Raw genomic sequence first — 72,089 nt, 5'->3', positions numbered from 1 at the left:
AGAGCCTGTATGGGAGTATTATATCAGTACTATATGGCACTATTATATAAGAACTGTCATATAGAGCCTGTATGGTAGTATTATAGCAGTACTATATGGCACTATTATATGAGAACTGTCATATAGAGCCTGTATGGTAGTATTATATCAGTACTATATGGCACTATTATAGGAGAACTGTCATATAGAGCCTGTATGGTAGTATTATATCAGTACTATATGGCACTATTATATGAGAAATGTCACATAGAGCCTGTATGGTAGTATTATATCAGTACTATATGGCACTATTATATGAGAGCTGTCATATAGAGCCTGTATGGTAGTATTATATCAGTACGATATGGCAACATTTATATAAGAACTGTCATATAGAGCCTGTATGGGAGTATTACATCAGTACGATATGGCACTATAATATAAGAACTGTCATATAGAGCCTGTATGGTAGTATTATATCAGTACTATATGGCACTATTATATGAGAACTGTCATATAGAGCCTGTATGGGAGTATTATATCAGTACGATATGGCACTATTATATGAGAACTGTCATATAGAGCCTGTATGGGAGTATTATATCAGTACTATATGGCACTATTATATGAGAAATGTCACATAGAGCCTGTATGGTAGTATTATATCAGTACGATATGGCACTATTATATGAGAACTGTCATATAGAGCCTGTATGGGAGTATTATATCAGTACTATATGGCACTATTATATGAGAACTGTCACATGGAGGCTGTATGGGAGTATTATATCAGTACGATATGGCACTATTATAGGAGAACTGTCATATAGAGCCTGTATGGGAGTATTATATCAGTACTATATGGCACTATTGTAGGAGAAATGTCATATAGAGCCTGTATGGTAGTATTATATCAGTACGATATGGCACTATTATAGGAGAACTGTCATATAGAGCCTGTATGGGAGTATTATATCAGTACTATATGGCACTATTATATGAGAAATGTCATATAGAGCCTGTATGGTTGTATTATATCAGTACTATATGGCACTATTATATAAGAACTGTCATATAGAGCGTGTATGGGAGTATTATATCAGTACTATATGGCACTATTATATGAGAACTGTCATAAAGAGCGTGTATGGGAGTATTATATCAGTACTATATGGCACTATTATAGGAGAACTGTCATATAGAGCCTTTATGGTAGTATTATATCAGTACTATATGGCACTATTATATGAGAACTGTCATATAGAGCCTGTATGGGAGTATTATATCAGTACTATATGGCACTATTATATGAGAACTGTCATATAGAGCCTGTATGGGAGTATTATATCAGTACTATATGGCACTATTATAGGAGAACTGTCATATAGAGCCTGTATGGTAGTATTATTTCAGTACTATATGGCACTATTATAGAAGAACTGTCATATAGAGCCTGTATGGGAGTATTATATCAGTACTATATGGCACTATTATATGAGAACTGTCATATAGAGCCTGTATGGCAGTGTTATATCAGTACTATATGGCACTATTATATGAGAACTGTCATATGGAGGCTGTATGGGAGTATTATATCAGTACTATATGGCACTATTATATGAGAAATGTCATATAGAGCCTGTATGGAAGTATTATATCAGTCTATAAGGCACTATTATATGTAATCTGTCATATAGAGCCTGTATGGGAGTATTATATCAGTACTATATTGCACTATTATATGAGAACTGTAATATAGAGCCTGTATGGGAGTATTATATCAGTACTATATGGCACTATTATATGAGAACTGTCATATAGAGCCTGTATGGTAGTGTTATATCAGTACTATATGGCACTATTATATGAGAAATGTCATATAGAGCCTGTATGGTAGTATTATATCAGTACTATATGGAACTATTATATAAGAACTGTCATATAGAGCCTGTATGGTAGTATTATATCAGTACTATACGGTACTATTATATAAGAACTGTCATATAGAGCCTGTATGGTTGTATTATATCAGTACTATATGGCACTATTATATAAGAACTGTCACATAGAGCCTGTATGGGAGTATTATATCAGTACTATATTGCACTATTATAGGAGAACTGTCATATAGAGCCTGTATGGGAGTATTATATCAGTACTATGTGGCACTATTATATGAGAAATGTCATATAGAGCCTGTATGGGAGTATTATATCAGTACTATATGGCACTATTATAGGAGAACTGTCATATAGAGCCTGTATGGTAGTATTATATCAGTACTATATGGCACTATTATATGAGAACTGTCATATAGAGCCTGTATGGGAGTATTATATCAGTACTATATGGCACTATTATAGGAGAACTGTCATATAGAGCCTGTATGGTAGTATTATATCAGTACTATATGGCACTATTATAGGAGAACTGTCATATAGAGCCTGTATGGTAGTATTATATCAGTACTATATGGCACTATTATATGAGAAATGTCACATAGAGCCTGTATGGTAGTATTATATCAGTACTATATGGCACTATTATATGAGAACTGTCATATAGAGCCTGTATGGTAGTATTATATCAGTACGATATGGCAACATTTATATAAGAACTGTCATATAGAGCCTGTATGGGAGTATTACATCAGTACGATATGGCACTATTATATGAGAACTGTCATATAGAGCCTGTATGGTAGTATTATATCAGTACGATATGGCAACATTTATATAAGAACTGTAATATAGAGCCTGTATGGGAGTATTATATCAGTACTATATGGCACTATTATATGAGAACTGTCATATAGAGCCTGTATGGTAGTATTATATCAGTACTATATGGCACTATTATATGAGAACTGTCATATAGAGCCTGTATGGGAGTATTATATCAGTACGATATGGCACTATTATATGAGAACTGTCATATAGAGCCTGTATGGGAGTATTATATCAGTACGATATGGCACTATTATATGAGAACTGTCATATAGAGCCTGTATAGGAGTATTATATCAGTACTATATGGCACTATTATATGAGAAATGTCACATAGAGCCTGTATGGTAGTATTATATCAGTACGATATGGCACTATTATATGAGAACTGTCATATAGAGCCTGTATGGGAGTATTATATCAGTACTATATGGCACTGTTGTAGGAGAAATGTCATATAGAGCCTGTATGGTAGTATTATATCAGTACTATATGGCACTATTATATGAGAACTGTCATATCGAGCCTGTATGGTAGTATTACATCAGTACTATATGGCACTATTATAGGAGAACTGTCATATAGAGCCTGTATGGTAGTATTATATCAGTACTATATGGCACTATTATAGGAGAACTGTCATATAGAGCCTGTATGGGAGTATTATATCAGTACTATATGGCACTATTATATGAGAAATGTCATATAGAGCCTGTATGGGAGTATTATATCAGTACAATATGGCACTATTATATGAGAAATGTCATATAGAGCCTGTATGGTTGTATTATATCAGTACTATATGGCACTATTATATAAGAACTGTCATATAGAGCGTGTATGGGAGTATTATATCAGTACTATATGGCACTATTATATGAGAACTGTCATATAGAGCGTGTATGGGAGTATTATATCAGTACTATATGGCACTATTATATGAGAACTGTCATATAGAGCGTGTATGGGAGTATTATATCAGTACTATATGGCACTATTATAGGAGAACTGTCATATAGAGCCTGTATGGTAGTATTATTTCAGTACTATATGGCACTATTATAGGAGAACTGTCATATAGAGACTGTATGGTAGTATTATATCAGTACTATATGGCACTATTATAGGAGAACTGTCATATAGAGCCTGTATGGGAGTATTATATCAGTACTATATGGCACTATTATATGAGAAATGTCACATAGAGCCTGTATGGTAGTATTATATCAGTACTATATGGCACTATGATATGAGAACTGTCATATAGAGCCTGTATGGTAGTATTACATCAGTACGATATGGCACTATTATATAAGAACTGTCATATAGAGCCTGTATGGTAGTATTATATCAGTACTATATGGCACTATTATAGGAGAACTGTCATATAGAGCCTGTATGGGAGTATTATATCAGTACTATATGGCACTATTATATGAGAACTGTCATATAGAGCCTGTATGGCAGTGTTATATCAGTACTATATGGCACTTTTATATGAGTACTGTCATATGGAGGCTGTATGGGAGTATTATATCAGTACTATATGGCACTATTATATGAGAAATGTCATATAGAGCCTGTATGGAAGTATTATATCAGTACTATATGGCACTATTATATGAGAACTGTAATATAGAGCCTGTATGGTAGTATTATATCAGTACTATATGGCACTATTATATGTAATCTGTCATATAGAGCCTGTATGGGAGTATTATATCAGTACTATATGGCACTATTATATGAGAACTGTCATATAGAGCCTGTATGGGAGTATTATATCAGTACTATATTGCACTATTATATGAGAACTGTAATATAGAGCCTGTATGGGAGTATTATATCAGTACTATATGGCACTATTATATGAGAAATGTCACATAGAGCCTGTATGGTAGTATTATATCAGTACTATATGGCACTATGATATGAGAACTGTCATATAGAGCCTGTATGGTAGTATTACATCAGTACGATATGGCACTATTATATAAGAACTGTCATATAGAGCCTGTATGGTAGTATTATATCAGTACTATATTGCACTATTATATGAGAACTGTAATATAGAGCCTGTATGGGAGTATTATATCAGTACTATATGGCACTATTATATGAGAACTGTAATATAGAGCCTGTATGGTAGTATTATATCAGTACTATATGGCACTATTATATGTAATCTGTCATATAGAGCCTGTATGGGAGTATTATATCAGTACTATATGGCACTATTATATGAGAACTGTCATATAGAGCCTGTATGGGAGTATTATATCAGTACTATATTGCACTATTATATGAGAACTGTAATATAGAGCCTGTATGGGAGTATTATATCAGTACTATATGGCACTATTATATGAGAAATGTCATATAGAGCCTGTATGGTAGTATTATATCAGTACTATATGGCACTATTATAGGAGAACTGTCATATAGAGCCTGTATGGTAGTATTATTTCAGTACTATATGGCACTATTATAGGAGAACTGTCATATAGAGACTGTATGGTAGTATTATATCAGTACTATATGGCACTATTATAGGAGAACTGTCATATAGAGCCTGTATGGGAGTATTATATCAGTACTATATGGCACTATTATATGAGAAATGTCACATAGAGCCTGTATGGTAGTATTATATCAGTACTATATGGCACTATGATATGAGAACTGTCATATAGAGCCTGTATGGTAGTATTACATCAGTACGATATGGCACTATTATATAAGAACTGTCATATAGAGCCTGTATGGTAGTATTATATCAGTACTATATGGCACTATTATAGGAGAACTGTCATATAGAGCCTGTATGGGAGTATTATATCAGTACTATATGGCACTATTATATGAGAACTGTCATATAGAGCCTGTATGGCAGTGTTATATCAGTACTATATGGCACTTTTATATGAGAACTGTCATATGGAGGCTGTATGGGAGTATTATATCAGTACTATATGGCACTATTATATGAGAAATGTCATATAGAGCCTGTATGGAAGTATTATATCAGTACTATATGGCACTATTATATGAGAACTGTAATATAGAGCCTGTATGGTAGTATTATATCAGTACTATATGGCACTATTATATGTAATCTGTCATATAGAGCCTGTATGGGAGTATTATATCAGTACTATATGGCACTATTATATGAGAACTGTCATATAGAGCCTGTATGGGAGTATTATATCAGTACTATATTGCACTATTATATGAGAACTGTAATATAGAGCCTGTATGGGAGTATTATATCAGTACTATATGGCACTATTATATGAGAACTGTCATATAGAGCCTGTATGGTAGTGTTATATCAGTACTATATGGCACTATTATATGAGAAATGTCATATAGAGCCTGTATGGTAGTATTATATCAGTACTATATGGCACTATTATAGAACAGTCATATAGAGCCTGTATGAGAGCATTATATCAGTACTATATGGAACTATTATAGGAGAACTGTCATATAGAGCCTGTATGGGAGTATTATATCAGTACTATATGGCACTATTATATGAGAACTGTCATATAGAGCCTGTATGGGAGTATTATATCAGTACTATATGGCACTATTATATGAGAACTGTAATATAGAGCCTGTATGGTAGTATTATATCAGTACTATATGGCACTATTATATGTAATCTGTCATATAGAGCCTGTATGGGAGTATTATATCAGTACTATATGGCACTATTATATGAGAACTGTCATATAGAGCCTGTATGGTAGTATTATATCAGTACTATATGGCACTATTATATGTAATCTGTCATATAGAGCCTGTATGGGAGTATTATATCAGTACTATATGGCACTATTATATGAGAACTGTCATATAGAGCCTGTATGGGAGTATTATATCAGTACTATATTGCACTATTATATGAGAACTGTAATATAGAGCCTGTATGGGAGTATTATATCAGTACTATATGGCACTATTATATGAGAACTGTCATATAGAGCCTGTATGGTAGTGTTATATCAGTACTATATGGCACTATTATATGAGAAATGTCATATAGAGCCTGTATGGTAGTATTATATCAGTACTATATGGCACTATTATAGGAGAACTGTCATATACAGCCTGTATGGTAGTATTATATCAGTACTATATGGCACTATTATATGAGAACTGTCATATAGAGCCTGTATGGTAGTATTATATCAGTACTATATGGCACTATTATAGAACAGTCATATAGAGCCTGTATGAGAGCATTATATCAGTACTATATGGAACTATTATAGGAGAACTGTCATATAGAGCCTGTATGGTAGTATTATATCAGTACTATATGGCACTATTATATGAGAACTGTCATATAGAGCCTGTATGGTAGTATTATATCAGTACTATATGGCACTATTATAGAACTGTCATATAGAGCCTGTATGAGAGCATTATATCAGTACTATATGGAACTATTATAGGAGAACTGTCATATAGAGCCTGTATGGGAGTATTATATCAGTACTTTATGGCACTATTTTATGAGAAATGTCATATAGAGCCTGTATGGGTGTATTATATCAGTACTATATGGCACTATTATATGTAATCTGTCATATAGAGCCTGTATGGGAGTATTATATCAGTACTGTATGGCACTGTTATAGGAGAACTGTCATATAGAGCCTGTATGGTAGTATTATTTCAGTACGATATGGCACTATTATATGAGAAATGTCATATAGAGCATGTATGGGAGTATTATATCAGTATTATATGGCACTATTATATGAGAACTGTCATATAGAGCCTGTATGGGAGTATTATATCAGTACTATATGGCACTATTATAGGAGAACTGTCATATAGAGCCTGTATGGGAGTATTATATCAGTACTATATGGCACTAATATATGAGAACTGCCCTATAGAGCCTGTATGGGAGTATTATATCAGTACTATATGGCACTATTATATGAGAAATGTCATATAGAGCCTGTACGGTAGTATTATATCAGTACTATATGGCACTATTATATGAGAACTGTCATATAGAGCTTGTATGGTAGTATTATATCAGTACTATATGGCACTATTATATAAGAACTGTCATATAGAGCCTGTATGGGAGTATTATATCAGTACTATATGGTACTATTATATAAGAACTGTCATATAGAGCCTGTATGGGAGTATTATATCAGTACTATATGGCACTATTATATGAGAACTGTCATATAGAGCCTGTATGGTAGTATTATATCAGTACTATATGGCACTATTATATGAGAACTGTCATATAGAGCCTGTATGGTAGTATTATATCAGTACTATATGGCACTATTATATGAGAACTGTCATATAGAGCCTGTATGGTAGTATTATATTAGTACTATATGGCACTATTATAGAACTGTCATATATAGCCTGTATGGTAGTATTATATCAGTACTATATGGCACTATTATATGAGAACTGTCACACAGAGCCTGTATGGTAGTATTATATCAGTACTATATGGCACTATTATAGAACTGTCATATAGAGCCTGTATGGTAGTATTATATCAGTACTATATGGCACTATTATATGAGAACTGTCATATAGAGCCTGTATGGTAGTATTATATCAGTACTATATGGCACTATTATATGAGAACTGTCATATAGAGCCTGTATGGTAGTATTATATCAGTACTATATGGCACTATTATAGAACTGTCATATAGAGCCTGTATGGTAGTATTATATCAGTACTATATGGCACTATTATAGGAGAACTGTCATATAGAGCCTGTATGGGAGTATTATATGGCACTATTATAGGAGAACTGTCATATAGAGCCTGTTTGGTAGTATTATATCAGTACTATATGGCACTATTCTAGGAGAACTGTCATATGGAGCCTGTATGGTAGTATTATATCAGTACTATATGTCACTATTATAGGAGAACTGTCATATAGAGCCTGTATGGTTGTATTATATCAGTACTATATGGCACTATTATATAAGAACTGTCATATAGAGCCTGTATGGTAGTATTATATCAGTACTATATGTCACTATTATAGGAGAACTGTCATATAGAGCCTGTATGGTAGTATTATATCAGTACTATATGGCACTATTATATGTAATCTGTCATATAGAGCCTGTATGGTAGTATTATATCAGTACTATGTGGCACTATTATATGAGAAATGTCATATAGAGCCTGTATGGGAGTATTATATCAGTACTATATGGCACTATTATAGGACAACTGTCATATAGAGCCTGTATGGTAGTATTATATCAGTACTATATGGCACTATTATAGGAGAACTGTCATATAGAGCCTGTATGGTAGTATTATATCAGTACTATATGACACTATTATATAAGAACTGTCACACGGAGCCTGTATGGTAGTATTATATCAGTACTATATGGCACTATTATATGAGAACTGTCATATAGAGCCTGTATGGTAGTATTATATCAGTACTATATGGCACTATTATAGAACTGTCATATAGAGCCTGTATGGTAGTATTATATCAGTACTATATGGCACTATTATAGGAGAACTGTCATATAGAGCCTGTATGGTAGTATTATATCAGTACTATATGGCACTATTATAGAACTGTCATATAGAGCCTGTATGGTAGTATTATATCAGTACTATATGTCACTATTATATGAGAACTGTCATATAGAGCCTGTATGGTAGTATTATATCAGTACTATATGGCACTATTATAGGAGAACTGTCATATAGAGCCTGTATGGTAGTATTATATCAGTACTATATGGCACTATTATAGGAGAACTGTCATATAGAGCCTGTATGGGAGTATTATATCAGTACTATGTGGCACTATTATATGAGAAATGTCATATAGAGCCTGTATGGGAGTATTATATCAGTACTATATGTCACTATTATATGAGAACTGTCATATAGAGCCTGTATGGTAGTATTATATCAGTACTATATGGCACTATTATAGGAGAACTGTCATATAGAGCCTGTATGGTAGTATTATATCAGTACTATATGGCACTAATATATGAGAACTGTCATATAGAGCCTGTATGGGAGTATTATATCAGTACTATATGGCACTCTTGTAGGAGAACTGCCATACATGTATGTACATGTATGGTACTATAATTTAGCGACTCTGTGTCAGTATTATTTGATGTCTATGCAGTAATTTAACGTAGACACTCTATAGTAGTATAATTTGGTTACTTTGTGACAACTATTAGGCCCTGTGATTTTGAGACTGCATGTTAGTCTTATCTGGACACTGTTTGGCGCTGTGATTCAGAGAACATATGGTAATGGTATGTGAGTACGGAACTTGATTTGGAGACTCTATGTCAACATTATTTGGTACTATGCAAACACTATACGGCACTGTGATTGGGATACTATATGGCTGTATTATCTGGATACTAAAGGGCACAGTGTTGGGATACTATATGGCTGTATTATCTGGATACTAAAGGGCACAGTGTTGGGATATTATATGGCTGTATTATCTGGATACTAAAGGGCACAGTGACAGGGATACTATATGGTAGCATTATCTGGATGCTATACAGCACAGTGATAGAGATACTATATGGTAGTATTATCTGGATACAATACAGTAATGCGATTAGGATACAATATGGTAGTATTATCTAGATCCTTTATGGCATTGTGATTGGGATACTATATGGTAGTATTATCTGAATGCTATACAGCACAGTGATTGGGATACTATATGGTAGTATTATCTGGACGTTGTACAGCACAGTGATTGGGATACTATATGGTAGTATTATCAGGACGTTATACAGCACAGTGATTGGGATACAATATGGTAGTATTATCAGGACGTTATACAGCACAGTGATTGGGATACTATATGGTAGTATTATCTGGATGTTATACAGCACAGTGATTGGGATACTATATGGTAGTATTATCAGGACGTTATACAGCACAGTGATTGGGATACTATATGGTAGTATTATCTGGATACAATACATGACTACGATTAGGATACAATATGGTAGTATTATGTAGATCCTTTATGGCATTGTGATTGGGAGACCATATGGTAGTATTATCTGGATGTTATACAGCACAGTGATTGGGATACTATATGGCAGTATTATCTAGATCCTTTATGGCATTGTGATTGGGAGACCATATTATCTAGGAAGAATCCGGTCGTCGTATAGGAAATTTGTAAAGTAAATCCCCGGTATACCATGGGGCTATCTTCACAAATTATAATATTAGTTATATATATATATATATATATATATATATATATATATACACACCGGTACATATATTTTACAAAATAAAAATTAAAAGTCCATCCAAAAAAATTGAGCACAAAGACCCTAGGTCTTCGAAAAAAGCGTCCATCAGTGCGCACATTGTAAATAAATAAATAAATAAAACAACTGCTGGCCATTAGGGAGAAGTAACAGTCAGTGTAACAAAAAACTAATGTCAAAATATGAAATAGCCGGCATCAATTAAAAAAATTAAAAAATAAATTTTTAAAAAGCGCCACCTCTGTCCTCAGGTCGTGTGCGGTATTGCAGCTAAGTTCCATAAAAGTAAATGGAGCCAAGCTGTAATACCAGGCACAACCTGAGGACAGAGGCGGCGCTGTTTATCAAAGAAATTAGCTATGTAACCTCTCTTTAACCTTATTTTGGGTCCGTTTTTCATCAGTGCAGTGTTTCCCAAACGGGGTGCCTCCAGCTGTTGCAAAACTACAACTCCCAGCATGCCCGGACAGCCGAAGGCTGTCCGGGCATGCTAGGAGATGTAGTTTTGCAACAGCTGGAGGCACCTGGTTGGGAAGCACTGGATAAGTGACAGAACCAAACACTGGGTTGCCATAGCTACCGCTTATAATAGTTATTTGCCTTATTAGACATCTTAAAGGAATTTTCCATACCTCAGGAGTAGACAACAACAGGAAGCAGACATAGTAACCGGCTCCATTTACACAACAATAAAAAGATTGGGGGGGGGGGGGGGGGGAGTTTTCGTTGCTTAGCAACAGCTTGATATTTTTTGGGATGAATTCCCCATGTGAGAATGTGTAGTCACTTCGGCGCATGCGTCACCATGACAGCTGTTCTCGGCGAGACACAACTCGCGCATGCGCCGTTGCTGCGCGAGGCGATCTCGACGCATGCGTGAAAGGGGCGCTTCTGGTAACGGTGTCGAAGGTGGGGGGGGGGTGTATCGCGCTCGGCGCATGCGCAGTAGCGCCTGCGCGTGAGCGCGCTGCTGCTTCTGATAGTGGCGCAGTCTGGTGGTGGCAGCAGCTGCAGGGTGTAGCGGGAAACGGGTGAGAAGATGGGTGACCCCGCCGGTGACGTGAACTCCAACCTGCTGATACCGAGCTCCACCGGGGACTCGGAGCTGGACGCGGCCGTGTGGCAGTGGCTGCAATGGGATAAGGTAAGTGCATCCTTGTTACATAAGTGATGTATATGAGTGTACGACAAAACTACAACTCCCAGCATGCCCCCTCAGATTGGCTCCTGCCAGGGCATGCCGGGATTTGTAGTTTTCTAGTAGCTAAGGAACCCCAGCTTCTGGTTATATGCACTTATCTACAATATGGACGTACATATGTTATACATGAAGATGCTGAGGGTCATGTGATGCTACAGTTACTCAGGGGAGGGGCTTTTACCGCTGTATAGAAGATTTATTCAGGGGAGGGGCTTATATAGCTTTATGGAATATATACAGTCATGGCCGTAAATGTTGGCACCCCTGAATTTTTTTAAGAAAATGAAGTATTTCTCACAGTAAAGGATTGCAGTAACACATGTTTTCTATACACATGTTTATTCCCTTTGTGTGTATCGGAACTAAACCAAAAAAAGGGGGAAAAAAAGCAAATTGGACATAATGTCACCAAACTCCAAAAATGGGCTGGACAAAATTATTGGCCCCTTAACTTAATATTTGGTCGCTCACCCTATGGAAAAAATAAGTGAAATCAGTGACTTCCTATAACCATCAATAAGCTTCTTACACCTCTCAGCCGGAATGTTGGACCACTCTTCCTATAACCATCAATAAGCTTCTTACACCTCTCAGCCGGAATGTTGGACCACTCTTCCTATAACCATCAATAAGCTTCTTACACCTCTCAGCCGGAATGTTGGACCACTCTTCCTATAACCATCAATAAGCTTCTTACACCTCTCAGCCGGAATGTTGGACTCTTCCTTTACAAACTGCTCCCGGTCTCTTATTGGACGGTGCCTTTTCCCAACAGTAATTATAAGATCTCTCCACAGGTGATCAATGGGATTTAGATCTGGACTCATTGCTGACACCTCAGAACTCTCCAGCACTTTGTTTCCATCCATTTCTGGGGCTTTTTGACGTATGTTTGGGGTCATTGTCCTGCTGGAAGACCCAAGATCTCGGACACAAACCCAGCTTTCTGACACTGGGCTGTACAGTGCGACCCAAAATCCATTGGTAATCCTCAGATTTCATGATGTCTTGTACACATTCAAGGCCCCCAGTGCCAGAGGCAGCAAAACAACCCAAAACATCACTGACCTCCACCATATGTCACTGTAGGTACTGTGTCTTTTCTTTGTAGACCTCATTCCGTTTTCGGTAAACAGTAGAATGATTTGCTTTACCAAAAAGCTCTATCTTGGTCTCATCTGTCCACAAGACATTTTCCCAGAAGGATTTTGGTTACTCAAGTTCATTTTGGTAAAATGTAGTCTTTCTTTTCTATGTCTCTGTCAGCAGTGGGGTCCTCCTGGGTCTCCTCCATAGTGGGGTCCTCCTGGGTCTCCTCCATAGTGGGGTCCTCCTGGGTCTCCTCCATAGTGGGGTCCTCCTGGGTCTCCTCCATAGTGGGGTCCTCCTGGGTCTCCTCCATAGTGGGGTCCTCCTGGGTCTCCTCCATAGTGGGGTCCTCCTGGGTCTCCTCCATAGCGGGGTCCTCCTGGGTCTCCTCCATAGCGGGGTCCTCCTGGGTCTCCTCCATAGTGGGGTCCTCCTGGGTCTCCTCCGTAGCGTTTCAACATAAATGTTGATGGATAGTTCACACTGACACTGATGCTGCCTGAACCTGCAGGGCAGCTTGAATATCTTTGGAACTTGTTTGGGGCTGCTTATCCACCATCCGGACTATCCTGCGGTGACACCTTTCATAATTTTTTTCTTCCGTCCACGCCCAGGGAGATTATCTACAGTGCCGGGGGTTGTAAACTTCTTGATAATGTTGCGCACTGTGGACAAAGACAAATCTAGATCTCTGGAGATGGACTTGTAACCTTGAGATTGTTGATATTTTTCCACAATTTTGGTTCTCAAGTCCTCAGACAGTTCTCTTCTCCTCTTTCTGTTGTCCATGCTTAGTGTGACACACACAGACACAATGCAAAGACTAAGTGAACTTCTCTCCTTTTTATCTGCTTTCAGGGGTGATTTTTATATATTGCCCACACCTGTTACTTGCCCCAGGTGAGTATAAAGGAACATCACATGCTTGAAACAATCTTATTTTTCCACAATTTTGAAAGGTGCCAATAATTCTGTCCGGACCATTTTTGGAGTTTGGTGACATTAGGTCCAATTTGCTTTTTTTTCCTCCTTTTTTGGTTTAGTTCCAATACACACAAAGAGAATAAACGTGTGTATAGCAAAACATGTGTTACTGCAATCCTTTCCTGTGAGAAATACTTCATTTTCTAGAAAAATTTCAGGGGGGCAACATTTATGGCCATGACTGTATATATGAAGGTGCTGGGGGTCATGTGACGCTACATTTACTCAAGGGAGGGGCTATTACCACTGTATTGTATTTACTTAGGGGGGGGGGTGGACTTATACAGATGTATAGAGGATGTACTTAGGGGAGGGTCTTATATACATGTATAGAGGATGTAGTCAGGGGAGGAGCTTATTAAATACATGTATAGAGGATGTAGTCAGGGGAGGAGCTTATTAAATAGAGGATGTAGTCAGGGGAGGGGCTAATTATACTGACGTATGGAGGATGTTTTCAGGGGAGAGACTTATTATACCGCTGTATGAAAGATGTTCTCAGGTAAGGGTTTTTTATACTGCTGTATGGAGGATGTACTTGGGGGAGGGGCTAATTAAACTGCTGTATGGATGATGTCCTTAGTTGAGGGGCATTTACCGCTGTATGGAGGGTTAACTCGGAAGGGTTTTTTTTATGCTCCTGTATGGAGGTTGTACTCTGGGGAGGGGCTTATACTGCTGTGTGGAGGATGTGCTTAGGGAGAGGTCTTATACTGCTGTATGAAGAAAGTACTTAGGCGAGGAGCTTATACCGCTGTATGGAGGATGTTATTATTAGAAGAATCTTATATAGCTGTATGGAGGATGTACTCTGGGGGAGGGGTTTTAATATAATTCTCGAAGACGGATGTATTTTAGGGGAGGGGTGTTATTATACTGCTGTATGAAGGAGGTCCTCAGGGGAGGGGCTTATACTGATGTAAGGAGGATGTACTCAGGGGAGGGGTCTTATACTGCTATTTGGAGGATATACTCAGGGGAGGGGTCTTGTACTGCTGTATGGAGGATGTCCTCATGGGAGGGGCTTGTTATACTGCTGTATGGAGAATGTACTCAGAGCAGGGGTCTTATACTGCTATATGGAGGATGTCCTCATGGGAGGGGCTTGTTATACTGCTGTATGGAGGATGTACTCAGGGGAGGGGCTTATTATAATTCTCAAATGACTGTCCCCTCAAAGCCCTCATAGAAGTTACAGTGTCTTGCACCACTCCTGTGTCATGTATATAGTGTGGACTGTGGCCCAGGAGGGGGTGATAATGGATTGTGTATAAATACAGGTCTATAGCTTATCTACGGATAGCCCCCCCCTCCTGATGACCACCTACTGAAACTGCACAATGGGAACAAGTCAGTACTTACAGTAGACCCAACCCCCCCCCCAGTCATTGTCTACTGCCAGATCTTGGAAAAAGCATCTTATGTAGATTATGTAGATGCGGCTGTAGACAATGGTTGGGGGGGTCCACTGTAAGGCCCCAGATGCCCCCCACGTGGCCATTTAAATGGTTTTCCTGTGCATTTCACATTGATGGTCTGGGCCATTGTTTCCCCACCGTAAACTTGGTTTGAGGGTGACCTTTAGTGCCCACGTGTCTATATGGTTTTCTACATGATGGAAGGGGGTGAGATCAATGGAGACAAATAGTAACAATAATGTAATTAGTTGTTGCACATAAACATACAGGGGGGTATTTATCAAATGATTTATGTTGTTTTTTTTTCACGTAACTTTGGCGCAATACTTTGGCACAGTGTCTTTTTGTGCCAAAGTTTGGCGCATCTTCTCCACTGTCATTTGTACAATTTTCTCAAAATCACACGGTCCTGTGTGTGATTTAAACTCTAGTCAGTAATTCATCATTTGCGCCAATCGATCTTTGGCGCAAATCCCGTTTAAAATTTTTTTTTTTTTTTATTTGGGTGCACATCCCCGCCAATAAATTTTGCACATGGGAAAACGCACTGAGCAATGTCAGAAAATGTAAAGGCGTCAAAATACATTTCACATCTTTTTTATTTTTTATTTTTTTTGCAGCGACGCCTCCAGGGCTGCTCAATACTATCCTGCGACATACCGTATTTTTCGCCCTATAGGACGCACCGGCGTATAAGACGCACCCAATTTATAGGTGCAAAATCTAAAAAAATTAAGATTCTGAACCCAATAGTGGTCTTCAACCTGCGGACCTCCAGATGTTGCAAAACTACAACTCCCAGGATGCCCGGACAGCCGTTGGCTGTCCGGGCATGCTGGGAGTTGTAGTTTTGCAACATCTGGAGGTCCGCAGATTGAAGACCACTGGTATAGGAGGTAATACTCACGTGTCCCCGCCGCTCCGGACCCGTCACCGCTGCCCTGGATGTCGCTCCATCGCTGTCGCCGCGTCCCCGTCGCTTCGGAACGTCTCTGCTGCCGGCTGGGTATCCTCGCTCTCCGTCGCCGCCATCACATCGTTACGCACGTACGCGACGACGTGATGACGAGGAAGGAGAGCGCCGGCCATACAGGGGATCCCTCAACGGAGAAGACACCGAGGAGGCAGGTAAGGTCCCCCCCGGTGTCCTGTAAGCACTAACCCGGCTATTCAGTCGGGCTGTTCGGGACGCCGCGGTGAAATCGCTGAACAGCCGGGTTAGTGTCACTTTCCCTTCAGACGCGGCGGTCAGCTTTGATCGCCGTGTCTGAATGGTTAATACAGGGCATCACCGCGATCGGTGATGTCCTGTATTAGCCGCGGGTCCCGGCCGTTGATGGCCGCAGGGACCGCCGCGGTAGGTGTGTGTATTCGCCGTATAAGATGCACCGACTTTTCCCCCCCAGTTTTGGGGAAGAAAAAGTGTTTCTTATACGGCGAAAAATACGGTAGTTGTCTCTGAGGGACCTTCACTCTCCGTTGAGCCGGCATTGGACATGGCCGCACAGGTTCAGGAAAGGTAAGCACTAAAGCAGTGGTCTCCAACCTGCGGACCTCCAGATGTTGCAAAACTACAACTCCCAGCATGCCTGGACAGCCAACGGCTGTCCGGGCATGCTGGGAGTTGTAGTTTTGCAACATCTGGAGGTCCGTAGGTTGAAGACCACTGCACCAAAGTAACAAAAATAAAAACTACCCAAGTTGAAAATAAAATCCATTTCACATGGTGACTATAAACCCCACAAAAGAAAATACCTCATGTTGCTGATATACGGCAGGAGGGACTCCGACATGGCTGCTCTACAGGGTAAAATACGCATCCTCTGTGGTGGTAAGTAGAGATGAGCGAACTTATAGTAAATTCAATTCGTCACGAACTTCTCGGCTCGGCAGTTGATGAATTTTCCTGCATATATTAGTTCAGCTTTCCGGTGCTCCCGTGGGCTGGAAAAGGTGGATACAGTCCTAGTAAGACTCTTTCCTAGGACTGTATCCACCTTTTCCAGCCCACCGGAGCACCGGAAAGCTGAACTAAATTTATGCAGGAAAAGCCATCAACTGCCGAGCCGAGAAGTTCGTGACGAATCGAATTTACTGTAAGTTCGCTCATCTCTAGTGGTAAGTTCTGTGTAAAAGGCGCTGTGAACGGCTGATTTCAACATTTGAGCCAAAATGACTAACAACTTGCGCCACATGATCAATTTGGTGCACGTCCACGAAAACCAAAGTGAAAAACAAAAAGGGTAAAAAGAAACGGTCAACAGGCAAAACTGATAAATACCCCCCCACAATGTATAAAGCCGAACAGTAATAAAGAACAATGGAAACGTTGTAATACAATGGGCTAGACTTTAAAGTGATCTAGTAAGATTGGCGCACTGTGACCAGAGTTACTGAAGTCCGGCACTGAGGGGGTTAATTACGAAATATCACCCCCCCCCCCCATCTATCTTCCTGTTTTTCGGTTGCCGGCAGCATCTTTATCTCACGTGGAGGCGATCGCTGACCTCAGCCGTACCCTGCACCGCTTCCTCTTCTATCTGTAATGGAGGCGATACGTGAAGATCTGTAGGGGTGTAAGAAAAAAAATCGATTTACTCGATTATCGGGATTTTTCATTAGACGATACTGTATCGATTCAAAATATTTTTGAATCGATCTTTTTAGGGATGTGGAATTCCTATTTCCCGACGCCCAGGACATACAGTTCCGGGCGCCAGGCAGGTGAAATTTTTCCGCCAGGTTTCGTGCAAGCAAAGCGGGACCTGACAAGCACGGCGGCGCTCAGCAGTCTGTACGGAGCGGGCTCCAGACTCCTGCCTGCTCCGTACTCTGCAGCCCCCGGCTGTTCTCAGTAGCTGGAGGCCACCGCTAATAGCCAGCATGCGGCGATCGCCTCGGCTGGTTATTAACCCTTTAGATCGCCAATGTCAAAGCTGACAACGGCATCTAAAGAGACATGTGAATGCTCCCTGGTGGGCTAGTGGGGTGGATTGCCCCACCGCATAGCGATCGCAGGGGGAAGATCCACTATGGAGGTAGCCGGAGGGCTTACCTCTGTTCCCTGCTGTCCCGTGGCTCTGTCATTGATAGATCCTGGTTGGACCAGGCTCTATCAGTGAATCGCAGAGCACACAGATCAATGGAGTTCAATAGAACTCTATTGATCTGTATGAGGAATCTAATCATTCCTCCTAAAAGTCCCCTAATGGACTAATAAAGTGTAAACAAAAAAACAAAAATAATAATAAAAAAGTTCAAAAGACACTCATTAACCCCTTCCATGTTAAAAGTTCAAATCACCCCCTGTTCCTATATAAAAACATAATAAAAATAAACACATTTGGTATCACTGAGTGCGTAATTGTACGAACTATTAAAATATAACATTATGTATCCCGTACGGTAAATAACAAATGTAAAGAAAAACAATATCACACAGAATTGCAATTTTTATAATATCGCAGAAAAAAAGTTAAGAGATTAAAAAGTCAGATCAATACCAAAATGGTAACGATACAAAACACAGATTATGGCGCAAAAAATGAGCCCTCATACAGCCTCATGCGAAAAATCGCTATATATCATCTTGGAAATAGAATCGGGATATATTGTATTTTCATACGTGTATCGCAATATGTATCGTATTGCCAAATTCTTTCCGATTCACACCCCTAGTATACTGTGTATATATAACTAGTATATAGTGTCTAGTGTATATACTGTATATACCCAGTATATAGTGTCTGTAGTGTATATACTGGATATATAACCGGTGTATATAGTGTCTGGAGTGTATATATACAGTATATAGTGTCTGGAGTGTATATACCCGGTGTATATAGTGTCTGGAGTGTATATACCCGGTGTATATAGTGTCTGGAGTGTATATACCCGGTGTATATAGTGTCTGGAGTGTATATACCCGGTGTATATAGTGTCTGGAGTGTATATACCCGGTGTATATAGTGTCTGGAGTGTATATACCCGGTGTATATAGTGTCTGGAGTGTATATACCCGGTGTATATAGTGTCTGGAGTGTATATACCCGGTGTATATAGTGTCTGGAGTGTATATACCCGGTGTATATAGTGTCTGGAGTGTATATACCCGGTGTATATAGTGTCTGGGGTGTATATACCCGGTGTATATAGTGTCTGGGGTGTATATACCCGGTGTATATAGTGTCTGGGGTGTATATACCCGGTGTATATAGTGTCTGGGGTGTATATACCCGGTGTATATAGTGTCTGGGGTGTATATACCCGGTGTATATAGTGTCTGGGGTGTATATGCCCGGTGTATATAGTGTCTGGGGTGTATATGCCCGGTGTATATAGTGTCTGGGGTGTATATGCCCGGTGTATATAGTGTCTGGGGTGTATATGCCCGGTGTATATAGTGTCTGGGGTGTATATGCCCGGTGTATATAGTGTCTGGGGTGTATATGCCCGGTGTATATAGTGTCTGGGGTGTATATGCCCGGTGTATATAGTGTCTGGGGTGTATATGCCCGGTGTATATAGTGTCTGGGGTGTATATGCCCGGTGTATATAGTGTCTGGGGTGTATATGCCCGGTGTATATAGTGTCTGGGGTGTATATACCCGTTGTATATAGTGTCTGGGGTGTATATACCCGGTGTATATAGTGTCTGGGGTGTATATAGTGTCTGGGGTGTATATACCCGGTGTATATAGTGTCTGGGGTGTATATGCCCGGTGTATATACTGTATCTCCGCGGTGGGAGGGGACAGATATAAGCAGGGTGACACGTTTTTTTTTTTTTTACACGACTAGCATCCGTGTGAACAATGACCCTATAATATTGTACTATGGTAACGCTCAGGTGGGTAGGAGGGAGATGCAGCTGCAGAGTGTTTGTACCTACTATAAGAAGAGACATCAGGTTGGTGACATCTCGGTGACTTCTTTTTGCTTTTTCCCTCTTGTTTTCCAGAACCCTAAAACCCGAGGTCAGATCGAGACCCTGCTCCAGGATGGAAAGAACAAGGAGCTGCGGGAGCGGCTGTGCTCCCGGATGTCGTTCGGTACGGCCGGGCTGCGCTCCGCCATGGGGGCCGGCTTCTCCAGGATCAACGACCTGACCATCATACAGACCTCGCAGGTGAGAGCGCATCGGTACGGGAAGTAGACATTAAAGAGTAGCTCCCATCATCCTATATATTTTTTTTTTCTGTCCTTACCTATTACCCATCTATCCCTAACCCCCTCCCTGCCTTTACATTTTTTTTTTTTTACTATATTAAAAAGTTATTTTTGTCTGCCTGGGAGTTGTAGTGGTGAAACAGCTGGAGGCACCCTGTATAGAAGAACTAAGGGCAGAAGTGTCGGCCCCAGCAGGCATCAGTGATGTCGTGCCTGCTGGGGCCTACACTTCCGCCCTTAGTTCTTCTATACAGGGTGCCTCCAGCTGTTTCACCACTACAACTCCCAGCTTGCCCTGACATCTATTGGCTGTCAGGGCATGCTGGGAGTTGTAGTGGTGAAACAGCTGGAGACACCCTGTGCTGAAAACAATACGTTAGGGCCATGGGTGCGGTGCTACTCTGTTCCCACCGTCCGTTTCCCCCCCCCCCCCCCCCCGGTTTTAAAACCCCGTGTTGAAGCCCCGATCCCCATACATACAAACAACTGCAGAGGCCAGCAGCATCAGCGGCGTGGTGCGGGAGGAGTGGCCGGCGTCTGAGGCCAGGGAGCCAATGCGCTTGCTCCCGCCTGTCTGACAGGTAGGGAGCGAGCACAGGCTGAATGAATTTGGACCGATTGCCCGGGTAGGGAGTCCTCTGGTGGCCAGTTTTCAAACGTTAATTAAAACATTTTAATAAAAAAAAAAAAAAAAAAAAAAAAAAATTTTAATATATTAGAGATATGTTGTAGTACATATGTACTACAAGATATCAAAAAGAAAAAGTTGATGACAGTGCCCATTTAACCCCTTAAGGACGCAGGACGTAAATGTACATCCTGGTGAGGTGGTACTTAACGCACCAGGACGTACATTTACGTCCTAAGCATAACCGCGGGCATCGGAGCGATGCCCGTGTCATGCGCGGCTGATTCCGGCCGCTGATCGCAGCCAGGGACCCGCCGGCAATGGCGCCATTAACCCCTCAGGTGCCGGGATCAATACAGATCCCGGCATCTGCAGCAGTGCGCGATTTAAATGTGCGCTGCTGCGGGGATCCGATCATTCATAACGCCGCACGGAGGTCCCCTCACCTGCCTCTGTTCGGCTCCCGGCGTCTCCTGCTCTGGTCTGTGATCGAGCAGACCAGAGCAGGAGATGACCGATAATACTGATCTGTTCTATGTCCTATACAGATCAGTATTAGCAATCATGGTATTGCTATGAATAGTCCCCTATGGGGACTATTCAAGTGTAAAAAAAAAAATGTAAAAGAAAAAGTAAAAAAAAGTGAAAAATCCCCTCCCCCAATAAAAAGTAAAACGTCCGTTTTTTCCTATTTTACCCCCCAAAAGCGTAAAAAATATATTTTATAGACATATTTGGTATCGCCACGTGCATAAATGTCCGAACTATTAAAATAAAATGTTAATGATCCCGTACGGTGAACGGTGTGAACGTAAAAAAAAAAAAAAAAAAAAAAAAAAAAAGTCCAAAATTGCTACTTTTTTAAAACATTTTATAAAAAAAAAAAATTATAAAAAATTTATTAAGTTTTTTATAAGCAAATGTGGTATAAAAAAAAAAGTAAAGATCATGGCGCAAAAAATGAGCCCTCATACCGCCACTTATACGGAAAAATAAAAAAGTTATAGGTCATCAAAATAAAGGGATTATAAACGTACTAATTAGGTTAAAAAGTTTGCGATTTATTTTATGCGCAACAATAATATAAAAGTATATAATAATGGGTATCATTTTAATCGTATTGACCCTCAGAATAAAGAACACATGTCATTTTTACCATAAATTGTACGGCGTGAAAACAAAACCTTCCAAAATTAGCAAAATTGCGTTTTTCTTTTTAATTTCCCCACAAAAAGTGCTTTTTGGTTGCGCCATACATTTTATGATATAATGAGTGATGTCACTACAAAGGACAACTGGTCGCGCAAAAAACAAGCCTCATACTAGTCTGTGGATGAAAATATAAAAGAGTTATGATTTTTAGAAGGCGAGGAGGAAAAAATGAAAACGTAAAAATTTAATTGAGTCCTTAAGGCCAAAATGGGCTGAGTCCTTAAGGGGTTAAAGGGGTACTCCGATGGGGGGGGGGGGTGGGGGGGGGGGGGAAATAAAATTTTTTATCAACTGGTGCCAGAAAGTGAAACAGATTTGTAAATTAATTCTATTAAAAAATCTTAATCCTTACAGTACTTATCAGCTGCTGTATGCTCCACAGGAAGTTCTTTTCTTTTTGAATTTCTTTTCAGTCTGACCACAGTGCTCTCTGCTGACACTTCTGTCCATGTCAGGAACTGTCCAGAGCAAGATAGGTTTGCTATGGGGAATTGCTCCTACTCCGGACAGTTCCTGAAATGGACAGAGGTGTCAGCAGAGAGCACTGTGGTCAGACAGAAAAGAAATTCAAAAAGAAAATAACTTCCTCTGTAGTATACAGCAGATAAGTACTGAAAGGATTAAGATTATTAAATAGAAGTAATTTACAAATCATTTTTTTTATTTTTTTTTTTAAATCAACTGGTGTCAGAAAGTTAAAACAGATTTGTAAATTACTTCTATTAAAAAATCTTAATCCTTCCAGTACTTATAACTCATAACGGCAGCTGATAAGTACTGGAAGGATTAGGATTTTTTTAATAGAAATAATTTACAAATGTTTAACTTTTTGACACCAGTTGATTTAAAATAATTGTTTTCCACCGGAGTACCCCTTTAAATGATTTGATAGACTCTAATGCAGTGTTTTCCCACCAGGGTGCCTCCAGCTGTTGCAAAACTACAACTCCCAGCATGCCCGGACAGCCGTTGGCTGTCCGGGCATGCTGGGAGTTGTAGTTTTGCAACAGCTGGAGGCACCCTGGTTGGAAAACACTGCTGTAATGTATGATCTGAACCCTGCGACGTACCCAGCGGAGGCTCCCTTTAGTCCCTAGGCCCTGCCCTCCATAATAATAGCCCTGCACATAGCAGGCCCGGGCACATCTTAGCTTGGCCTCGGAACAACATCACAATCTGAAGACTCTCTGGCATCTCTCGGGTCTGGGCCTCGATTTTGTACCATTCATGGTTAATCCTTATATGGCGCCAACATATTCGGTAGCGCTGTACAGGGTTTATAACTAAGATTGGGCACTGTCCCCATCGGGTCTCGCAATCTAAATTCCAAATTCTCCTATCTGCATGAAACACCCCTCAACCACAGGGAGAACATACAAACTCCTTGCCGAACTTGTCCTTGGTGGGATTGGACCCCCGGCCCAAAGGAGCAGACGCTGTATTGGTACCACAGATAGGACGCCAGGGTCACGTGCCCTACAGCTCTATTTATACTGAGATTCTGGTTCATGAATAGAAATTTCCGAACTACTCGGATGTCATGGAAGCTGCAGAGCAGTGTGAGGCGGAGCAGGGGGGTGAGGCCTAATTTGGGTTTATATGCGGAGTAATAGACCGTCCCTGCACTGTCACGTTTTTCAGTGTCAGCAATTTAGAATAATATGTTACTTCACAGTAGATGATGACTGTGATGAAAAATCCAGTCTAGACAATGCTCTGTGAGCTAAACATCCCGGACTCCAGACTGATACATTGTATATAGCTAGTCCTGCTCTCAGCTGAGAAGTGATACAATTGTATCCAGTCTAGACAATGCTCTGTGAGCTAAACATCCTGGACCCCAGACTGATACATTGTACATAGCTCGTCCTGCTCTCAGCTGAGAAGTGATACAATTGTATCCAGTCTAGACAATACTCTGTGAGCTAAACATCCTGGACTCCAGCCTGATACATTGTACATAGCTAGTCCTGCTCTCAGCTGAGAAGTATATACAATTGTATCCAGTCTAGACAATGCTCTGTGAGCTAAACATCCTGGACTCCAGACTGATACATTGTACATAGCTCGTCCTGCTCTCAGCTGAGAAGTGATACAATTGTATCCAGTCCAGACAATGCTCTGTGAGCTAAACATCCTGGACCCCAGACTGATACATTGTACATAGCTCGTCCTGCTCTCAGCTGAGAAGTGATACAATTGTATCCAGTCTAGACAATGCTCTGTGAGCTAAACATCCTGGACCCCAGACTGATACATTGTACATAGCTAGTCCTGCTCTCAGCTAATACAATTGTATCCAGTCTAGACAATGCTCTGTGAGCTAAACATCCTGGACTCCAGACTGATACATTGTACATAGCTAGTCCTGCTCTCAGCTGATACAATTGTATCCAGTCTAGACAATGCTCTGTGAGCTAAACATCCTGCACTCCAGACTGATACATTGTACATAGCTCGTCCTGCTCTCAGCTGAGAAGTGATACAATTGTATCCAGTCTAGACAATGCTCTGTGAGCTAAACATTCTGGACTCCAGACTGATACATTGTACATAGCTAGTTTTACAATCCAGTTCCCGTATCAGGTTTTTGATGAACTGTATCAAAACGTGTGTACACATTTCAACCCGTATACGGTTAGAAAAATGATGTCCGGTTGCATCCGTTTTTAAGAAAAAAAAAGTATACATTTTTAACTTTTCACTCCATTTTGAATAAAGTTTCACTTGTTTGATTGAAATTCCAAGAAAAAAAACTGTGCAAAGTCAAAAACTGTATGATGAAAATCATATGGTACCGTAAACACATATGCCGTATATACTCGAGTATAAGCCGACCCGAATATAAGCCGAGGCCCCTAATTTCACCCCAAAAACCCAGGAAATGTTATTGACTCGACTATAAGCCTAGGGTGGGAAATACATCATCCAGACCCCCGTCGTCATCCCCCCCATTCATCATCACTGCCTGTCAATCCCTTCATCAGTGGTCTTTAACCTGCGGACCTCCAGATGTTGCAAAACTACAACTCCCAGCATGCCCGGACAGCCATCAGCTGTCGGGGCATGCTGGGTGTTGTAGTTTTGAAACCACAGGTTGAAGACCATTGCGGCCTTCGTCATCATCCAGCCCCCCCCCCCCTTTTGTTTTGTACTCACCTCCCCTCAGTGGGAAGTTAGGGTGAGCTGGGTGAAGACCACTGTGGCTGCGCTTCGGGCTCGAACTAGTGAAGTTGCCTTCACGACGACGCACAGGGACGTTGCGCATGAACGTCCCTGTGTGTCGTCGTCAAGGCAACATCACTACTCCAGGGCCGGGCACAGAAGCGCGGAGAAGAGGGCACCCCCCCCCCCCCCCCCCCCCGGTGAAAATGGACAGCCTGCAACGACTAACCATCCCCACCGGACGGTCGCTGCAGCATAGATGGCCCGGACCAGCTCACCCTAACTTTCAAAACTACAACACCCAGCATGCCCGGACAGCCGATGGCTGTCCGGGCATGCTGGGAGTTGTAGTTTTGCAACATCTGGAGGTCCGCAGGTTGAAGACCACTGAGAAGGGATTGACAGGCGGAGAGTTCACTCGAGTATAAGCCGAGGGGGGCGTTTTCAGCACGAAAAATCATGCTGAAAAACTCGGCTTATACTCGAGTATATACGGTAGTGCTACCAAAAAACATGGTAGTCTACGGTTTTGGGTACGGGTAAAAAAAAAAAATGGACAAAACCGTATAAAATGCAAAACGGACTAAACCGGATGATGCGCGTGACATACGGTTTACAATGTTAAGTCAATGCATACGGTTTTCTATACGGTTTTCTATACGGTTTTTAACTTAAAGCTGTATAACAAAATGCGCATGCACCCTGACAGACTATCATTACAGGCATAAGATTTGTGTTCCAGTATTGTCTGGACTGAAGACAATTGTAACAAACCCTCAGCTCTGAGAAGTATTAGGTCTGTACATATTTCCATTCCAAGGTGTAAACGAGATTCTTCTCCTTCACAGACCACAAGGAGGAATCGTTACGATTCCTTGGAATTACTAGGAGGAAAGTTGGAGACCCTTTCAGTAAGGATCACATGGTGCGGCTCAGCCCCTCTGTTAGGCATGCTGGGAGTTGTAGTGTAGTCAGCAGGACCGGGACTCCCCGCTCTAGTTGCTGCTGTTTACATTCCGTCCCATTGTGTGAGGTCATGTGACTGTCCACGCCGGCGCCTCCTGCTGCGCACGTGCTGCCTGTGTTGTGCAATGTGGAGTTCATGATGTGTGAAATGAAGCTGAGCCGGAGCGGCGTGTGTGTGTGCGCCGGAGCGGTGTGTGTGTGTGTGCGCGCGCCGGAGCGGCGTGTGTGTGTGCCGGAGCGGTGTGTGTGCGCGTGTGTGTGTGCCGGAGCGGCGTGTGTGTGCGCCGGAGCGGTGTGTGTGTGTGCCGGAGCGGTGTGTGTGTGTGCGCGTGTGTGTGTGTGCCGGAGCGGTGTGTGTGTGTGCCGGAGCGGTGTGTGTGTGTGCCGGAGCGGCGTGTGTGTGTGCGCGTGTGTGTGTGCCGGAGCGGCGTGTGTGTGTGCGCTGGAGCGGCGTGTGTGTGTGCCGGAGCGGTGTGTGTGTGTGTGCGCGTGTGTGTGTGCCGGAGCGGCGTGTGTGTGCGTGTGCGCGCCGGAGCGGCGTGTGTGTGTGTGCCGGAGCGGTGTGTGTGTGTGCCGGAGCGGTGTGTGTGTGTGCCGGAGCGGTGTGTGTGTGTGTGTGCCGGAGCGGCGTGTGTGTGTGCCGGAGAGGCGTGTGTGTGTGTGTGTGCCGGAGCGGCGTGTGTGTGTGTGTGTGCCGGAGCGGCGTGTGTGTGTGTGCCGGAGCGGTGTGTGTGTGTGCGCCGGAGCGGCGTGTGTGTGTGCCGGAGCGGCGTGTGTGTGTGCCGGAGCGGCGTGTGTGTGCCGGAGCGGCGTGTGTGTGTGTGCCGGAGCGGTGTGTGTGTGTGCGCCGGAGCGGCGTGTGTGTGTGCCGGAGCGGCGTGTGTGTGTGCCGGAGCGGCGTGTGTGTGTGCCGGAGCGGTGTGTGTGTGTGTGCCGGAGCGGTGTGTGTGTGTGTGCCGGAGCGGCGTGTGTGTGCCGGAGCAGTGTGTGTGTGTGTGCGCCGGAGCGGCGTGTGTGTGTGCCGGAGCGGTGTGTGTGTGTGTGTGTGTGTGTGTGTGTGTGTGTGTGTGTGTGTGTGTGTCGGAGCGGTGTGTGTGTGTGCCGGAGCGGCGTGTGTGTGCCGGAGCGGTGTGTGTGTGTGTGCCGGAGCGGGGTGTGTGTGTGTGCCGGAGCGGTGTGTGTGTGTGCCGGAGCAGTGTGTGTGTGTGTGCGTGCGCCGGAGCGGCGTGTGTGTGTGTGCGCCGGAGCGGCGTGTGTGTGTGTGTGTGTGTGTGTGTGTGTCGGAGCGGCGTGTGTGTGCCGGAGCGGCGTGTGTGCGTCGGAGCGGCGCGCGCGTGTGTGTGTGTGCGCGCCGGAGCGTACCGGAGCTGCACAGATGAGACATTCACTTATACAGTATTTAGGACTTGACCTTATAGATGGCCGTGATGTGTGATACCTGGAAAGGGACTTGGGGTGGTCCTGTAACCGCAGGAGGACTGTGTGTAATGACAGATTATGGAGGGGTCCGTGCCTCAAAGGGATCACGTGTAATCCACAGAAGTCTGCAGAGTCCACCCCCTCCCCTCTCCTGTGGATTCTTCTGCAGAGTCCACCCCCTCCCCTCTCCTGTGGATTCTTCTGCAGAGTCCACCCCCTCCCCTCTCCTGTGGATTCTTCTGCAGAGTCCACCCCCTCCCCTCTCCTGTGGATTCTTCTGCAGAGTCCACCCCCTCCCCTCTCCTGTGGATTCCTCTGCAGAGTCCACCCCCTCCCCTCTCCTGTGGATTCCTCTGCAGAGTCCACCCCCTCCCCTCTCCTGTGGATTCCTCTGCAGAGTCCACCCCCTCCCCTCTCCTGTGGATTCCTCTGCAGAGTCCACCCCCTCCCCTCTCCTGTGGATTCCTCTGCAGAGTCCACCCCCTCCCCTCTCCTGTGGATTCTTCTGCAGAGTCCACCCCCTCCCCTCTCCTGTGGATTCTTCTGCAGAGTCCACCCCCTCTCCTCTCCTGTGGATTCCTCTGCAGAGTCCACCCCCTCCCCTCTCCTGTGGATTCCTCTGCAGAGTCCACCCCCTCCCCTCTCCTCCTGTGGATTCTTCTGCAGAGTCCACCCCCTCCCCTCTCCTGTGGATTCCTCTGCAGAGTCCACCCCCTCCCCTCTCCTGTGGATTCCTCTGCAGAGTCCACCCCCTCCCCTCTCCTGTGGATTCTTCTGCAGAGTCCACCCCCTCCCCTCTCCTGTGGATTCTTCTGCAGAGTCCACCCCCTCCACTCTCCTGTGGATTCTTCTGCAGAGTCCACCCCCTCTCCTCTCCTGTGGATTCCTCTGCAGAGTCCACCCCCTCCCCTCTCCTGTGGATTCCTCTGCAGAGTCCACCCCCTCCCCTCTCCTGTGGATTCCTCTGCAGAGTCCACCCCCTCCCCTTTCCTGTGGATTCCTCTGTAGAGTCCACCCCCTCCCCTCTCCTCCTGTGGATTCTTCTGCAGAGTCCACCCCCTCCCCTCTCCTCCTGTGGATTCTTCTGCAGAGTCCACCCCCTCCCCTCTCCTCCTGTGGATTCTTCTGCAGAGTCCACCCCCTCCCCTCTCCTGTGGATTCCCATGTCCCCCTACGGGCTCCCTTCCAGCCCTCCCCTTAAAGGGGTACTCCCGTGGAAAACTTTTTCTTTTTTTTTTCTTTTTAAATCAACTGGTGTCAGAAAGTTATGCAGATTTATAAATTACTTCTTTTAAAAAATCCTTCCAGTACATTTTAGGGGCTGTACACTACAGAGGAAATGGTTTTCTTTTTGGATTTCTTATGTCACGAGCACAGTGCTCTCTGCTGTCCATTTTCAGGAATTGTCCAGAGCAGCATATATGTTTGCTCTGGGGATTTTCTCCTGCTTTGGACAATTCCTAAAATGGACAGCAGAGGTCAGCAAAGAGCACTGTGGTCGTGACATAATAGAAATTCAAAAAGAAAACCATTTCCTCTGTAGTATACAGCCCCTAAAAAGTACTGGAAGGATACATTTTTTTTAATTGAAGTAATTTACAAATCTGTTCAACTTTCGGGCACCAGTTGATTTAAAAACAAATATTTTCCACGGGAGTACCCCTTTAAATTCTCACATAGGCGTCCTTAGTGATGACCTCATTGGGACTCCCCTTGGTAAGAGCCGCCCTGTGGTGTCTCTGATAAAGATGGCCGCTCTCGGTGGTGACTGCTCTGTGCTTTATATGCAGGGAATGTTCCAATATCTGGCGAGAAGTTTTCCTGACATGAAGAGCAGAGGGGTCGTGGTGGGATACGACACGCGGGCACAAGCCGCCAGCAACTGCAGCAGCCAGAGGTGAGGTCTTGTGTAGTCTCATCAGAGCAGTGTTTCCCAACCAGGGTGCCTCCAGCTGTTGCAAAACTACAACTCCCAGCATGCCCAGACAGCCGAAGGCTGTCTGGGCATGCTGGGAGTTGTAGTTTTGCAACAGCTGGAGGCACCCTGGTTGGGAAACACTGCATTAGAGTTTCAAGCTTGCCTACCTCCACCGTGCTTTAGGCTGGGTTCACACTACGTTTTTGCCGTACTGTTTTCAATCCGTTTTTCTAAAGAAAACCGTATGGCAAAAAAACCCCGGATGGAACAGTATGGAAAAAATTCAACTGTATGCGTTTTTAAACAGTATACTGTTTTTAAAAGTGCATACAGTTCCGTCAGTTTTTATAAAAATAAAAAAAAACATACGTTTTAGAAAATTTTGTCCATTTTTAATGGGAGGGGTCTTGGGTGGGGACTTTAGGATTCAAATGCGCATGTGCAAAGTAAAAACGTATACGTTTTTCCCGTATGGAACCGTATACATGTGCGTTTCCCATTGACGTCCATGTTAAAAAAAAAAAAAAAACTTATGCGGTTGCAGTACGGTTTTTAAACCGGAGACAAAATTGTGGTCAACCACGGTTTTGCCTCCGGTTTAAAAACCGTACTGCAACCGCATACGGTTTTTTTTTTTTTATATGGACGTCAATGGGAAACGCACATGTATACGGTTCCATACGGGAAAAACATATACATTTTTACTTTGCACATGCGCATTTGAATCCTAAAGTCCCCACCCAACACCCCTCCCATTAAAAATGGACAAAATTTTGAAAAGCGTATGGTTTTCTTTTCTATAAAAACTGGCGGAACTGTATGCACTTTTAAAAACAGTATACTGTTTAAAAACGCATACGGTTTACTTTTTTCCATACTGTTCCATCAGTTTTTTTGCCATACGGTTTTCTTTAGAAAAACGGATTGAAAACAGTACGGCAAAAACGTAGTGTGAACCCTAACACTGCTGATTTCTCGTTTTCCAGGCTGGCTAAGCTGACGGCGGCGGTGTTCCTGAGCCGCGGGGTGCAGGTTTATCTCTTCTCCAAATATGTCCCCACGCCATTTGTGGTAAGTACCATTGGATGGGGAGGGACACTTATGTACCTGCATACTTCTTCGATAGTCCTACATTGGATTAATATGGGGTTAATATATGGGGAAAACCAGGATTGTCTCCAGTGATAAAAGGCGCCTTAACTTTTCTTGCCGCTTATCTCCATCTGTCCATGGAACTAACCGGACTCCGGTGTTTTCTCTCCACAGCCGTACGCCGTCCAGAAGCTGCGGGCTGTGGCCGGGGTCATGGTCACGGCGTCTCACAACCGTAAGGAAGACAACGGCTACAAGGTAAGGACAGCGTCTGCTGCTAGATGTGCACGTTACATTGTGATTGCAGCTCTGGATGTGACTGGAGATTGAGATGGGATATATTTCTAGAGCAGTCACTGTGCTCCAGAGCAGCATTCATAACTCTGTACGGGACCAATGCACTTGTGTTTAGATCCCTTGGTATTCTGAATGCAGCTCTGGGTGTAACTAGAGGTTAAGAAATGTGTGTGTGTGTGTGTGTGTGTGTGTGTGTGTATATATAGATGGATGGATAGAAAATATCTTATCCGCTCTCCTAATGTTTCGCTATTAGATAGCTTTTTCAAAGGTGCGAGGCGCAGAGAAGGAGGGCGCCCGGGTGGTGCTGGCCACAGACCCTGATGCCAACCGCTTAACTGGCCGAACTACAAGACTCTTAATCTGTTCACATGTATCAGTGTTTCCCAACCAGGGTGCCTCTAGGCATTGCAAAACTAAAACTCCCAGCATGCCTGGACAGCCAAAGGCTGTCCAGGCATGCTGGGAATTGTAGTTTTGCAATATTTGGAGGCACCCTGGTTGGGAAACACTGACATTTATAATAGGGGATGATTAACTCCTTCCTGACCCTTGACGTCCCCATAGGTCATGGGTCTAGTGAGGAAAATATCTTATCCGCTCTCCTAACGTTTCGCCATTAGATGGCTTTTTCAAAGGCGCGAAGCGCCTTTGAAAAAGCCATCTAATGGAGAAACGTTAGGAGAGAGAGAGAAGATATTTTAGCTCAACACTATAGTATTGCCAGCAGTCCATGTGTTTTTTGGGAACAAATGTCAGTGTTGAGCTAAAATATCTTATCTCTCTCCTAACGTTTCGCCATTAGATGGCTTTTTCAAAAGGCGCGAGGCGCCTTTGAAAAAGCCATCTAATGGAGAAACGTTAGGAGAGAGAGAAGATATTTTAGCTCAACACTATAGTATTGCCAGCAGTCCATGTGTTTTTTAGGAACAAATGTCACAGTGTTGAGCTAAAATATCTTATCTCTCTCCTAACGTTTCGCCATTAGATGGCTTTTTCAAAGGCGCCTTGCGCCTTTTGAAAAAGCCATCTAATGGCAAAACGTTAGGAGAGTGGATAAGATGTTTTCCTCACTAGACCCATGACCTATGGGGGACGTCAAGGGTCAGGAAGGAGTTAATTATCCCCTATTATACATGTCAGTGTTTCCCAACCAGGCGCTCTCCTTCTCTGCGCCTCGCGCGTTTTGAAAAAGCCATCTAATAGCGAAACGTTAGGAGAGCGGATAAGATATTTTAGCTCAACACTGTGACATTTGTTCCCAAAACACATGGACTGCTGGAAATACTAGTCTGTGGACGGTATAAACGCATGTCCAGCGTTCCATTTCATAGTAGTCTGTGTTCACGGACACAAGGGCCCTTATTTACTAAGACTGTTGTGTAGGTTTTTTGTGGGTTTTAATTTCCTACAATTTATTTTCCTCGGTATTTACTAAGGTTTCCCTACATTTTGCACTTTTCCCTACACTTTGCTTTTTTTACACATGATCTGATCTGTCGGGTTTTTCCTCAGATCAAATCCACCACATTTTCTGTGGAAACCTTAGTAAATATGTTGTTTTTTTGTGAAAATGTCGGGAACACGCCCCTTTTCGGAGGCCACGCCCCTTTCCCCATCGCCGATGACCCTTTTTCGTGTTTTCTTAGCAAAATAGAGAGTTGGGGTTTTTTCAATTCTGGTGCAAATTTGGGCTCAAAATCTGGCGCAGACAGATTTTCTGGCGCACTGCGACAGAATCTGGCGCACAACCCGACAAAACATGTCGGGATTTGCTATAGTAAATGAGGGCCAAAAAGTTCATTCATTAGGAACGTGAATGAACACACTGACCCTCATTTACTATTGCAAACCCGACATGTTTTGTCGGGTTGTGCGCCAGATTCTGTCGCATTGCACCAGAAATTCTGTTTGCGCCAGAATTGAAAAAACCCTGACTAACTCTCAATTTTGCTTAGAAAACCCGAAAAAGGGGGTGTGGCCTCAGAAAAGGGGCTTATTCCCGACATTTTCACCAAAAAACATCATATTTAGGCTGGGTTCACACTACGTTTTTCAACTACGGTTCCCGCATACGTTTTCTATCAAAAACCGTATGGAAAAAAAAAAACGGATGGAACAGTATGGGAAAAAGTAAAGTGTATGCGTTTTTAAACAGTATACTGTTTTTAAAAGTGCATACAGTTCCGTCCGTTTTTATTTTTTAAAAACCCATACGTTTTTGAAAATTTTGTCCATTTTTAATGGGAGGGGTCTTGGGTGGGGACTTTAGAATTCAAATGCGCATGTGCAAAGTAAAAACGTATATGTTTTTCCCGTATGGAACCGTATACATGTGCGTTTCCCATTGACGTCCATGCTAAAAAAAAAAAAAACGTATGCGGTTGCAGTACGGTTTTTAAACCAGAGACAAAATCATGGTCAACCACGGTTTTGACTTTGGTTTAAAAACCGTACTGCAACCGCATACGTTTTTTTTTTAACATGGACGTCAATGGGAAACGCACATGTATACGTTTCCATACGGGAAAAACGTATACGTTTTTACTTTGCACATGCGCATTTGAATCCTAAAGTCCCCACCCAAGACCCCTCCCATTAAAAATTGACAAAATTTTCAAAAACGTATGGGTTTTTTTTTCTATAAAAACTGAAGGAACTGTATGCACTTTTAAAAACAGCATACTGTTTAAAAACGCATACGGTTTACTTTTTCCCATACTGTTCCATCCGGTTTTTTTTTCCATACGGTTTTTGATAGAAAACATATGCGGGAACCGTAGTTGAAAAACGTAGTGTGAACCCAGCCTTGCTAAGGTTTCCACATAAAATGTGGTGGATTCGAGCTGAGGAAAACCCGACAGATCAGAGCAGGTGGAAAATGTAGGGAAACCTTAATAAATACCCAGGGAAATAAATTGTAGGGAATTAAAACCCACAAAGAAACCTACACAACACTCTTAGTAAATCAGGGTCACTGTTGTAATTTTAGTACACCACTGCCACCTAGTGGCCACTGAGCAAAAATGTAGAATTTTTTTTCTTATAACAATAAAGGTTAAGTTTTAATTATTGGGGGTCAGGGTTATCCCCCAGGGAGTGTTTTGTAATTATACAGCTCTTACCCAGCACAGGACGTAGAGGCCTCCAGGTGGGTGATGATGCAGCTTTGGGTGTGACTGGAGCAGAAGGCATATGGTAGTGTGTTCTTCTGATATAGGTGTACTGGGAGAACAGCGCTCAGATCACCTCGCCCCATGACAAGGAGATCCTGAAATGCGTGGAGCAGAATCCGGAGCCCTGGGCCGACTCCTGGAGCGTGAACCTGGTGGACAGCAGCCCGCTCCTGAGGGACCCCCTGCAGGCCGTGGTGGAGAACTACATGGAGGAGCTCCGCCCCCTCTGCTTCCACAGGTATATACACTGCCACATCATGTGACCTATTTATGGAGTAAGAGGCGGAGCCTCCAGTGCTGACGTGTGTGTGTGATCCGCAGGGAGCTGAACCAGAAGACGCCGGCGCGGTTCGTCCACACGTCCTTCCACGGAGTCGGTCACGATTACGTCCAGTCGGCCTTCAAAGTCTTCGGCTTTAACCCCCCGATCCCCGTCCCCGAACAGAAGGACCCCGACCCCAATTTTTCAACAGTGAAATGTCCCAACCCTGAGGAAGGCGAGTGCGTGCTGGTAGGTGCACCCTCCCTCCCCGCTTCCATAGCCGCTTTCTTCTAAAACAGCACCACCTCAGGTTATGCACGGTATTACAACTTGGCTTCATTCACTTCAATGGAACTGAGCTGCAATACCACACGCGACCTGAGAATAAGAATGGCGCTGTTTCTGGAAGAAAGCAGCTGTGTTTTTCTATTCCTGGTTAATTCCTTTTTCCTATGTCTGCTGTTATGGCTTCCTAACCCAGCTTTTCCATCAGCCATTCAGATCCGTGAAAAATCTCTTGCATGTCTTACGGTACAACACAGATTTGCCATTCAGGAGTCTGGAAAATCCGGGTGACAACTCCTTGCGTGAAATGCAATGGATGTCATCCAGCTTTCCTAACTCCTTGAATGGCAAATATGCAAAGCAAATCCTGGCCCTGTTTTGCAGCATAACTAAAGATATTTTGATATTTCATGAAAAGCTGGGTGGAAGGCTTTCCCAGGACCAGATAATGGTTTAATCCTATGCCCTCTGCTTTTCCTAGGAGCTGTCCCTCAGGTTGGCAGAGAAGGAGGGCGCCCGGGTGGTGCTGGCCACAGACCCTGATGCCGACCGCTTGGCTGTGGCCGAACTACAAGACTCGTAAGTTGTTCACATGTATCAGTGTTTCCCAACCAGGGTGCCTCCAGCTGTTGCAAAACTACAACTCCCAGCATGCCTGGACAGCCAAAGGCTGTCCAGGCATGCTGGGAGTTGTAGTTTTGCAACAGCTGGAGGCACCCTGGTTGTGAAACACTAACATTTATAATAGAGGATAATTAACTCCTTCCTGACCCTTGACGTCCCCCCATAGGTCCCTTGTTAACCCCTTAAGGACACAGCCCATTTTCACCTTAAGGTCACAGCCAATTTTATTTTTGCGTTTTTCGTTTTTTCCTCCTCGCCTTCTAAAATTCATATTTCTTTTATATTTCCATTCCCAGACCCATATGAGGGCTTGTTTTTTGCGTGACCAGATGCACTTTGTAATGACATCACTCACTTTACCCTAAAATGTATGATAAATCCCCCCAATTTTTTTTTATTTTTTGTAAGGAAATGTAAACGAAAATCATAATGTAGAAAATTTTGGGGAGTTTCATTTTCGCGCTGTACACTTTACGGTAAAAATGACATGTTTTCTTTATTCTCTGGGTCAGTACGATTAAAATGATACCCATGGTTACATAAATTTCTATTGTGCTGCTTTAAAAAAACTCAACCTTTTTTTTATTTTTATTTTCTTTACAAAATCAGTACGTTTAAAATTGCCCTATTTTGACCATCTCCAATTTTCTTATTTTTCCCTATTCAGGGATGTGTAATTTTTTTGCGCCATGATCTGTAGATTGTTTTGGTACCACATTTGTGTATATGTGAGTTTTTGATCGCTTTTTATGAAAAAAAATTTGCAGTTTAATGTGACAAAAAAGCAGACATTTTTTAATTTTTTTAAATTGTTTTCATTTTTTTTAAACTTTTTTTTTTAATGCTTACGCTGTTCGCCGTAGGGGATCATTAACATTATATTTTTATAGTTCGGACATTTCAGGCGCAACGATACCAAATATGTTTATCTTTTTTTTACGCTTTTTTGTATTGAAGGAGATATTCAGTGCTGAAAAACGTATCCCCTATCCTAAGAATAGGGGATACGTTTCAGATCGCGGGTGGTCCGACCACTGGCCCCCCCCCCGCGATCTCCTGTACGGGGGCCCCGACAGCCCGTGGGAAGGGGGTGTGTTGACCACCGCACGAAGCGGCACCTGACACGCCCCCTCAATACAACTCTATGGCAGAGCCGGAGCGCGGCCTTCGGCAATCTCCGTCTCTGCCATAGCGATGTATTGAGGGGGCGTGTCAGGTGCCGCTTCATGCGGAGGTCGACACCCGCTATCTGGCCAGCGAGTCGGGGCCCCGTACAGGAGATCGCGGGGGGGCCCAGTGGTCAGACCCCCCGCGATCTGAAACTTATCCCCTTAGGATAGGGGATACGTTTTTCAGCACTGGACTACCCCTTTTAATATGGGGAAAAAGGGTGATTTAAAACTATATTGGGGAAGGGGCTTTTTCCTTTTTTTTCTTTTTTTTTTACCCTTTTTAATTTTTTTAAATTTTTTTTTTTAGTTCCCATAGGGGACTATTTATGGCAATCATTAGATTTCTAATACTGTTCAGTGCTGTGATAGGGCATAGCACTGATCAGTATTATCGGCGATCTTCTGCTGTGGTCTTCTGCTCCGACAGATCAGTGCAGAAGACCCCTGGAGACGGACGGAGGCAGGTGAGGAGACCTCTGTCCGCCATCTTAAGTGGGGATCACATCAGCCATTATAAGTGCTGCAGATGCCGTGATCTGTATTGATCACGGCACCTGAGGGGTTAATGGCAGACATCAGCGCGATCACTCATGTTGGCCATTGCCGCCGGGCCTGCGGCTGCTGACAGCCCCTGGGACCCGCCGGATATGAAGCGAGTGCAGCTCCTGCGCTCCTGTCACAGCTGCGCCGTAATGTAAGGCGCTGTGTGCTAAGTGATGCGATGCAGCGCCGTACATCCTTAAGGGGTTAAAACCTTTTTCAATTTAACAAAGAAGTATTTGGTATCACCACTTGTGTAATTGTCCAAACTATTAAAGGGGTGTTCAGGGGTGTGGAAATAAAAAAAATGCTTGTCCAAGGGACTAAAACGGAGAAGAATCTACTTGTCCCTCATAACAATCCACTTGTCCTGGTACAAAATAATTGTAACCCAAATAGTACGTAAATAATCAATAAATCAATAAAAACGTGATCGGCAGACCAGTATGTCCCCCCCATTAGGTGTATAGGGTCCTGATAAGTAAGTCCGCACCATTAATGGAATACTGCAGTGCAAAATAACTCATCCTGACCGCTGGGAAACCCCTCCCCCCAATCTTTTGTAAGGGGCTTTGGCAGAAATGGGGGCCTCTCTGCATGACGCTGCGACCAGCACCCACCCCCCCCCCCCGCCCCCAAATGTATCCCATAGACACATGGAGGGGGCATTTCAGCAGCCGTATCATGCAGGGACGGAACATTCCCTTCATGCTGTTTGCTGGGGCCTCATACAAGAGTTGGGGGGGGGGGGTGTGTTTGTCCAAGTGGTCAGACCCCCGCGATCTATCACATATGGGGATAAGGTAGGTATGTCCCTTTATCAGGTAGGGATCAAGTAGGGCACCCTGTGTCATTATACCCCCCCCCCCCCGATGCACCCTGTGCCATTATATTCCCCCCTCTGATGCCCCCTGCGCCATTATAATCCCCCTCTCTGATGCCCCTGCGCCTTTATAATCCCCACCTGTGTCATTAATTACCCCCTCCCCTCTGATGCCCCCTGCATCATTAGATTACCCCCCTCCCCTCTGATGCCCCCCCGTGTCATGATGTTTCAGCCCAACCCCCTCTTTCTCCTCTACCACATTAGTTACCAAACCTCCCCTCCGATCCCCTGCTACCTGTACTCCGGCCCCATGTGCGCTCCGGCAGGCTCAATGGCTCGGCGGTCATTGTTGTTACTGGAGCGCATCCTCGGTCCGGACAGAGGTGCGCGTGATGAGTGACGTCATCGCACGCGCCTACGCCAGGACGCTGTCCTCCTGCACAGCTCGCTATAGGCTGCAGTCTATAGGAGTTTAGTTACAGGGCAAAACCGATTCCCCGTTATATGTGAATTCTTCAGCCCGAAGCATTCACCTGCCCCGCACCCAGAACTGCATGTCCCGATACAATTTCCACATCCCTGGTTATTCCACCCATAGACATCTTATCCCCCTATCCCTGGCTTTCCGGGACTGGAAACATGACCTCACACCCCCTCCATTCATGTCTATGGGAGGGGGCGTGGTGTGACATCACAAGGGGACGTGGCGTGCCAAGTGGGAAAAAAAATAAAAATAATGTATATATATATATTTTATTTTTTTTCAATTTTGCCCTACATATAATTTTTTATTTTAATTTTATTTTTTACGATAAAATAAAGTGCACTATTTAAAAGAACAACTTAAAATAAGCCCTAATACAAATATGTCAGTGGGAATAAAAAAAAGAAAAAGTTATGGGTCTTCCTATGAGGAGGAAGAAAACATGAGCCACAAATCTAAATTTGAGAGATTTATAAACGGGTTTAAAAAAAAAAAAAAAAAAAAAAAAAAAAAAACTCTATCCATATCCCAATATAAAAAAATGTAATCGCCCTTTTTTCCCATTTGTCATATAGGAGTATAAGCTTAAAACAAACAAAAAAAAACATATATTTTTCACGTGCGCAATTGTGTGAACTATTAAAATATAACATTATCCGTCTCTCCTGGTAAGGCGGCATTCACACCACATTTTTGCAATACGGTTCCCGTATACGGTTTTAGTGTCAAAAACCGTATGTATAGACGTCACTGAAAATCGTATGCCAAACGTAGCATCCGGTTGTGTACGTTTTGCCTCATTTACGGTTTAATCCATTTTTTTCCCCGTACACAAATAGTTTTTTTTTTTTTTCCCGTTACGCAGAAGATTATTATAGTTTCCCTTTGCACAATTGGTCCCGCAAAAAACCAGCCCTGGTTTGGCTCTTTGAAGATGAGAAGTTACAAACTTGGCAAAAAATCACTGCCATGGGGGCAAGAAGGGGCTTCAGTGCACCCCCCCCGAGTGTAAGAAGAATTAACCATTGTGATTCCTTGTGTCCCTAGAGGCCGCTGGAAGGTGTTCACTGGGAACGAGCTGGCCGCGCTCCTCGGGTGGTGGATGTTCTTCTCCTGCGACAAATCCACCTGCAAAGTGCAGGACATCTACATGCTGGCCACCGCCGTCTCCTCCTCCATCCTCCGCGCCATCGCCACTAAGGAGGGCTTCCAGTATGAGGTGCGTGGGCGGGCGTCAATCCCTTTTAATTGTCATTGCCTCTGCTTGCTGTGAGTGAATGGAAACCGCTTCAGACATCTTAAAGGGGTATTCCATGAAAAATAATTTTTTCAACTGGCTCCAGAAAGTTAAACAGATTTGTAAATTACTTCTATATAGATAGAGATATATATATATATATATATATATATATATATATATATATATATATAGATATATATATAGATATATATAGATATATATATATATATATATATATATATATATATATATATAGATATATATATATATAGATATATATATATATAGATATAGATATAGATATATAGATAGATATAGAGATAGAGATAGAGATAGAGATAGAGATAGATAGATAGATATAGATATAGATATAGATATAGATATATAGATATAATGATATAATTATTAAAAAAAAAAAAAATCTTAATCCTTCCAGTACTTATCAGCTGCTGAAGTGGAGTTGTTCTTTTCTGTCTGACCACAGTGCTCTCTGCTGCCACCTCTGTCTGTCTCAGGAACTGTTCAGAGCAGGAGAGGTTTGCTATGGGAATTTGCTGCTACTCTGGATAGTTCCTGAGACAGACAGACAGGTGTCAGCAGAGAGCACTGTGCTCAGACGGGAAATAACAACTCAACTTCAGCAGCTGATAACTTCTGGAAGGATTAAGATTTTTTTTTATAAAGGTAATTTACAAATCTGTTTAACTTTCATGAGCCAGTTGATATGAAAAAAAATATTTTTTTTAATGGAAAACCCATTTAATACTTAATAAGTCTAGAATAGTGTTTCCCAACCAGGCTGACTCCAGCTGTTGCAAAACTACAACTCCCAGCATGCCCGGACAGCCGTTGGCTGTCCGGGCATGCTGGGAGTTGTAGTTTTGCAACAGCTGGAGGCACGCTGGTTAGGAAACGCCGATCTACTGTGTAAACAAGGACGCCCTCCATTCAGTGACAGCAAGCGGAGATCTTGAAAATGGTGCAAAATTGACTGTGCAAACTGGGGATATGGCCTTTTTGGATGCGGATACAGATCTGATCTCTTACAGGAGACTCTCCCGGGATTCAAGTGGATCGGGAACAGAGTGAAATCCCTTCTGGATCAGAACAAGTCCGTCCTGTTCGCCTTTGAGGAATCTATAGGTCAGTATTAGGTTTGTGTCGAGGGGTGAGGTGTAAGAGCAGCCCTTATATGACATGATAATATAATACTGTATATTCTCCATCAAGGCTTCATGTGCGGGACGGCCGTGCTGGACAAGGACGGGGTGAGCGCCGCCGCGGTGGTGGCAGAAATGGCCACTTATCTGGGCAGCATCAACACGAACCTGGAGCGCCAGCTGATCCGCATCTATGAAACGTAAGTACACGTGACTTAAGATGTCGAATGCACAAAAAATAAATAAATAAATAAATAAATAAATCCCGCTCCCCCATAGTACATAAAACCTAGTACAGACTGACACCTTGTGTATTATGTTCTGTATGAATTGTGAAATCTTTATGGACAACAGCGACATCTGGTGGCCAGAACTCAGAATTACAAAGAAGGAACATTACTTTTTTTATTTTATTTTTTTATTAATTTTTTTCACTTATACATGTCAGGGATGTAGAAATTGTATCGCCAGGTGTCCGGGACATGCAGTTCGGGTGATTTTTTAGCCCTGCTTCGGGCAAGCAGCGCTAAATGCCGGAATAATTCACATATGACAGGGCAACCAGTCTAAACTGCTATAGAGCACAGCTGTACGCTGCAGCCTATAGCGAGCCTTCCCGGCAGAGGTGCGCGTGATGAGTGACGTAATCACATGTGCCGTGCAGGACGCCGGGATGCCGACGTACTGCGCGGTGCGTTCGATGACGTCACTCACTGCACCCACCTCCGCCAGGAAGTCCCTGCAGGGAGCAGGGAACAGGGAGATGTGAGTAACTCAAACTTGGCTACTTACTACGTAAGGGAGGACCTGCCTACCACCAGGGGCTTTCCTATCTACTTAAGGGGTATCATTGTTTAAATGGGAGCCCTACCTGCCGGGGGTCATATTTATCTGGTGGGCCTGTCTACCTACTGGGGAGCCCTACCTGATGGGGGTCATATCTATCTGGGGGGCCTGTCTACCTACTGGGGTGCCCTACCTGATGGGGGTCATATCTATCTGGGGGCTTGTCTACCTACTGGGAGCCCTACCTGATGGGGGTCATATCTATCTGGGGTCTGTCTACCTACTGGAAGCCCTACCTGATGGGGGGGCATATCTATCTGGGGGCCTGTCTACCTACTGGGGAGCCCTACCTGATGGGGGACATATCTATCTGGGGATCTGTGTACCTACTGGGAGCCCTACCTGATGGGGGTCATATCTATCTGGGGTCTGTCTACCTACTGGAAGCCCTACCTGATGGGGGTCATATCTATCTGGGGGCCTGTCTACCTACTGGGGAGCCCTACCTGATGGGGGACATATCTATCTGGGGGGGCCTGTCTACCTACTGGGGAGCCCTACCTGATGGGGGTCATATCTATCTGGGGATCTGTGTACTTACTGGGGAGCCCTACCTGATGGGGGTCATATCTATCTGGGGGGCCTGTCTACCTACTGGGGAGCCCTACCTGATGGGGGACATATCTATCTGGGGGGCCTGTCTACCTACTGGGAGACCTACCTGATGGGGGTCATATCTATCTGGGGTCTGTCTACCTACTGGGAGCCCTACCTGATGGGGGTCATATCTATCTGGGGGCCTGTCTACCTACTGGGAGCCCTACCTGATGGGGAACATATCTATCTGGGGGGCCTGTCTACCTACTGGGAGACCTACCTGATGGGGGTCATATCTATCTGGGGTCTGTCTACCTACTGGGAGCCCTACCTGATGGGGGTCATATCTATCTGGGGGCCTGTCTACCTACTGGGAGCCCTACCTGATGGGGGTCATATCTATCTGGGGGGCCTGTCTACCTACTGGGAGCCCTACCTGATGGGGGTCATATCTATCTGGGGATCTGTGTACTTACTGGGGAGCCCTACCTGATGGGGTCATATCTAACTGGGGGGCCTGTCTACCTACTGGGAGCCCTACCTGATGGGGGTCATATCTATCTGGGGTCTGTCTACCTACTGGTAGCCCTACCTGATGGGGGTCATATCTATCTGGGGATCTGTGTACTTACTGGGGAGCCCTACCTGATGGGGTCATATCTATCTGGGGTCTGTCTACCTACTGGGAGCCCTACCTGATGGGGTCATATCTAACTGGGGGGCCTGTCTACCTACTGGGAGCCCTACCTGATGGGGGTCATATCTATCTGGGGTCTGTCTACCTACTGGGAGCCCTACCTGATGGGGGTCATATCTATCTGGGGATCTGTGTACTTACTGCGGAGCCCTACCTGATGGGGGTCATATCTATCTGGGGATCTGTGTACTTACTGGGGAGCCCTATCTGATGGGGTCATATCTATCTGGGGGGGCCTGTCTACCTACTGGGAGCCCTACCTGATGGGGGTCATATCTATTTGGGGTCTGTCTACCTACTGGGAGCCCTACCTGATGGGGGTCATATCTATCTGGGGATCTGTGTACTTACTGGGGAGCCCTACCTGATGGGGTCATATCTATCTGGGGGGCCTGTCTACCTACTGGGAGACCTACCTGATGGGGGTCATATCTATCTGGGGATCTGTGTACTTACTGGGGAGCCCTACCTGATGGGGTCATATCTATCTGGGGGCCTGTCTACCTACTGGGGGAGCCCACATTTCCTACCAACTGGGATGGGGGGGGGGGGGGCATATCTATCTGGGGCAATATTTACTTACTAGAGGAGCCCTACCTGACGAGGGGATGTACCTACCTGATAAAGGGACATACCTACCTGAAGGAGGGGACTACCTACTTAATGGGGAGAACTTTATTTATCAGGGGTCCTATCCACCTAATGGGGTGACATACTGGTCTGTCTATTAAGTTACTATTAATAAAGACCTTATTTACAGACTATTGTGGTTGAAATTTTTTTATGAACCAGGACAAGAGGATGGTCAGGAGGACAAGTAGGTTGTGCTCTGTTTTAGTCCCTTGGACAAGTAGTTTAAAAAAAATGTCAGACGTGATATCAATATCGGTATTACAAATGTGACCGCTATCCCCCTGTGCCATGTCATCACCCCCTGTGCCACTTTATTACTCTGTGCCGTTTCATCACCCCCCCCTTGTGCCGTTTCACCACCCCCCCCTTGTGCCGTTTCATCACCCCCCCTTGTGCCGTTTCATCACCCCCCCCTTGTGCCGTTTCATCACCCCCCCTTGTGCCGTTTCATCACCCCCCCCTTGTGCCGTTTCATCACCCCCCCCCTTGTGCCGTTTCATCACCCCCCCCCCTTGTGCCGTTTCATCGCCCCCCCCTTGTGCCGTTTCATCACCCCCCCCATGTGCCGTTTCATCACCCCCCCCTTGTGCCGTTTCATCACCCCCCCCTCCTTGTGCCGTTTCATCACCCCCCCCCCCTTGTGCCGTTTCATCGCCCCCCCCCTTGTGCCGTTTCATCACCCCCCCTTGTGCCGCTTCATCACCCCCTTTTCACCCCCTGTGCTATTTCATAGGATGGTCCTACAACACACCTGAGGACTGCCGACAAAACACGTTACGACACCCAGTTTGGAACGTTCTGATTTTGATGCTGCTGATCCTATTACCATTGGCATCTAAGGGGTTAGACGGCTGAGATTGGAGTTATCTCTGATTTCGGCCATTTCTCGTCATCGCTCATGTCCTTTGTGTGGGGTGACATGCTTGTATTCAGTGCTGGACAACAGTCTATAGGATTTATAAATCCGCCATGTTTTCCCATTGGGCAGCGTTCTCCAACCTGCGACCGTCCAGTTGTTGCAAAACTACAACTCCCATAATGCTGCTCTAGTAGTTTGAAATGTACAGGATGGGGGAGATCTATCAAAACCTGTCCAGAGGAAATGTTGCCAAGTTGCCCATAGCAACCAATCAGATCGCTTCTTTCATTTTTAACAAGGCCTCTGCAAGAGGCCTTGTTAAAAATGAAAGCAGCGATCTGATTGGTTGCTATGGGCAACTTGGCAACTTTTCCTCTGCACAGGCTTTGATAGATCTCCCCCAGTATTTCTACAGATCCGCCATGTTTTCCCATCATGCCCTGCACTCACCATGTTTTTCTCGCCCCGTTCCCAGGTACGGTTATCACATTTCCAAGACGTCCTATTTCCTTTGCTACGATCCGTCCACCATCAAGAGGATTTTTGAGCGTCTGCGGAATTACAGCGGCCCCAAGCAGTACCCGCAGGCGTGTGGGGCGTATGGCGTGCTCCATGTGCGGGACGTAACCATGGGATACGACAGCAGTCAGCTGAATAAGAAATGTGTAAGAGCAGCACATGGGCCATACATCTCCCAGCATCCCCTGCTGGTTCAGGGTCTGCACAGAACCTGGCCACGTTTGGTCCATACACCTGGCTCTACCTGATGTGGGGGAGTTGACCATTGGCTCCCTATATAGTGGGGTGTAGCGGTATTATGGGGGGTCCAGTATGTACCACATCTCACACTGTCCGTCTCTTTCAGCTGCTTCCCGTCAGTAAGAACAGTCAGATGATCACCTTCACGTTTCAGAATGGCTGTGTGGCCACCTTAAGGACAAGTGGGACTGAACCGAAGATCAAGTACTATGCTGAGATGTGCGGGGTCCCCGGGCAAGGGTAAGGATTCTTTCTCTTCATATTGGAGAAGTAACTACTTTTCCAAAGTCTCATAGACCCTTGTGGGCCCTTGTTGGCTCTCCTGGTGGCCATCGTGGGCCCTTGTTGGCTCTCCTGGTGGCCATTGTGGGCCCTTGTTGGCTCTCCTGGTGGCCATTGTGGGCCCTTGTTGGCTCTCCTGGTGGCCATTGTGGGCCCTTGTTGGCTCTTCCTGGTGGCCATTGTGGGCCCTTGTTGGCTCTTCCTGTGGCCATCGTGGGCCCTTGTTGGCTCTTTCTGGTGGTCATCGTGGGCTCTTCCTGGTGGCCATTGTGGGCCCTTGTTGGCTCTTCCTCTGGCCATCGTTGGCCCTTGTTGGCTCTTCCTGGTGGCCATTGTGGGCCCTTGTGGCTCTCCTGGTGGCCATTGTGGGCCCTTGTGGCTCTCCTGGTGGCCATAAAGGGCCCTTGTGGCTCTCCTGGTGGCCATAAAGGGCCCTTGTGGCTTTTGTTGCTCCCTAAACCATAGTGGATTTTTCGTTTCTCCCTGGACCATTATGGGTCATTAGTTGCCCCATAGGCCTTCACCTTAATTATTGATAATATGTCTAGCCGCGTTGGCAGTGCCCCCCAGTGACGTCTCCTTGTTTCTGCAGGGACCGGTTATTCCTGGAGGGGGAGCTGCAGAAGGTAATACAGGCCCTGGTGGAGGAGTTCCTGGAGCCCAGCAAGAACGGCCTGATCTGGAGGGCGCCATGAGGACTCCAGCCCCGGAGGTCTCCAAAAATGGCGGAAAAATAATGTATAACTGTCCGGACGTATTCAATGCGAAACTCCTATCTTTGTGTGATCCTGCCGCAAAGCATTGTGGGATGCTGCGATGCATCGAATGAGTTTCTTAAAGGGATCGTACACGTTCCTCTCCTTTCAATTCAAGGTTTATCTGTTATTTTGTTTATGTTCGGTTTGTCGGCTTTCAACCAAATAACCTTCCATGTCTTCAGAGCTCGCCATTCACAGGTCCGCCATTCACAGGGGGCCGGCCTAGGTGAGGGCGGAGCTTCTGTTGAGTCCTATCAGGGATTGGAGAGGCTCGGTTCTTGGACATGTAGAGGAGGGAAAAAAAAACTTGAGTTGTTTTTTATGTTTTGTTTTGTTTTGTTCTGTTTATGTTGTTTTGTTCTGTTTTTGCTGTTTGTGTTAACTTATTACCTTTACCCCTGAAGATCGGCGCCGTGGCTGGGTCTTCTGGCCGCGTCTCGTGGCTGTTATGTTATTTTTTTAGTTTTTTGTTATGCTGCTCTGAGATTCTTGCACAGTAGTAGAACTTTTCTTTGCTCTTTTTAGTATTTTGTTTAGTCTTATTGAGGTAATGGTCGGGAAGCGATGCCAGTTATTATAGGAGCGGTGGGTAAGTCTACCCCTGGTGCCCGCTGCTCGTGGGGTAGGTCCGCACCACTCCATTACTCTAAATCGCTGTTCTCCAACCTGGGGCTCTCAAGCATTTGCAGAACTACGACTTCCAGCCTGTGGTTGTCAGGGCATGCTGGGAGTTGTAGTTTCCCCCTCAGCTTGGAAATCAGTGATCTAGACTCTAAAGGAGATCTCCAGTATTGGAAAACGTATCCCCTATCCTAAGGATAGGGGATAAGTTTCAGATCGTGGAGGGGGGGGGGGGGGGGTTACCGCTGGGCCCCCAAGCCACCCCCCCCCCCCCCCCCCCCGCAATCTCCTGTACGGGGCCCTGGCAGTCTGCGGGAAGGGGGCGTGTTGACCACCGCACGAAGCAGCGGACGACACGCCCTCTCAATACAACTCTATGGGAGAGCGGGAGCGCTGCCTTCAGCAATCTGCGGCTCTGCCATAGCGCTGTGGTCTACACTCTATCTGGGCGGGGGGGACCCAGCGGTCGGACCCCCCGCAATCTGAAACGTTTCCAATACTTTTCCAATACTGAAGATCCTTTTAAGAGATTGACCAGACGTTGTCAGTCTTCTTAATGAACGTTCTGTATGAATAAAGTTTCATCACTGCCTAAAAAAAGTTCTACAACTTTCGAATATAACTTTATTTGTGACCATTTTCAAGATTTCTACTTGCTGTCAGTGAACTGGGCCAGTCTGAAATCAGCCTCTGTATACATTCACAGTCATGTCTTATTCTCCAATCACAGACCCCTTAAAGACCAGTCACACATGGAGCTGCATTCAGTCAAACATTATTCTCCAGTCACCTCCAGAGCTGCATTCACAGTCCTATCTTATTCTCCAGACACCTCCAGAGCTGCATTCACAGTCCTATCATATTCTCCAGACACCTCCAGAGCTGCATTCACAGTCCTGTCTTATTCTCCAGTCACCTCCAGAGCTGCATTCACAGTCCTGTCTTATTCTCCAGACACCTCCAGAGCTGCATTCACAGTCCTATCATATTCTCCAGACACCTCCAGAGCTGCATTCACAGTCCTATCATATTCTCCAGACACCTCCAGAGCTGTAGTTACAGTCCTATCTTATTCTCCAGACACCTCCAGAGCTGCATTCACAGTCCTATCTTATTCTCCAGACACCTACAGAGCTGTATTCACAGTCCTGTCTTATTCTCCAGACACCTCCAGAGCTGCATTCACAGTCCTATCATATTCTCCAGACACCTCCAGAGCTGCATTCACAGTCCTATCTTATTCTCCAGACACCTCCAGAGCTGCATTCACAGTCCTATCATATTCTCCAGACACCTCCAGAGCTGCATTCACAGTCCTGTCTTATTCTCCAGTCACCTCCAGAGCTGCATTCACAGTCCTGTCTTATTCTCCAGACACCTCCAGAGCTGCATTCACAGTCCTATCATATTCTCCAGACACCTCCAGAGCTGCATTCACAGTCCTATCATATTCTCCAGACACCTCCAGAGCTGTAGTTACAGTCCTATCTTATTCTCCAGACACCTCCAGAGCTGCATTCACAGTCCTATCTTATTCTCCAGACACCTACAGAGCTGTATTCACAGTCCTGTCTTATTCTCCAGACACCTCCAGAGCTGCATTCACAGTCCTGTCTTATTCTCCAGACACCTCCAGAGCTGCATTCACAGTCCTGTCTTATTCTCCAGACACCTCCAGAGCTGTATTCACAGTCCTGTTATTCTCCAGTCACCTCCAGAACTGCTTTCAGTCAAACATTATTCTCCAGTCACTTCCAGAGCTGCATTCACAGTTATGGCTTATTCTCCAGTCACTTCCAGAGCTGCATTCACAGTCCTGTCTTATTCTCCAGTCACTTCCAGAGCTGCATTCACAGTCCTGTCTTATTCTCCAGTCACCTCCAGAGCTGCATTCACAATCCTGTCTTATTCTCCAGTCACTTCCAGAGCTGCATTCACAGTCCTGGCTTATTCTCCAGCCACTTCCACAGCTGCATTCACAGTCCTGTCTTATTCTCCAGTCACTTCCACAGCTGCATTCACAGTCCTGTCTTATTCTCCAGTCACCTCCAGAGCTGCATTCAGTCAAACATTATTCTCCAGTCACTTCCAGAGCTGCATTCACAGTCCTGTCTTATTATCCAGGCACCCTCAAGACTGCATTCACAATCCCCTCATACTACAGTCACCTCCAGAGCTGCATTCACAGTCCCTTTATACTTCAGTCACCTCAAGAGCTGCATTTACAGTCTTCAGTCACATCCAGCACTACATAGTCCCCTTCATAGTCCATGCACATCTAGAGCTACACTCTTATACTCCAGTCACATCCACAGCTGCATTCACTGTCCCTTTATATTCCAGTCACCTCCAAAGCTGCATTCAGTCACATCTTATCTTAAGATAACCCTGCCCTGACCTAGCCCATAGTTTACCATGTACATAAAATGTATCAGTCTGGGTGTTTTAAAGGGGTACTCTGCCCTTAGACCACTTATCCCCTATTCTGCTGCGGCACCCCAGACAACCGGTGCACGGAGCCAACTTCGCTCCGTGCCGGGTGACTGGCGATGCCGGGCAGAGGCTTGAAAAGTCACGGCCACGCCCCCTCACCACGCCCCCTCGTGACATCACGAGCCTCCGGCGCTGCACCCGACTCTCTAAACGAACGCCGGGTGCAGCAGGGAGATCGCGGGATCCCCAGCGGCGGGTCCCACGTGATCAGACATCTTATCCCCTATCTTTTGGATAGAGGATAAGTGGTCTAGGGGCGGAGTACCCCTTTAAGCTCTTTACCTTGCAGCACACCCTCAGCTGGATGTAGAGTAGTTGTGTTTTTTTTCCATTCACTGACAGCAATGCAATAAAGGTTTTGCGTTGTTGCCAGGTTTAGCTCGCACTGATACATTGTCACAAACACTCAGCTGTGTATGGGAGCAGTTTTTCGGGCTCAGTATAGTAAGTGTTTCCAGTCACTGACAGCAAGGAAATCATGAAGAGGTTTTTATAATGAAGTCCCAGGACTGAGCATTAAGCGGAGATTCCGTGTCTGCACTTTCCCTTTGTTCCGCCCGTTTCTCTGTGTATATTGTGCTGCGGTTTTGTCGCTCTGTGTCCCTCTCTTCTCTATCATCCATAATCTGAGGATTCGGTGGAAGAGAATTGTACGGGACGTCTTAAAGGTGAAGTGACGTAGACGCTGTTATAGCCAATTCTCTGCACTTTATATCCCCCCCCCCCCCCCGCTCTGTATTCACAGGCTGAACCACTACAGAGTATAAAGCTGCTGCGTCACTCCACCCCGAGGGGCCACTCCACCCCGAGGGGCCACTCCACCGTACTACAGATCACCGCTACATCAAGTGTTCAACAGCTGAGTCTGATGTGACCACCAAGGTGTCATTTATACTCCAGTCACCTCCAGAGCTGCATTCACAGTCCCCTCATACACCAGTCACCTCCAGAGCTGCATTCACAGTCCCCTCATACACCAGTCACCTCCAGAGCATTGTGGGGGCACAGCCAAGCTATTCACGCTCTGCTCCTCAGCACAACAGGTCCCTAGTGGTAGTTGAAAGGATTTGGGTGCAGCTCTTGATGTAATTGGAGAACATAGCTGAACATTAGATGTATGTGTGACCTGTGTACTGTGACCAGTTGGGTCTTCAGATGGGGGCTCGGGTGGATGACGTCTCAATGTCCTTGATGGAGAATCTTCTCGGCACTGCCCTGCGCAGCCATCTAGCGTTTTCTTGGTGGCCTCATGCTTAGTCGCTGACCACTGGGTTAGCCGTGCAGGGAAGTGTCCGGGCTCCATGTGTTTCTATTGAAGCTTGTTGCACTGTGATCGATAATGCCCCCACCCCGCGGTCTGAATGTAATGCCCAGGGGTGACCCATATTGCACTAAGTCTTATTGCACTGCTCTTGTCTGTCCTGCAATGGAACACTATATAGTGATGCACCGTCCTCTAGGGGTCGCTGTGATAGATTATTTCTACTGCAGAGGGGATGTTACAATGTGCCTCGATTAGATGTCTGGACAACACAGAGCCACCCCCCAAGTTCATATGCTATATGTGCTACCAAAATGCCCTGACCCCTTCTTACCCTTCTTTTACCTGTGTTGATGACCTATGTTTGAATAATATCGAAGCAGAGATCTGGACGCTGGTATTAAGTAGTGGCTTGTTTGGAGCTTGTTGACTACCCAAGAACCTCTGAAGTTGTAGACAATTGGTGATTGATGGCCTTACTTAACCCTCCTACCACAAAAACTCTGAGCCCAACCATCTAGCCGACCAACCTGAGGTATGATCCCGATGTATGTTGCCAATTGGAATTGGGCAGAAATACTAGGGGCTGTCACCCAGTTGAGGAACCAGGCGAAGGCTCCTTTACTCCCCTGTGTAGCTCGTTGGCACCTGAAGTCCATCTGGAAACCTAAAGTGTCCATGTTTCCTTTTGAAGGCTCTTGAGTGAAGGTAGGGAATTCCTACTTTCTATATACTCTACACCTTCCCTATGTTTGCAGTCTAGGGGGGGTCAATAGATGAGTGAGCCAGCTAGTTCAGTTTTGTTAGAACATCTTACTGGTTTGGAGCTTGAAGACCACCCAAGAACCTCTTTAGGCTGTAGGGGATTATTAGGGACTATTGGAGATTTACCATCTTACTTTACCCTACAACCACAAACCTGAAGTCTGATCTGAGCCCGAGATGAATATGGCCTGTTTGGAAAGGGCAGAAATACTAGGGGCTGTCACCCAGGTTAAGAACCAAGCAAAGGCTTCGCTTCACCCCCAGTATATCACGTTGGCCACGAAAATCCATTTGGAAATCTTAAAGGGGTACTCCCCTAGAAATAATTTTTTTTGTAAATCAACGTGACAAAGTTAAACAGATTTGTAAATGACTTCTATTTAAAAATCTTAACCCTTCCAGTACTTATCAGCTGCTGTATGCTAAACAGGAAGTGCTTTTCTTTTTGAATTTATTTTCTGTCTGAAACAGTGCTCTCTGCTGAAGGAACTGTACAGAGCAGGAGAGGTTTGCTATGGGGATTTGCTTCTGCTCTGGACAGTTCCTGAAATGGAAAGAGGTGTCGGCAGAGAGCACTGTGGTCAGACAGAAAGGAAATTCAAAAAGAAAAGAACTTCCTGTGGAGTATACATCAGCTGATAAGTACTGGAAGGATTAAGATTTTTAAATAGAAGTAATTTACAAATTTGTTTTACTTTCTGGCACCAGTTGATAAAAAAAATATTTCCTATATTTGGCCGTTCAGAGGGATGGGTTGTGCCCACTAGTTCCGATTTGGTAGAACATCTTACCAATGTCTTGGATCTGCAGATCTAGAGGTTTTACCACTCGTCCACGTCATTGCTTTGGCATCATCAGAGGTTTCCTTTCAAGTGTTACGACCCTGGAGTATCGGGTCACAAAAAGTTTAGGGGAAACGACTGTAGAAGATAAGAAAGCTTATTGTATAACGCACAAGAGGGCCCTATATGTACGTAAATATATAGACCGGTCCTATAGGTTAGGCACGGTTATTGCTTGCTTGTTTTTAAGGGGAAAGCTCCCAGAACCGGGACTGCAGTAAAGTCCTTCATATTCACGGTTCGAGGTTCGGAGCTGTTCGATGCTTTATTATTATTTTGTGGTTACTTGTATTTTGGCTTTTTGCTTTGTTGCTATAATTTATTTGGTCTCGTTTATCAATGTTTCTTATACAGTGATTAGAATGTGTAAGGTGCTACCGGCAAAACATTTTACATTCTGCTTAGGATTTATGCCCCCACAAGTCTCTCTTCCCGTTTACCCCAATTCTTGGAGACTTTTTTTTTTTTCCAACTCGAAGGCCAGTTGGTGGGTGTAATCTCTGATAATAATGTGGTTCCCCATCTCCTGAAGTTCCTTTTTGTGTTTTCTCAATCCTCTTTTACATTAGTCTGAAATTTTTTCGGCTTGGACAGAAGAGACTTGATCAGAGACAACCACTTAGAAGAATTGGACACTGGTTCCATTTAGTTATGGAATAGCGTTTGGATCTTGAGTACCCAGAACCTCTTAAAGGAGTACTCCGCCACTAGACATCTTATCCCCTATCCAAAGGATAGGGGATAAGATGTCTGATCATGGGGGTCCCGCCACTGGGGACCCTCGCAATCTCCCTGTTGCACCCGGCATTTGTTTAGAGCATCGGGTGCAGCGCCAGAGGCTCGTGATGTCAGCCATGCCCACTCGTGACATCACGGCCACGCCCCCTCAATGCAAGTCTATGGGAGGGGGTGTGACTGCGTCACACCCCCTTCCATAGACTTGCATTGAGGAGGCGTGGCCATGATGTCACGAGCGGGGGGCGTGACTGTCACAAGCCTCCACATCGTCAGTCATCCGGCACGGAGCAAAGTATGCTCCGTGCACCAGATGTCTGGGTTGCCGCAGCCGAGATAGCGGGGATCCCCCGCAATAAGGCATCTTATCCCCTATCCTTTGGATAAGGTATAAGATGTCTAGGGGCGGAGTACCCCTTTAAGCCCAGCTGTGGCTTAGTCAAAAAACACTTGGTCAGAGACTGGTTCTGGTTAGGTAGCTAGTAGTGGCTTGCTTGGAGCTTGATGACTATAGAAGAAAAAGTTGTAGACAATTAGAGGTTGACCACTTTACTTTACCCTCCAACCACAAAAACCAATAGGCCCAACCATCTAGTTGACAAACCATGATATCGGATCTCAACATGTATGTGGCCAGTTTAGAAAGGGCAGAAATAGTCACCAGGGGGAAAACCAGGAGAAGGCTCCTCTCTAGTTGGACACGAACATCCATTTGGAAGCCTAAAGTGTCTTGTGTATCACCAAAAAAAATAAACGCTTAAGTTGTAGACAATTGGAGATTGGCCATGTCCAAGTAACTCTCTGACTGCAACAGTGGTCAGAGGTCTTTGATTATTTTTATTAGTTGAAGGATAACATGGATACTTGCCAAGAATGTTGACGTGTTCACAATCTGCAGATTTCCAGTGTTTTCTCAAGGATCGTCCTCGTTTATCTGAAGTATTTTTGGAATCCTTTTATGATTTCACTGAAAACACTTTGACTTGAGATTAGGGATGTCCCGATTCTGGTATCAGGACCGATACTGGACATTTGCACAAGTACTTATCCCCGATACCTAATCCGCCGGGACCCCTGCCCCGGCAAGTATTACGGAGTTGCCGAACTATGCAGCGCGCCCAGCAGCTGAGCGCGCGTCATAGCTGATCGTGGCGTCTAAAAGTCCTGAAGTTAACTGCCAGTTAGCTCAGGGAGGCTGATCGGGATCACCGTGGTGTGAGGACGGCCAGAGGTCCCTTACCGTGCCGTCCAGTCGTTGCTCCTTTTACTGCTGCCAGCCATGGCAGGCAGTAGTAAAGGAGCGCCGATAACACTGGTCAATGCTAAGCTATGGCATAGTATTGATCAGTGTATGCAATCTACATATTGCATGTAATAATGCCCTGTGGAAGACTTAAAAAAAAAAAAAAAAAAGTGTAAAAATAAATAAAGAATACATTTGAATTAACCCCTTCCCTAATAAAGTTTGAATCCCCCCCCCCCTTTTAAATAAAATAAAATATATATTTTTTAAATCCCTTCCTCTAATAAAAACACCCCTTTTTTCCCATAAAAAAAAATTCTGTCACATGACAGAAAAAAAGTATCGATAATTGGTATTGGCGAGTACTTAAAAAGGTATCGTTCTCGTACTCTGTCTTAAAAAAATGGTTTGGGACATTCCTACTTGAGATGGTTCTTTCTAGTGGTTTTCTGTGACCAATTAATTTTTTGAGACCTATATAGAAGGTTGTGTCCAAAGATTTCCATCAATAGAACTAGAAGCCCAAGTCTCGTTTCTACGACCTTTTTGGGCTTTTCACGTGAAGACAATCTTGTTTAGTTGGACGTATCCCAGTTCTTTTCGTGTTAAACAGGAGAAGATCTGTCATTCTTGGGTGTGGGGGGGGGGGGGGTAATAATCCCAGTCTACCCACTATACACAGTTATTCTGATGATTAAGCTTTAATGGTGGTGAGATGTAGAAACAACATGGCCGTTCTCTTCTGGAAAGAAGCAGCCATGTTCTTCTAATCCGGAAAGATCACACTAAGCGTCACATGACCAGATCTCCAGTTTAAAGGCTTATCATACAGGAAGCTACGGCTGTATAGACTTTCGTTTCACTTTCAATTTTCTGTGTTTACCTCAGAATATTGATGTTTCTTGATTTTCTACAGAATTCTGTTGCTGTAAGCAAATTGTATTTTTTTTGTATTGTGTTGTGACCTATTGTGTAACTGGTATTGAAATAAACTGGTTATAATATTGTGTGTGGTTATGATCAGACTTTGTACAATTCTTGTGAAGGCTTTAAGTGTATTAAAGCATCCTGGGGGTTGAGTTCCCGCTGGCGTCAGTCATGGTGGAAAGTTCATTCACCATTAAAGGGGTACTCCGCCCCTAGGCATCTTATCCCCTATCCAAAGGATAAGATGTCTGATCACGGGGGGGTGATCAGACAGAGGCTTGTGACTTCACAGCCATGCCCCCTCAATGCAAGTCTATGGGAGGGGGCGTGACTGCTGTCACGCCCCCTCCCATAAACTTGCATTGAGGGGGCGTGGTCATGACATCACGAGCGGACCGTGGTGTCACCACCCTCCGGCCCGCGTCGCCAGTCATCCGGCACCGAGCAAAGTTCTCTCCATGCATCGGATGTCTGTAGTGCCGCAGCCGAGATCGCGCGGGTGGTGAGTGCGGTACTATTTCTAAAAGCTTTGGCTAAATGTTTGCGGGAAAGGGTGGGAGAGGACACATGTCGTGGGAGCAGGGTTAAGAAAAACAGTCCAGCGCAGGGCTCTGTGTTGGATCTTTTGAGTCCTTAAAGGGGTACTCCAGTGGAAATTTTTTTTTTTTTTTTTTAAATCCACTGGTGCCAGAAAGTTAAACAGATTTGTAAATGACTTCTATTAAAAAAATCTTTACCCTTCCAGTACTTTTTAGCAGCTCTATGCTACAGAGGAAATTGTTTTCTTTTTGAATTTCTTTTTTTTTTTGTCTTGTCCACAGTGCTCTCTGCTGACACCTGATGCCCATATCAGGAACTGTCCAGAGCAGGAGAAAATCCCCATAGCAAACCTCTCCTGCTCTGGACAGTTCCTGACACGGACAGAGGTGTCAGCAGAGAGCACTGTGGACAAGACAAAAAAGAAGTTCAGAAAGAAAAGAATTTCCTCTGTAGCATACAGTTGCTAAAAAGTACTGGAAGGGTAAAGATTTTTTAATAGAAGTAATTTACAAATCTGTTTAACTTTCTGGCATCAGTTGATTTAAAAAAAAAAGTTTTCCACTGGAGTACCCCCTTTAAAGGAGATATCCAGTGGTAAGTTGCAGATCGCGGGGGGCCTGACCGCTGGGGCCCCCCCTACGATCTCCTGTACGGGGCCCCGACAGCCCGGGGGAAGGGGGCGTGTCTACCCCTGCACGAAGCGGCGGCCAGCACGCCCCCTCAATACAACTCTATGGCAGAGCCGAAGCGCTGCCTTCGGAGCCGGAGCGCTGCCATAGCGATGTATTGAGGGGGCGTGTCTGCCGCCGCTTCGTGCGGTGGTCGACACCCGCTATGTGGCCGGAGAGCCTGGCCCCCGTAGAGAGAGATTGCAGGGGGCCCCAGCGGTCGGACCCCCTGCAATCTCAAACTTATCCCCTATCCTTAGGATAGGGGATAAGTTTTTCACCACTGGATATCTCCTTTAGCTACAATGCGTCTTAAAGTCGCCATACACATTAGTGAACAGTCATCAGAACCTGTCTAGTTTGGGGGGGGGGGGGGGACGGGGACCGTTCAAACTGTCTAAGGTTTATTGGAGACCTTCCAACTCTCCTCAGATCGTAGCAGTGGAGTAATAGGTCGGGCATTGTGAATAGGGTGTTAACCCTTTATATGCTGTAATCAAAGTTGGTTGCGGCGTCTAAAACGGGAAAAAAAGTAATCCCGGCTAGCTGAGCGGGCTGTTCAGGACCACCAGGGTGAAATCTGGATGTCCCGAACAGCTGAAAGGACAGTGGGAGGGCTTTTACCTGCTTCCGATCGGTAATCTAAGCCTTCAGTCAGCCATGGCAGGCTGGAGCAATGGAGCGCTGATAACACTGATCAATGCTATGCTATGGCATAGCATTGTTCAGTGTATGCAATCTAAGGATTGCATGTAATAAAAAGTGTAAAAAAAATAAATTAGTAAATGTGATTTAACCCTTTCCCTAATGTTTGAATCCCCCCCCCCTTCTTCCTATAAAAAAATGTAAACAGAGATAAACATATGGGGTATCACATTGCCCCAAACTATAAAAAGCATAAGGCTAATTAAACTGTATGGTCAATGGCATATGTGATAAAAAATAAATTTAAAAAAAAAGTCCAGAATTGAGTATTTTGGTAATTCTGTATACCATAAAGAACTGATCAAAAAGTCCCATCAAAATAGAAATAGTACCGATAAAACTACAGATCATGGCACAAAAAATGAGCCCTCCTATAGCCCCGTATGCGGGAAAAAAAAGTTATATAAAAATAAAATTTTTATTACAAAGGTCTTATTTACAGTGTTTTTATATATATTTTTTGCAGTACAGCTTCATGACAATCACGAACCAATGGTACAAATTCCAACATTTTATAAATTAAAAAATTAATTTATAGTAAATAATAATTTTTTTTTAATCTGATACTTTTTTGATTAAAATAAGATCTTTAATTAAAAATGTCTCCACTTGTTTATCTCCTTCAGTCGTTTAATCATCTTCACCCTTAGAGCGTTGGTCCTTACCCCATACACCATCGGGTTGAGAAGTGGCGGTAGCACCAGGCTGGGTGCGGACAGCAGGACATGGCCGCTTATTGGGAGATTGACGTCACCCACTCTGTGACGGATGATGATAAATAGGAATCCAATTAGAAAGATTGAGAAGTTGATGAGATGCGTGACCAGGGTGTGTCTGGCCTTCTTACTGGACGCCGGCGACAACTTACGGCAAATGTGATAGATCTGAATATATGAAAAAACAATTACGGTCAAGGAGAAGAGGAACAAGGCGACAGTGACAACTGCCCCATAGGTGTTGTTAATGGAGGTGTCTGTGCAGGCCAAAATAAACATAGACATGTTGTCACAGAAAATATTTTTTATCTGCGTCCCACATAGAGGAACTCTCACGGTCAGAAGAGTGGCCACCAAATTGATGGTGAAGGAGATTATTAGGGATGTGGCCAGAAGCTGGGCAGTTTTCTTGTTGGTCATCATAGTGATGTATTGTAAGGGATGACACACAGCCAGGTACTGGTCATACGCCATGATGGTGAAGGTCAAGGTTTCATAGTAGGCAAAGAGTGAGATACTCAGAGACTGAACAAGACAATCATTACGGGAGATAGTCTCCGAAGATGTCACCAGATCTATCAATAACTTTGGGAAGAATAAGCAGTTTCCAAACATCCCGTTGCAGAGCAGATTAGATATGAGGATGAACATGGGTTTATGAAGGCTCTCCTCAGTCAGCACTACGTACACAATGAAGCAGCTCAAGGCTATGGTGGTGAGGAATAGAACCAAAGATAAGACGTAGTAGAGGAACCGATGACCTTCCATCTCCAGGAGTCCCAAGAGGTGAAAATTGGTTTTGATTAAAGATGCATTTTCCATTTTGGTTCTTTGTTCCCAACTTTAATACTTGACTTGTTAAGTCAGATCTGATGAGGTTAAGATATAGATATATAGTAGAATTATGGTACACGTCATAAAAACTTAAATAGTAAGGTATAAAGTGTTCTTATTGGGGGATAGTGACACCTTTACCTTCCAGCAGGCTATAGCTTACTGGCGACTCTGCCCAGAATATCAATACCCCCAAAATTAGACCTCACACAGGGATCCAGCTGTAGACTACTTGGCTCCAAAAACCTGACCTATCCTAGCCTCCACCTAGGCTGCCAAGGCTTAGACTACTGGTCTGTCCTCTGCCCTGTTCTCCCTTTGGACTGCTTCTTCCTGTCCTACCAGTGCTGTGTGGTTCTTCTGCAACGTCATGCTAATGCCCCACGATGGTGACAAAGCGAGGCACACAAGGTCCTCTCTAACCCCAAACTTTGGACACTAAGGCAAAACCCTACAGCATCAAAGTATCCATCATGACTCAAGCAGAAGGCTCCAAGGCAACTGGCTGTTAAATGACACCTAAATGAAAATGACCAACAGGGGCCTTGCTCCCGTTACTAATATCGGCATGCACAAGCACCAGACCCACAACTAACATATCAAAAACATTTAGCTTTCTACAGAAAACAAGAGAATGTTTGAAATCTTTTTGCTTAGAGGGCTCAGCTATCACAGTATAGTTCTTGTTTGAACTGATCCCAATGTTCCATAGAGAGATGTGAACTAAATTTGTGGTCGTGGCTGCAACATCAAACTGACCAACCACACAATAACCCCCTACACCACCCAAATACTTACCATACTATACGGGGGTTAGAAGTACTATGAAACAAAGAGAAGTAGAACATTACCCACCTAAAACTGACCTGACATTAAAGGCTCAAATAGGATAATAAACAACTTGCCATACAGTGGTTAGAATTGTGCCCAAAACAGTGAACGAGTGCACGCCTATAGAGGGTGAAAAAAACAGTCAGATATCAAGGAAACATTTATCTACAAAACATAAAAAAAAAAAACTGATTTTGGAAAACATTATCCATCTTGGCATGTGGATCAGGAATATACAATTGATAGTAGGAAGACCGCCATTTTCCCAGTTTCCTAATTACATGTGTAGGAACATTATGCTTAGTTGCAGAGGCTGCCCCAATGTGAAATGAGTGTCCTGAAAAGCTCTGGAGGTTCATACCTGAACAAACCCACCAATGTCAGAACAAATTTTGAGGTAGTCAGAGCATCACCACTTAAAGGAGTAATGGACTATCACCAGGTTGGTCAGCTAAAGCCAGCAGTAGCTGTTCCAAAACAATTACTGGACACCACAGATTCTTGGCCAGAAAGAACCGACCACCGCACCCCATCTAGAAGTCACAGTGGAAGGTAATGAAAGTTCAAAGACACCACAACTAGCTTTAGCTGTTATTTAGGGAGAATCGAAGCCTTGAGAGACCCACGCGTGAACTCCCCTGGAAAAAAAAAAAAGCCATATAATGCCAGATAAATCGCAGCCTTGATATCCAGGCTGTCCGGGAAACCAAAGGGGTTAGAATCAAGCAAAAGAGGACATTACCTTGAACATGTCCCCCAACACCAGTAGTCGCACCAATTGTTTAGGTGTGTTATTACCCCCTTCAGGGCGGCTTTCACCGACAGTGCAGAAAGAATTGAAGGCCTATCCGGATGAATGAGAAATTTAGAAGAGAGTGGCAGAACCCAATAAATAATAGGATAGTAGAGACATTCAAAGAAAAAGGAATGTGATTAGTACACAGAAAAGACAAGAACTTGTCCCAAGAAGCAGTATAAGTCCTCAAAGTACTGGGTGCAAGAGTATCCCGAATAAGACTAGATGCCACATCCGAAAAATTATCTATCATTAGCAACTTCCCCTGCAGTACTGGTACACCAACAGGATCCGCATTTGGCATGACCTGGAAAAACACACGTAAATGAGCTCTAGAAAGGGCGTTTGCCGCTGTATTACAGTTACTCTCAATGTGATTTTGAGAGATTTATCAAAACCTGTTCAGAGCAAAGTTGCTGAGTTGCCCATAGCAACCAATCACATCACTTCTTTCATTTTTCAGAGGCCTTTTCAAAAATAAAAGGGGATTTGATTGGTTGCTATGAGCAACTTTTACTCTGGACTTTGATAAAGTTAAAATTATGCTGTAAAGACAACCAATCTAATTTCTGAAGAAAACACATAACCTGTAAATTCTTTGATTTGCTCTTATTCCCTATCTCAATCTGGCAGCATTATCACAGATGTACAAGAGCGCACTGTTAGACTACTCAAGACCCCAGACTAAAGCAGCTGCTACCAAGGGGAAAACCTCAAACAAGGCATAACAACGCGTGAACCCTGGAATGGCCAAGGACCTGATAGCCAATATGTCCCATAAATAGTTGCATAACCATTAGCCGAAGATGCATCTGTGTAGACCCTAGGTGACAATTCAGAAACTGCAGGAACAAGCAATGAAACCATTCCACTGACTATTATATTTATCCCACATGTTCAAATATGCACTGGCCCCTGACAACATCAGACAACAACGCCAGAAGCCTAGATACCAAGAACCTGCCCTGTGGAATGATTCTACTCGCAAAAGCCATCATGCCAAGTAAACTTTGTATCTCTGTTTTTGATGAAGCTTGAACTTGTGGATTACAATAATTACTTGTATCCTATTTAGTTTGTCTTGAAGGAGACCAGGCTGCATATTGACAGAATCCAACATGATTCCTAGGAAAGTCAACTGAGTAGTTGGTCCCTACTGGCACTCCCAACCGGTCAAACAGCTCGACCAAAGCTGACAATTTCCCAGGAACAACTAAAGGAGGCTCTAGCACAAGAAAGTCATCAAGATAATGCAAAATGTAATCACAGTCAACTTCATTCTTCAAGGCCCAATGCTCGTGCAAGCTGATCAAACAGCCAAGGGCTGCTTTTACACCCAAATATAAGTTTCACTGCAAAGTAATATGAATTACATCACTTGACCATTTCCATAATTCTTGTTTGGCAACAATTTGAAAGCGTCTGTAATGTCTGCTTTGGCCAACCAAGTACCGTATGGCCTGGTCAATGGAAGCATAAGTCATTGTGAACTCTTCGGAAGGAATTAACGAGTTAATACTTGGAATAGCAGAAAAATAGGGCACTGACAAGTCGTATATTAAATGTTTTTTATTATAGAATTTTGCCGTAACCAAACCCAGAGGACTAGCCCTCCATGTGTCAAAAGGCGGCACATCAAAGGGTCCTATCGTGTAACCCCTGTCGATTTTGATTTGCAACAACTTTGAGACTACCTACCGTTTATCAGTTGCTGAGGGAAGATTATGACACTCATAAATGACCTGCGGAAGTGCCACTAAGCCTGGGTGGAAACCGTGGCGAAAACCTTCCAGCAACCACTGAACCCAAGCAGGATCAAGGTGATTGCGCAACACCTGAGCCAGGGCCTGTACCTGAACCCCATCTAGTCACGCTTGTTTCCCTTTTTGTGAGCACCTGGTACTGGGATGTGCTCTATTCCCGTGAAAGCATACATGTAGCAATCTGCATTGCTTAGAACTGCATCCGGCGAGATTACAGTTATTGCATATTTGGCTCTTGCCTAAATGTCTCACCGGACATCGCAGCTTGTCCACTGTAGCAGGTGCCTTAGCGCTAGTCACAGAAGTATGGATGGTGTTGCTACTAGTAGAACAATTGTACTACTTCACTGGCGCTCCCATATAGGATTCGGAGTCGTAAGGTGTTCAGTATCAAGTAAGGTTTATTGATACAAACATAAATAAAAATAAGCATAAAATGAGGAAGACATGAAGACGTGTTTTGGGAGGGTAATGTCCCTTAATTGCAGGGGGTAAAAAACAATCTACAACCTCTCAGTGGAGGGAGGTTTATATACAGAGAAAAGGTGCCCAATAGACAAATGGGGAGGTGTAGAATACAAGCAGGGGAGATACTTTCGAATTAAAATGTACTGTAAGTATATGGTGGGGATTAGGAAGGTGGAAATACATAGTTGTCAAATTTTTCTAATGGACATCAGGCGCCTTCATCCTCTTTTCTTTTTTTTTCTTCACTTGTTCTGCTACTAGTAGAAGGCTCTGGTAGAGAGCTAGCCGAAGCACACCAGGCCACAGTATGCAAAATGGACTGACACAGTGTGCAAGTTGGGGATTTAAGAGCTGCAAAATGTTTGCAGAAAAGTTCTGTGTCCATGACCCCCAATTGGTAATGTAATTGAACTGGCTGAAAGCCGCCGTGGCTTTGGCTGAGAAGGATTTGTGGTAGTCGTAGAATTACTACCCCTATACTTGTATGCTAACTTCATGACATGATGTAAATAAAAGTCCAGTTCCTCTCCAGTTTAGCAGAGCAAATAACATCTCTATATAAACCAAATGCTAACACAAACTCTGAGATACTTAATTTACAGCTTAGTCTAGCATCCGTGCTCTTAAATATGATCCACAGTTCACTACAGTTTTGGATTCAGAAACACCTTGTGTAGCAATCAATAAGGACGCTAGATAAATTTCCTTACCATCCAAAATGTCCTTATGTAGAGATGCGGGAATTAAGTGATAAGGTGCAACTGTGGGGGAACCTGCACGAACACCTGCCCCAGGACTCTGGGAGGTAGAAGGAACCACCATTAACTGCTATGATCATCCCTAGCATTGCTTCTCTCAACCGCCTCCAGTCTCGACTGTACACTCATCAAGGAAGCCATCATGCTAGTCATCATCGAATGCAACTGCTCCAAGTAAGTAGAGATCACCTGCGAAGACATCGGCTCTTGATGGCCTCACCGGAATGGAATCAGCCATCAAAAGTTTGTACAACTCTGCCTTTCTAGCAGATGCTGTAAAAGGCAACCCTTTCCTATGCAATTCCTCCATTAGTTTGGGCACAGTCCAGGTTCGGTAGGAAATACCATGATCAGATGCTCTGGCTGGTCCTCAATATCTGAAGCATGAGACATTCTCCCAATATCAGACCTATCTGGGCCATTTAAGGGTTCTGGGAAAAGAAAAAATAGCACATTATACATAGCCCTTTAATAGATGTACCCCTCTAAATATACCCAACTAACCTGTAACTAACCCCAGAAAGTTTTGAACTGACAAAGTCACCGAAGATCTACAGACAAAGCAACAACATTAACCTTCTTATGATCTCTGCTGTACACCGTAACATAACTGAACACACAAATGTGACCTTTATCTATCCAACTATGCTAATCCGGTGCTAAACCTGCTAAACCTGCCACACTCCCATTACCATAGCATTACCATAGCATATAACAAGTAAACGAACCAATGTGCAATGTGATGTAACAATATGAGAAAACGTATGTGTATCAGGCGAAACATAGTATGAGACACATCATTATTATCTTGAAGACGTGTCAGACACATTAACATATTCAGTTGTTCCCCCTGAAGACGTGTCAGGCATTACGGCAAACCAACTGCCTATGTGTTAGCTGTATTATTGCTCTGAGAACGTGACAGTAAAAATAACCAAGCTGCGGTCTCCCAAAGTTATGTTGGTATATACAGTACCCGCTGCCTATGTATAGGATAGATACTACGATAGTTGCGACGGCAAGAATTAACAATGGACCACCTGAAGTTGTGTCAGGAATACATAGTCACTACTGATTGTAAGATGTCTATTATTGCTCTGAAGTCGTGTCAGTAACAATAACATAGCAGAGCTCCCCTGAAAGACGTGTCCGGAAATGTGGAAACCACTGCCCAATATCGTGATATCAATATCTGTACGTAACGGATGACCATGCATGCGTGAGGCGGACAACATATGCATTACATGAAAGATAACAGGCATTATACCTGATATGCAACCCACCTCCTGAAACCGGAGTAGATAAGACAGCTGAAACGGATTGCACATACAACCATCGTATGGGTCAGCTATAACATTTAAACAGTACAAGGAGCTTAATAAAATCTGTAAAAATGTAATAAAAACAGCAAAAATTCTAAATGAGAGACAGGTGGCCAAAGAAAGCAAAACTAATCCTAATATTTTTTTAGATATATAAATACAAAAAAACCAAGGACAGAGCATGTAGGACCCCTTAATAATGATAATGGGGAGGTTGTCACGGGCGATCAAGAGAAGGCGGAGCTACTGAATGGCTTCTTTAGTTCTGTATATACTATGGAAGAAGGAGCTGACATTGGCCAGGTCAGTGATGGTAACACATCATGTACAGGTCAGTGCTGGTAACACATCATGTACAGGTCAGTGCTGGTAACACATCATGTACAGGTCAGTGCTGGTAACACATCATGTAATGTACTGAACTGGCTTAATGTACAGATGGTACAAGGAAAGTTAAGTGATATAAATGTAAGCAAATCTCCAGGGCCGGATGGACTACACCCAAGAGTTCTTAGAGAGGTAAGTTCAGTAATATCTGTACCCCTGTTCATGATATTTAGAGATTCTCTGGTGTCTTGTATTGTGCCAAGGGACTGGCGCAAGGCGAATGTGGTGCCAATCTTCAAGAAGGGCTCTAGGTCTGCGCCAGGCAATTATAGACCGGTAAGTCTAACGTGCATTGTGGGTAAATTGTTTGAAGGACTTATAAGGGATTACATACAGGAATACATAGGGGATAATTGTATTATAAGTGATAGCCAGCATGGGTTTACTAAGGATAGAAGTTGTCAAACCAATCGAATTTGCTTTTATGAAGAGGTGAGTAGAAGCCTTGACAGAGGAATGGCTGTGGATATAGAGGGGGGCTGTGTATATAGAGGAGGGGCTGTGTATATAGAGGGGGGGGCTGTGGATATAGAGGGGGGCTGTGTATATAGAGGGGGGGCTGTATATAGAGGAATGGCTGTGTATATAGAGAGGGGCTGTGTATATAGAGGGGGGCTGTGTATATAGAGGGGGGCTCTGTATATAGAGGGGGGGCTCTGTATATAGAGGATTGGCTGTGGATATAGTGTTTCTGGATTTTGCTAAAGCGTTTGATACTGTCCCTCATAGACGTCTGACAGGTAAGTTAAGGTCTTTTGGTTTGGAAACTTTAGTTTGTAACTGGATTGAACACTGGCTCATGGATCGTACCCAGAGAGTGGGGGTCAATGATTCGTACTCTGATTGGTCCCCGGTTATTAGTGGTGTACCCCAAGGTTCAGTACTGGGCCCGCTGCTGTTTAATTTATTTATCAATGATATAGAGGATGGTAATAACAGCTCTGATTCTATCTTTGCAGATGACACCAAGCTTTGTAGCACGTTACAGTCTATAGAGGATGTGTATATAGAGGGGGGCTGTGTATATAGAGGGGGGGTACAGTCTATAGAGGATGTGTATATAGAGGGGGGCTGTGTATATAGAGGGGGGGGTACAGTCTATAGAGGATGTGTATATAGAGGTGGGCTGTGTATATAGAGGGGGGCTGTGTATATATAGAGGAGGTGTATAGGTTACAAGATGACTTGGATAGACTAAGTGTCTGGGCCTCCACTTGGCAAATGAGGTTCAATGTGGATAAATGTAAAGTTATGCATCTGGGTACTAATAACCTGCAGCGTCGTATGTCTTAGGGGGGCTGTGTATATAGAGGGGGGGGCTGTGTATATAGAGGGGGGCTGTATATATAGAGGGGGGCTGTGTATATAGAGGGGGGCTGTGTATATAGAGGGGGCTGTGTATACTAATAACCTGCATGTGTCGTATGTCTTAGGGGGGATTAAACTGGCAGAGTCACTGGTAGAGAAGGATCTGGGTGACTTGTAGATCACAGACTACAGAATAGCACAATGTCAGGCTGCTGCTTCCAAAGCCGGCAGGATATTGTCATGTATAAAAAGAGGCATGGACTCCAGGGACAGGGACATAATACTCCCCCTTTATAAAGCATTGGTACGGCCTCACCTGGAATATGCTGTTCAGTTTTGGGCACCAGTCCATAAAAGGGACACTGCGGAGTTGGAAAGGGTGCAGAGACGCGCGACTAAACTAATATGGGGCATGGATCATCTTAGCTATGAGGAGCGATTAAAGGAGTTACAATTGTTTAGTCTTGAGAAGAGACGTTTAAGGGGGGATATGATAAACGTATATAAGTATATTAATGGCCCATACAAAAAATATGCAGAAAAACTGTTCCAGGTTAAACCCCCCCAAAGGACGAGGGGGCACTCCCTCCATCTGGAGAAGAAAAGGTTTAGTCTAAAGGGGCGACACGCCTTCTTTACCGTGAGGACTGTGAATTTATGGAACAGTCTACCTCAGGAACTGGTCACAGCAGGAACAATTAATAGCTTTAAAACAGGATTAGATACATTCCTGGAACAAAATAACATTAATGCTTATGCAGAATTATAAAACTACATCCCTTCCCCTTATCCCCTTACACCCTTCCCTTCAATTCCCTGGTTGGACTTGATGGACGTATGTCTTTTTTCAACCATACTAACTATGTAACTATGTAACTATGTATGTTGAGGGATTCGTGCAATGTAAAGTATAGGAGGTAATACTCACCTGTCCCCGCCACTCCGGACCAGTCACCGCTGCCCTGGATGTCGCCCTCCATCGCTGTTGCCGCGTCCCCAGGGTGTCCCCGTCGCTCCGGAACTTCTCTGCTGCCCGGGATCCTTGCTCTCTGTTGCCGCCATCCCGTCACTACACACGCCGCTCCTATTGGATGACGGGACAGCGTGCGCGACGACGTGATGATGTTGAAGGAGAGCGCCGGCATAGCAAGGGACCCCGAAGACATGTAAGTGATCGTCGGGGCACACGGCGCACCCTAAACGGCTATCCGGCAGCAGCTGAAGCAGTCTGTGCTGCCAGATAGTCGTTTATGCGATGGCCCCGACATACAAAAGCATTGTATGTTGATGCTGCCTTCAACATGCGATGGCCTCTGAGAGTGCTCGCATGCTGAAATGATCGTATGTCGGGGCCATCGTAGGTCGGGGGGGGGTCGCTGTATATATATTGTTTTAAATCAGAAATCAGCATAAAACATCTCCAATACAATGCTGCCACCTAGTGGCAAAGAACTGGCATAAGTTCTTTTAATACAAGTAAGCTGTCTAGTGCCCTTCCCCTGACATAGCCCCGATATTCTTTACTGCCGAACGTCAAGACAGCACAGCGCCGCTGTCACAGGTAAGTAGCCCAGCAGCCAATAGTACTGTAAATGATGCTGGGAACCGGCACTTACGCAACCCCCTGTATGATGAGACCAGAACTCTATGGAAACCTGGTAATTGGTTCTGAAGCCCCAAAATGTCATCCAAAAATAGGAAAAAGTGAGGATTAAAGAAAAATAAGTAGATAACTAATATAGATAAAGCAAATCCTTACATATAAAGGTAAGAAAGATCTGCTGGGAGCTGTAATCACTGTCTATGTAGAGGACAGGAGCTTCTTCAGGGTCCTGTACAGTACACACAGTGTCCTAAAAAAGTAAGGTGCCCAAAAGAGCAGCTAACCCTGGGACAGGTAAAGAGTACACAAAATGTAATACCGCCCTGTACTGTAGGGGGCGCTACCAGACACCAGTCAGTGCACACACTTCAGTAATACAGGTAAAGAGTACAGAACATGTAATACCTCCCTGTACTGTAGGGGGCGCTACCAGACACCAGTCAGTGCATACACTTCAGTAATACAGGTAAAGAGTACAGAACATGTAATACTTCCCTGTACTGTAGGGGGCGCTACCAGACACCAGTCAGTGCATACACTTCAGTAATACAGGTAAAGAGTACAGAACATGTAGTACCTCCCTGTACTGTAGGGGGCGCTACCAGATACCAGTCAGTACATACACTTCAGTAATATAGGTAAAGAGTACAGAACATGTAATACCTCCCTGTACTGTAGGGGGCGCTACCAGACACCAGTCAGTGCATACACTTCAGTAATACAGGTAAAGAGTACAGAACATGTAATACCTCCCTGTACTGTAGGGGGCGCTACCAGACATCAGTCAGTGTATACACTTCAGTAATACAGGTAAAGAGTACAGAACATGTAATACCTCCCTGTACTGTAGGGGGCCCTACCAGACACCAGTCAGTACATACACTTCAGTAATACAGGTAAAGAGTACAGAACATGTAATATCTCCCTGTACTGTAGGGGACGCTACCAGACACCAGTCAATTCATACACTTCTGTAATACAGGTAAAGTGTACAGAACATGTAATACCTCCCTGTACTGTAGGGGGCACTACCAGACACCAGTCAGTGCATACACTTCAGTAATACAGGTAAAGAGTACAGAACATGTAATACCTCCCTGTACTGTGGGGGGCGCTACCAGACACCAGTCAGTGCATACACTTCTGTAATACAGGTAAAGAGTACAGAACATGTAATACCTCCCTGTACTGTAGGGGGCGCTACCAGACACCAGTCAGTGCATACACTTCAGTAATACAGGTAAAGAGTACAGAACATGTAATACCTCCCTGTACTGTAGGGGGCGCTACCAGACACCAGTCAGTGCATACACTTCAGTAATACAGGTAAAGAGTACAGAACATGTAATACCTCCATGTACTGTAGGGGGCGCTACCAGACACCAGTCAGTGCATACACTTCAGTAATACAGGTAAACAGTACAGAACATGTAATACCTCCATGTACTGTAGGGGGCGCTACCAGACACCAGTCAGTGCATACACTTCAGTCCGGTCAGAAAACAGGATACGGGGCAAAAATGAGCCGACTGGATTCACTATCTCACTGTGGTTGGCTCATTCAAATGAATAAGATGGGGGCCGGGGCTGGCTGGGTTACAGGATCACCCAGTTTTCCCATCTCCCTGTTGGATCCATTCCCTGTATGAACGAAACATAGTGTGAATGCAGCCTAATACAGGGGTTTTACCTGTGAATGTCCATTCTGATTGGTCGGTTCTTTCAGCCATTGACACATTTCACAGATCTGGACTGTCTGTATATTGTATGTTGAGTCTGGTTTCAAGTTACAATGGTCCAGAAAAGACCATTATATGTTGAAAATATTGTAACCTGAGGGATCACTGGTTATCTGGATGTTGTTTAAAACTATTTATCTGGGTGCTATATGACACTTACTGGATGATACTATTTACCTGGTTGCTTTATGACACTATCTGGATGTTGTATGGAACTGTTTATCTGAGTGCTGTGTGACATAATATATCTGGATGCTGTATGACATAATATATCTGGATGCTGTATGACATAATATATCTGGATGCTGTATGACATAATATATCTGGATGCTGTATAACATAATATATCTGGATGCTGTATAACATAATATATCTGGATGCTGTATGACATAATATATCTGGATGCTGTATAACATAATATATCTGGATGCTGTATAACATTATTTATCTGGATGCTGTATGACATAATATATCTGGATGCTATATAACATAATATATCTGGATGCTGTATAACATAATATATCTGGATGCTGTATAACATTTTTTATTTGGATGCTGTATGACATAATATATCTGGATGCTGTATAACATAATATATCTGGATGCTGTAATAACATAATATATCTGGATGCTGTATAACATAATATATCTGGATGCTGTATGACATAATATATCTGGATGCTGTATAACATAATATATCTGGATGCTGTATGACATAATATATCTGGATGCTGTATGACATAATATATCTGGATGCTGTATGACATAATATATCTGGATGCTGTATAACATAATATATCTGGATGCTGAGTAACATTACTTATCTGGATGCTGTATAACATAATATATCTGGATGCTGTATGACATAATATATCTGGATGCTGTATAACATAATATATCTGGATGCTGTATGACATAATATATCTGGATGCTGTATAACATAATATATCTGGATGCTGTATGACATAATATATCTGGATGCTGTATAACATAATATATCTGGATGCTGTATAACATTATTTATCTGGATGCTGTATAACATAATATATCTGGATGCTGTATGACATAATATATCTGGATGCTGTATAACATTATTTATCTGGATGCTGTATAACATAATATATCTGGATGCTGTATAACATAATATATCTGGATGCTGTATAACATTATTTATCTGGATGCTGTATAACATAATATATCTGGATGCTGTATAACATAATATATCTGGATGCTGTATAACATTATCTGGATGCTGTATAACATTATTTATCTGGATGCTGTATAACATTATTTATCTGGATGCTGTATAACATAATATATCTGGATGCTGTATAACATTATTTATCTGGATGCTGTATAACATTATTTATCTGGATGCTGTATAACATTATTTATCTGGATGCTGTATAACATAATATATCTGGATGCTGTATAACATTATTTATCTGGATGCTGTATAACATTATTTATCTGGATGCTGTATAACATAATATATCTGGATGCTGTATGACATAATATATCTGGATGCTGTATAACATAATATATCTGGATGCTGTATAACATTATTTATCTGGATGCTGTATAACATTATTTATCTGGATGCTGTATAACATAATATATCTGGATGCTGTATGACATAATATATCTGGATGCTGTATAACATTATTTATCTGGATGCTGTATAACATAATATATCTGGATGCTGTATGACATAATATATCTGGATGCTGTATAACATTATTAATCTGGATGCTGAGTAACATTACTTATCTGGATTTGTTTGCAGCGTCAGGTTATTGTAACTTTCAGCCTCACACCCACATTCCCTCCATGTCCTATGTTTTCCCTATGTCTTCTATATAAGTCCGTCCACCCCTCCATATCTCACCGCTGTGCCCGTACCGGCAGGTGCCGGAGCTGCTTTATACCTTTTGCGCCGTCTTTGCTGCATTTACTATAATTCTTCCGTCCTTATATTTATATCTTATCCAAGTTCCCTTGAGTTTCCTGGATTTGAAAAATCCCAAAGGACCAAATCTGTCGGCT

The 72,089-nt window shown here is 43.9% G+C and overlaps 2 protein-coding genes across 2 annotated transcripts; one reads left to right on the top strand and one right to left on the bottom strand.

Annotated features, from left to right (window-relative positions):
- Positions 1-11,927: 11,927 nt before the first annotated feature.
- Positions 11,928-55,685, top strand: PGM2L1 (phosphoglucomutase 2 like 1). Its single transcript, XM_056561077.1, has 14 exons — positions 11,928-12,164; positions 20,673-20,840; positions 30,062-30,168; positions 31,176-31,260; positions 31,456-31,539; positions 34,799-34,992; positions 35,076-35,265; positions 35,783-35,880; positions 39,995-40,166; positions 41,237-41,330; positions 41,418-41,547; positions 45,395-45,584; positions 45,785-45,918; positions 46,553-55,685. The coding sequence occupies exons 1-14, from the start codon at positions 12,060-12,062 to the stop codon at positions 46,653-46,655; spliced, it is 1,854 nt and encodes a 617-aa protein (XP_056417052.1). The 5' UTR covers positions 11,928-12,059; the 3' UTR covers positions 46,656-55,685.
- A 2,426-nt stretch (positions 55,686-58,111) lies between these two features.
- LOC130357315 (putative gustatory receptor clone PTE01) lies at positions 58,112-59,056 on the bottom strand. The gene has a single exon (XM_056559997.1). The coding sequence runs from the start codon at positions 59,054-59,056 to the stop codon at positions 58,112-58,114; it is 945 nt and encodes a 314-aa protein (XP_056415972.1).
- Positions 59,057-72,089: the final 13,033 nt, after the last annotated feature.

This window comes from Hyla sarda, chromosome 2 (assembly GCF_029499605.1).
Source record: "Hyla sarda isolate aHylSar1 chromosome 2, aHylSar1.hap1, whole genome shotgun sequence".
In the NCBI taxonomy this organism is placed as follows: Eukaryota; Metazoa; Chordata; class Amphibia; order Anura; family Hylidae; genus Hyla; species Hyla sarda.
Note: the sequence above shows the minus strand (reverse complement) of the source record. Positions and strands in the feature narration are given on the sequence as shown.

Bases quoted from the DNA above. Each gene is read 5' to 3' on its own strand.
- LOC130357315 (XM_056559997.1), bottom strand. From the start codon at position 59,056: ATGGAAAATGCATCTTTAATCAAAACCAATTTTCACCTCTTGGGACTC.
- PGM2L1 (XM_056561077.1), top strand. From the start codon at position 12,060: ATGGGTGACCCCGCCGGTGACGTGAACTCCAACCTGCTGATACCGAGC. The intron at 30,169-31,175 runs GTGAGGTCTTGT...CTCGTTTTCCAG, and splicing joins AGCAACTGCAGCAGCCAGAG to GCTGGCTAAGCTGACGGCGG. The intron at 41,548-45,394 runs GTAAGTACACGT...CCCCGTTCCCAG, and splicing joins CTGATCCGCATCTATGAAAC to GTACGGTTATCACATTTCCA.